This window comes from Lathyrus oleraceus, chromosome 5, assembly GCF_024323335.1.
Source record: "Lathyrus oleraceus cultivar Zhongwan6 chromosome 5, CAAS_Psat_ZW6_1.0, whole genome shotgun sequence".
NCBI lineage: Eukaryota > Viridiplantae > Streptophyta > Magnoliopsida > Fabales > Fabaceae > Lathyrus > Lathyrus oleraceus.
The window spans coordinates 500,533,592-500,605,680 of record NC_066583.1 but is presented as its reverse complement, the minus strand read 5'-3'; the positions used below and the strand labels follow the sequence as shown (position 1 = coordinate 500,605,680).

The 72,089-nt window shown below is 38.2% G+C and overlaps 3 protein-coding genes across 4 annotated transcripts; all 3 read left to right on the top strand.

Annotated features, from left to right (window-relative positions):
• The first annotated feature begins 19,070 nt into the window (after positions 1 to 19,070).
• On the top strand, positions 19,071 to 24,083 carry LOC127085756 (G-type lectin S-receptor-like serine/threonine-protein kinase At4g27290). 2 transcript variants are annotated; one of them, XM_051026278.1, is made up of 8 exons: positions 19,071 to 19,193; positions 20,150 to 21,292; positions 21,548 to 21,664; positions 21,799 to 21,953; positions 22,036 to 22,246; positions 22,342 to 22,579; positions 22,952 to 23,102; positions 23,514 to 24,083. In XM_051026278.1, the coding sequence occupies exons 1-8, from the start codon at positions 19,118 to 19,120 to the stop codon at positions 23,811 to 23,813; spliced, it is 2,391 nt and encodes a 796-aa protein (XP_050882235.1). In that variant the 5' UTR covers positions 19,071 to 19,117; the 3' UTR covers positions 23,814 to 24,083. The 2 variants fall into 2 exon arrangements, with proteins under 2 accessions (XP_050882235.1, XP_050882234.1); XM_051026277.1 differs by having other exon boundaries at positions 19,075 to 21,292.
• A 95-nt stretch (positions 24,084 to 24,178) lies between these two features.
• Positions 24,179 to 28,020, top strand: LOC127085755 (G-type lectin S-receptor-like serine/threonine-protein kinase At4g27290). Its single transcript, XM_051026275.1, has 7 exons — positions 24,179 to 25,700; positions 25,823 to 25,954; positions 26,061 to 26,212; positions 26,422 to 26,632; positions 26,727 to 26,964; positions 27,159 to 27,309; positions 27,552 to 28,020. The coding sequence occupies exons 1-7, from the start codon at positions 24,416 to 24,418 to the stop codon at positions 27,861 to 27,863; spliced, it is 2,481 nt and encodes an 826-aa protein (XP_050882232.1). The 5' UTR covers positions 24,179 to 24,415; the 3' UTR covers positions 27,864 to 28,020.
• A 6,130-nt stretch (positions 28,021 to 34,150) lies between these two features.
• Positions 34,151 to 36,163, top strand: LOC127081608 (putative protein FAR1-RELATED SEQUENCE 10). The gene is made up of 2 exons (XM_051021852.1): positions 34,151 to 34,524; positions 35,974 to 36,163. The coding sequence occupies exons 1-2, from the start codon at positions 34,151 to 34,153 to the stop codon at positions 36,161 to 36,163; spliced, it is 564 nt and encodes a 187-aa protein (XP_050877809.1).
• Positions 36,164 to 72,089: the final 35,926 nt, after the last annotated feature.

Here is a 72,089-nt window from a genome sequence, read left to right as displayed (position 1 = left end):
TTGGCCATACTACTTATGAAAATTCCCTTCCGTTTTTATAAAACACATATCACTCAACCAGACACGATTAAACGAGCTTTCATTCTTTCTCTCTTTCACACTCTGAAGCTTTAAGTCCTGTTTCCGGATATACCAATCGTAAAAGCACTTCACGGATATACCAATCGTAAAAGCACTTCACTTAAATCTTCTTGTGGATGAGGCTTAAGATATATTAAATTTATAAGCCATCATCAGAGGATATCATTGGTGATACAAAATCCTAATTCTTTAGCTTGATTTAGAGGAATAGCTTGATCAACCATCTTGTGCATTTTTGACCGCTTAAGTTAACTTCAGTAATTGCTTGACTTCAAGCTTGTTATAAACAAGTGTTGCCATCATCAAAACCATGACATCATTAGGTCTTAACATATTTTTCTTATCTATGAGCTTTGATCACTTCCTAATTATATATGCAAGCATATAGTTCCACATGCTCCCTTTTTTTTATGATGACAACACATCTCTCACAATATTGGCAAAAGAAGAGTCAAGTGGATAAACATTGAATTGGTTAAGCTCACACTCACATGAGTAGAGAGTATACTCTACTCCACTTGAGAGTATGTTTATCCCTCTTTGTCATAATCATAAAGACGGGTGAAGATGCAAGACATGATTTTAAATATGCAAGCACATTGATCACATAGTCAAATGTATTGTAGAGAAAACAATTTCATTAATTCAACACATATTGGAATTTAAGGTACATGAAATTGACGACAGAAAGAAAAATACATTTAAAGCAACAAAACAAGAACACTTAAACAAAAGACTAGTTCGCCTCTTCATCATCCTCACTGTACATAATTGGAGATATGAGATTGAATTTTTTTAGTTTCTCGATGAGGTGGTTAATCCTTGAGTTTGTTCTCATATGCATCCTTATCATCAATTGTTGATTCTCAAGGAGGTTGCTAAGGATGTTTGAGGAAAAACGAGGGAGGTCAATGTTCTCTGCTCCTTCTCATGCTCTTTGTAGTGCTTTTGGAGGTAGTGAGAGAATTTCATTTTTTGAATTAGAAACCTCATTTGATTCAAGGTTCATTTTCTATTTTTTATCATCTTATCTTTCATTCCTCCTCCTTTAAATCGTAGTCAGAGTACTCCAAGATCTTCCTGACTAGTTCACTATGCGGTAAAAGGGTGATCTTCTTTTTTCTATTCATCATGTGATGGATTACGGCATCAGTCCAATTTCTCTCAACTCTATTTACCAAAAACCAAATCGGGTGTATGTTCAATTTGTTTATATGGATGGTGTAACACCCCGATAAAATAAGATAATTATTTAAATTGAGTTAATAATATATTTATTAATTTAATTAAATAATTGGAATTTTTATATTATTGGAATTACTATTATTGGGTTATTATTTTATTGGAATAAAAGTAGAAATCAGTAAAAAGGTTCCATTTGGTAAAAAGAGTTATTTTCACGTGAAAAAGGAAAAGGAGACAGAAAAGTGGAAAAGGGAAAAAAGCAAAGAGCCAGAGAACGAAGGTTGAAGGAAGGAAAAGCTTGGAGCTCAGAGATTGTCGGATTAACTCAGGTAAGGGGGGTTTATCATCGATTAATGGGTATTATGGGATAATATGTAATGGGTAGTGATAAACCATTGAGTTACCTCTGATTTGAATGATGTATGATGAAATTGTGAACTTTTGGGATGAACGAATCTGGATTAAAATTGAATGGGATTCGTAGGAATTAGATGCAATAGTGTTAGGATTTGTGAGATCGAATAAGATATGATTTGTGTTAGATGATATGAACGAATAATGTGTAAAATTGGACTGTGGAAGGTTGAATTGGATAGATCTCGTAGCAGAGAAAGCCATAGCAGATCTGGAAGTCTGGTTTCTGGTCATACGCGTATGGCACTAGGCAATACGCGTATGAGATGGCATGGTACGCGTATGGCACTAGGCAATACGCGTATGGATGAGGAAGATGAGGTTTTGAACGTGGTTTGGTCTCTGTTGGTACGCGTATGGGGAAGTGATACGCGTAGCATACGCGTATGAGATGGTGTTACGCGTATGGGATTTGGTCAGGAGATGGGCCATACGCGTATGGGACTAGGCAGTACGCGTATGGGCAGGATTGTGATTTTTCTGAGTTGTTGTTGTGCAGTTTTTAGCTGTTCAGCTGAGTAACGTAATTCAGCTGATGTATGATATATTAGGGATCATTTCCCGTTGTTTTGAGTAGTATAGGCATTAGTAGAGTGTGCTAATGCTGTGATTGAGTATGTGGTATGACATGATATGATTATGTGGTGAATATGTTGATGATGTATGATGATATGCATAATGTTGTGAATGTATTTATCATGTCTGAAATTATGTATGGACTGTTTTATGGCTTAGAGTGTGAGCATAGGTCCATTGTAGATTGTTGTTGATGATGTTGCGTTGCTAGGTGAATTAGCATGCATATTGTGGTCTTTATGGTGGTAGCTAATTCCCATGGTGAGGAATTAGTGATGTTAGTCATTTTGGACTGTTGTTGATGTTTGCATGCTAGGTGATTAGCGTGCATAGCATGGCCCATTTGGGGTGGTAGCTAATTCCCATGGTGAGGAATTAGTGAGTGAGTCACTAGGTCTCAAATGAGTGGGACTAGTGGGCTTGGTAGCCGTGCCTGGATTTGGACGGTGAGGTTGAACTATATGTTCACGAAGAGTCGGTACCGCATGCATGGAGTCTCATTGCATAATATGTGTATGGCGTGTAATATGAATGGATGTATTCCAATATTATACGTGTGTTTGTGTTGATATTGAGTATGAGCATGAATTGTATTGGTATTGAGTATGATATTTGAATTGATGTGCCGTTGCTGAATGTATGATCTGATTAGGGTGATTAATGTGTTAAATTACTTAGCATTACATGATGTTTTATAATGCTTATTATATCGATTGAGAAACTCACCCTTACAACTATTTTTCAGGTAGCGAGCAGTGATTGAGTAGAAGCTAGTCCTTGGAGTCTAGTGTAGTTCCTTAGTGGGTCATGCTCTGGTAGATGTAACATCGGGATGGGATGTTTTACTATGTTTTCATTTGATTGTTGAACAACTTTACATGTAAAGTATTACATGGTTTGAATGTTGTTAGTTTGTATCCGCTGCGTATTATGCAAATGTTTTGATTTGATTAAATAAATGAGCATGACAGGATATTTTGCAAAATAGTGTGAGATGATTGTGTGGCACCCTTAAGTGCATAATTACTCTGATATATATATTTGTTGTTTTAATTAAATATTTGGGGTATTTTAGAAGGGTGTTACATTAGTGGTATCAGAGCATAGTCGGTCGAGTCGAGTCGTAATTATTCTGTTCCCCTGTACGGGATAGGTGTTGTGTAACCCTATCAGTACTTATTGTTTAGCTTGTTGGGTTTTCAGAATAGAGATGGCTGGAAGAGGTAGAGATGATGCTGCAATTGCTGAGGCTCTGGGTATGCTAGCTGGAGTACTTGGAGGGAATCCGAATGTTGTGGGAATGGGAGCTGCTCGTCAACTGAGTGAGTTCCAGAAGAACAATCCTCCAATGTTCAAGGGAGCATACGATCCAGATGGTGCTCAGAAGTGGTTGAAGGAGATCGAGAGAATCTTCCGAGTGACTGAGTGTGCCGATAACCAAAAGGTCAGGTTCGGTACGCATATGCTGTCAGAGGAAGCAGATGATTGGTGGGTTGCTACCCGCACTGAGTTGGAATCTGCTGGGAATGCTGAGATTACTTGGGCAGTGTTCAGAGAGAGATTCCTGAGGAAGTACTTTCCAGAGGATGTCAGAGGAAAGAAAGAGATAGAGCTCTTAGAATTGAAGCAGGGTAACAGGTCTGTTACTGAGTATGCTGCTAAGTTCACAGAGCTGTCAAAGTATTACACTCCCTATAACGAGGCTACTGGGGAATTTTCAAAGTGTGTGAAGTTTGAGAACGGGTTGCGTCCCGAGATCAAGCAGGCTATTGGGTATCAGCGGATCAGAGTGTTTTCTGATTTGGTTGACTGTTGCAGGATTTTTGAACAGGATTCCAAAGCCAGAGCAGAGAGCTATCAGCAAAGGGTTGATAGGAAAGGCAAGAATCAGAATGATCGTGGAAAACCGTATGCAGCTGGCAAAGGTTTTCAGAAGCAGAGTGGGATGAAGAGGCCTAGTGGGGGAGACTCTAGCGCCCCTGCCAAGTGTTACAGATGTGGTCAGGCTGGACATCGTTTCCATGAGTGTACCAGTGCTGAGAAGAAGTGTTTCAAGTGTGGCAAGGGTGGTCACTTGGCTGCAGAGTGCCGGTTGAAGACTATGACTTGTTTCAACTATGGAGAGGTGGGTCATATCAGTCCGCAGTGTCCTAAGCCGAAGAGAGAGAATCAGTCGGGAGGCAAGGTCTTTGCTTTATCGGGTTCTGAGACTTCTGCAGATGATCGTTTGATCCGAGGTACGTGTTATATTAATGGCTTTCCTCTTGTAGCTATTATTGACACAGGTGCTACTCATTCCTTTATATCTTTGGATTGTGCTGCGAAACTTAAGTTAGAGATATCTGAGATGCGAGGAAGTATGGTGATTGATACTCCTGCAAAGGGTTCAGTGACTACTACTTCAGTTTGTTTGAATTGTCCTTTGAGTGTTTTTGGTAGAGACCTTGGGATAGACCTTGTGTGTCTTCCACTGGTACAGATAGATGTTATCTTGGGAATGAACTGGTTGGTGTCTAACCGAGTTTATATCAACTGTTTTGATAAGACTGTGATTTTTCCTGAGATTGAGGGAGGAAAGAGTTTGTTTCTATCAGCAAGGCAGGTGAATGAGGAAGTAGCCGATGGGGCAGAGCTGTTTATGCTGTTAGCGACTTTGGAGGCTAAAGATAAACTGGTGATTGGCGATCTAGCCGTGGTGTGTGATTTTCCTGATGTGTTTCCTGAAGAAGTGAATGAATTACCGCCAGAGCGTGAAGTTGAGTTCTCGATTGATTTGGTACCTGGTACTAGGCCGATATCGATGGCTCCGTACCGTATGTCTGCTGTTGAGTTAACTGAATTGAAGAATCAGTTGGAAGATCTGTTGGATAAGAAATTTATTCGTCCGAGTGTGTCACCGTGGGGTGCACCAGTATTATTGGTTAAGAAGAAAGAAGGTACTATGAGGTTGTGTGTGGACTACAGGCAACTGAATAAAGTGACGATCAAGAATCGGTATCCTTTGCCGAGGATTGATGATTTGATGGATCAGTTGGTTGGTGCGAGTGTGTTCAGCAAAATAGATTTGAGATCGGGTTATCATCAGATACGTGTGAAAACTGAGGATATTCAGAAGACTGCTTTCAGAACAAGGTATGGACATTATGAGTATTCTGTAATGCCTTTTGGTGTGACTAATGCGCCTGGAGTATTTATGGAGTATATGAATAGGATTTTCCATCCGTATCTAGACAAGTTTGTGGTGGTGTTTATTGACGATATTTTGGTGTATTCGAGATCTGAAGAAGAACATGCTGAGCATTTGAGAGTGGTTTTAGGAGTTCTACGAGAAAAGAAGTTGTTTGCTAAACTGTCTAAGTGTGAATTTTGGTTAGAAGAAGTTAGCTTTCTTGGTCATGTGATTTCAAGAGGTGGTGTTGCTGTTGATCCTTCTAAGATAGAAGCGGTATCTAAGTGGGAAGCTCCGAAGTCAGTTTCCGAGATAAGGAGTTTTCTTGGACTTGCAGGCTATTATAGGAAGTTCATTGAAGGATTTTCTAAGTTGGCGTTACCGTTGACGATGTTGACTAGAAAGGGGCAAGCGTTTGTTTGGGATTCAAAATGTGAAGAAGGTTTCCAAGAGTTAAAGAGAAGGTTGACTACTGCTCCTATTCTGATATTACCAAGTCCGTCGGATTTATTTGAGGTTTACTGTGATGCTTCATTGTTGGGTTTGGGTGGTGTGTTGATGCAGAACAAGCAGGTTATAGCTTATGCTTCGAGGCAATTGAGGATTCATGAGAGGAACTATCCGACACACGATTTAGAGTTGGCCGTTGTGGTTTTTGTTCTGAAATTATGGAGGCATTATTTGTACGGGTCAAGATTTGAGGTTTTCAGTGACCATAAAAGTTTAAAGTATTTGTTTGATCAGAAAGAGCTGAATATGAGACAGAGGAGATGGTTAGAGTTTTTGAAGGATTATGACTTTGGTTTGAATTACCATCCGGGTAAAGCAAACGTGGTGGCTGATGCATTGAGTCGGAAATCATTGCATATGTCTATGTTAATGGTTAAAGAATTGGATTTAATTGAGCAGTTTAGAGACTTGGGTTTGGTGTGTGAGAGTACTCACAATAGTGTTAAATTGGGAATGTTGAAGTTAACGAGTGGTATTCTGGATGAGATTAGAGAAGGTCAGAAATCCGATGTGCTTTTGGTTGATAAGTTGACTCTAGTGAATCAAGGTCAAGGTGGTGAATTCAGAGTTGATGAGAATGGTGTTTTGAAATTTGGTAATCGGGTATGTATTCCGGATGTTACCGAACTTAAGAAGAGTATCCTGGAGGAAGGACATCGTAGTGGCTTGAGTATTCATCCTGGAGCTACGAAGATGTATCATGATTTGAAAAAGTTATTTTGGTGGCCGGGAATGAAAAGAGAAATTGCGAGTTTTGTTTATTCTTGTTTGACTTGTCAGAAGTCAAAGATTGAGCATCAGAAGCCGTCTGGGCTAATGCAACCGTTGGCTATTCCAGAGTGGAAGTGGGACAGTATCAGTATGGATTTTGTTTCTGGGTTACCGAGGACAAATAAGAATTTTGAAGCTATTTGGGTGATTGTTGACAGATTGACAAAATCGGCTCATTTCATTCCGATCAGAATGGACTATCCATTGGAGAGATTAACCGAGTTGTATATTGAGAAGATTGTAAGTTTGCATGGTATTCCGTCGAGTATTGTTTCAGACAGAGATCCGAGATTTACATCGAAGTTCTGGGAAGGTTTGCAGAAGGCTTTAGGAACTAAGCTGAGATTGAGTTCTGCATATCATCCGCAGACTGATGGTCAGACTGAGAGGACGATTCAGTCACTAGAGGATCTTTTGAGGGCTTGTGTTTTGGAAAAGGGAGGTGCTTGGGATTGTTATTTGCCTTTGATTGAGTTTACCTACAACAATAGTTTTCATTCGAGCATTGGTATGGCACCGTTTGAAGCTTTGTATGGTAGGAGATGTCGGACACCTTTATGTTGGTATGAGTCCGGTGAGAGTGTTGTGGTTGGACCGGAGATTGTTCAACAAACTACGGAAAAGATTAAGATGATTCAGGAGAAGATGAGAATTGCTCAGAGTCGTCAGAAGAGTTATCACGACAAGAGGAGGAAGTCACTTGAGTTCCAAGAGGGAGATCATGTGTTTCTTCGTGTTACTCCGATAACTGGGGTTGGTCGAGCTTTGAAGTCGAAGAAGTTGACACCTCGATTTATTGGTCCTTATCAGATTTTGGAGAGGATAGGAGAGGTAGCCTATCGTATCGCTTTACCGCCGTCACTTGCGAATTTGCATGAGGTTTTTCATGTGTCTCAGTTGAGGAGGTACATTCATAATCCGTCGCATGTGGTCCAAGTAGATGATGTACAGGTGAGAGATAACCTGACTGTTGAAACATCACCTATGAGGATCGAGGATCGAGAGTTGAAGCAGTTGCGGGGTAAAGAGATTGCTTTGGTAAAGGTAGCTTGGGGAGGACCAGCAGGTGGCAATGTAACTTGGGAACTTGAGAGTCAGATGAAGGAGTCTTATCCTGAGTTATTCACTTGAGGTATGTTTTCGAGGACGAAAACTCTTTTAGTGGGGGAGAGTTGTAACACCCCGATAAAATAAGATAATTATTTAAATTGAGTTAATAATATATTTATTAATTTAATTAAATAATTTGAATTTTTATATTATTGGAATTACTATTATTGGGTTATTATTTTATTGGAATAAAAGTAGAAATCAGTAAAAAGGTTCCATTTGGTAAAAAGAGTTATTTTCACGTGAAAAAGGAAAAGGAGACAGAAAAGTGGAAAAGGGAAAAAAAGCAAAGAGCCAGAGAACGAAGGTTGAAGGAAGGAAAAGCTTGGAGCTCAGAGATTGCCGGATTAACTCAGGTAAGGGGGGTTTATCATCGATTAATGGGTATTATGGGATAATATGTAATGGGTAGTGATAAACCATTGAGTTACCTCTGATTTGAATGATGTATGATGAAATTGTGAACTTTTGGGATGAGCGAATCTGGATTAAAATTGAATGGGATTCGTAGGAATTAGATGCAATAGTGTTAGGATTTGTGAGATCGAATAAGATATGATTTGTGTTAGATGATATGAACGAATAATGTGTAAAATTGGACTGTGGAAGGTTGAATTGGATAGATCTCGTAGCAGAGAAAGCCATAGCAGATCTGGAAGTCTGGTTTCTGGTCATACGCGTATGGCACTAGGCAATACGCGTATGAGATGGCATGGTACGCGTATGGCACTAGGCAATACGCGTATGGATGAGGAAGATGAGGTTTTGAACGTGGTTTGGTCTCTGTTGGTACGCGTATGGGGAAGTGATACGCGTAGCATACGCGTATGAGATGGTGTTACGCGTATGGGATTTGGTCAGGAGATGGGCCATACGCGTATGGGACTAGGCAGTACGCGTATGGGCAGGATTGTGATTTTTCTGAGTTGTTGTTGTGCAGTTTTTAGCTGTTCAGCTGAGTAACGTAATTCAGCTGATGTATGATATATTAGGGATCATTTCCCGTTGTTTTGAGTAGTATAGCCATTAGTAGAGTGTGCTAATGCTGTGATTGAGTATGTGGTATGACATGATATGATTATGTGGTGAATATGTTGATGATGTATGATGATATGCATAATGTTGTGAATGTATTTATCATGTCTGAAATTATGTATGGACTGTTTTATGGCTTAGAGTGTGAGCATAGGTCCATTGTAGATTGTTGTTGATGATGTTGCGTTGCTAGGTGAATTAGCATGCATATTGTGGTCTTTATGGTGGTAGCTAATTCCCATGGTGAGGAATTAGTGATGTTAGTCATTTTGGACTGTTGTTGATGTTTGCATGCTAGGTGATTAGCGTGCATAGCATGGCCCATTTGGGGTGGTAGCTAATTCCCATGGTGAGGAATTAGTGAGTGAGTCATTAGGTCTCAAATGAGTGGGACTAGTGGGCTTGGTAGCCGTGCCTGGATTTGGACGGTGAGGTTGAACTATATGTTCACGAAGAGTCGGTACCGCATGCATGGAGTCTCATTGCATAATATGTGTATGGCGTGTAATATGAATGGATGTATTCCAATATTATACGTGTGTTTGTGTTGATATTGAGTATGAGCATGAATTGTATTGGTATTGAGTATGATATTTGAATTGATGTGCCGTTGCTGAATGTATGATCTGATTAGGGTGATTAATGTGTTAAATTACTTAGCATTACATGATGTTTTATAATGCTTATTATATCGATTGAGAAACTCACCCTTACAACTATTTTTCAGGTAGCGAGCAGTGATTGAGTAGAAGCTAGTCCTTGGAGTCTAGTGTAGTTCCTTAGTGGGTCATGCTCTAGTAGATGTAACATCGGGATGGGATGTTTTACTATGTTTTCATTTGATTGTTGAACAACTTTACATGTAAAGTATTACATGGTTTGAATGTTGTTAGTTTGTATCCGCTGCGTATTATGCAAATGTTTTGATTTGATTAAATAAATGAGCATGACAGGATATTTTGCAAAATAGTGTGAGATGATTGTGTGGCACCCTTAAGTGCATAATTACTCTGATATATATATTTGTTGTTTTAATTAAATATTTGGGGTATTTTAGAAGGGTGTTACAGATGGTGTTACTCTTTATTTGGAAGAGAGCATGATTCACCGTATAGGAATTACTCGAACATTCAAGCGTATCTAGCAAATGGTGATGAGAGTGGGAATAATGGAAGTTTGATCAGTGAAAAAGGAATCAACAGCAAGATTAAATTAAAATTCATTATCTTCTTCACTTTTTTCATACGCTTGATTGTTTCAAGGAAAGTTGCAAACTTGTACAAACACTTCAAGAATTAGTTGAATGGGATGCTTCTTCACTTCGGAGTTGAGGATATCAAAAGAGTACTTGAGGTTGGAGTAGAACAACCTCACAAAGTAGGGAAATATATGTTGAGGTACTTTGAAGACAAAGTTCCTCAAACCAACCACGGTGAAGGCTTAAAAAAATTGCACTTTTTGAAGAGTTTCGTCCAAGTAGCGAGATTTAAATATTTCTCTATCGGCGTAGTATCAAATGTAGTTGGTTTCTTGTTCTTGTGTTGAAAAGATTCTGGAGTGGTATGAGGAGGATGGTTGGATGGTGCAAGCTCCTTTGGGTGCCATTATGATGATGCTGGAGAGATGAAGAGAAAAAATAACTCTAAAAACACTAAGATAACCTACATAAAAGGATGGTGAATAAGATGAATATGAAGAGGAAAATAGACTTATTTATACTCATTGTCTAATTGATTAGAATGAGCTTCTAATCGATTAGGTTATTCAATGCATGCATGTGGATGTTGGAACTAACAGACTTATCTTCCCAACCTACTAAGAGGTCAATTGGTCATCATATAATAAAGAATGTTGAGCCCTTCCTCAACAAAAAATTTCTTTGATCATAATCGTTGATATACACCATCATCATACATCCTTAGATCACCAACATCAGTTCGGATAAGTACCGTTGTATACTTTAACGTATACACTTTGCTTTTCACAACTTCATTAAATATGCACTAAGGATTTATTAAAGTTGCAAATGATATCTTCCATCTAGTCTTAATTAACAATTTTGACCATTTCGATGTATCCCATATATTGATCGATAGAGGAAGCTTTTGTGACATATTGTATTTAGAGTTGTTCGAGAAAATGGGCTTCAAGAAATAAAATTCATGGCATTATGACGATTCAAACTTCCAAGTGTTTAGCGACACGTTAAGCTGTCCTTGGGGATACATTGAACTAATGATATTTGTGGGAGAAAGGAGAGATGTTAGAATCATTGGCTCACGGTTCCTAGTGGTTCCATGCAAGAACATCTACATCTTCATACTTAGTTGACCATTCACAACGCCTTTAGACGTTGTGGCCTCCTCGGTCCACCTTAAGATGAAATTCCATGATATTCACAATGATCCAGTCACAGTCAATGCTAACCTTGCAGAAGCCAAAAAGATATACCAGGAATTGCAACAAGATCAAAATGAAAGAGAGTCTAGGGCCATGGAAATCAACGCAGGTTCCATTACCATCCAACTAAGGATCATAAACATTTATCCTTCTGTTAGAACATATCACACCAGCCAAGTGAGCAACAATTCTTTACTTAACAAGATACACATGCATGGCGTGTAAGCGATGGCAGACCCACCTTGTTATGTTTACAACCATTTAATGTTGTTGTTTCTCTGTGTAATTGATTACCTCGCCAAAATATTTCAATTTTAATGAACAAAACACTCTTCTAAAATATCTCTTTTCTTTGTGACCATGAAAGGTAATGACGAGTCCTGGATACGACCGAAGAGATTGAAGCCCCAACTTAAAGACTTAGGGATGCTCTCACAAATGCCACAAACATATGGCTAAACCAATTAAAACTCCACGATGCAAAGCACACACACAAAGAAAATGGAAAAACCACTAAATTGGCTATAATCGGTTCACCCTCTTGATAGATAACTAATGTAGAGGATACGGTGGGTATGCCACACGTCAACTCGGACCAGGTCTTCACCTGTGGGATGGGTATGGGGTATCGACCCTTGGTCGCACATGGATCCAGAGATGTTATGTAAACTTTGAGCAAGAACCTTGTAAGTTAACACAAAGCCATAAACAATTAACTTGGGATTCAACATGTACACCTAAATTAGGTAGGAACAATATCTTAATGTCAAATTCATACTCACGTTTCATAATGCGAGGTATTACATTACAAAACAAAACCATGACACAACTAATCTCTAAGTGAAACAAATTTTCCATCTTTAATTATTTGATCCAACCGTATTTTATCCCTCAAAAAATGCTTAGGAGAGTAAAAATGCTCTACTTGCAATAAATCATTCTCAAAAGACTCGAAAACAGGAGCAAGACCGACATTGGATAATTCTTCTAGATTTTGGCCTAAAGAGGCATTCTCAAGGCACAAGTTTTCATGGTCCTTCTGAATAGTGGAGAAATATGCATTCCTAGTGGATAAAGTGACCCGAAAAAGGCTAGAGTTACCCTTCTTTTCTACTTCCCTCTCCAAGAGTTTTACTTGGTTAACTAACAAGCCATGGAGATTAAAGGTACTCGTAACATCATCTATCTTGGTAATAGTAACATAAGCCTTGTGTAATTCTTGCTGGTATGTGTCCCTCTAAAGCATCAAGTTACAGACACTCTCCTCCAGTAGTCGTTTTTCCATACAATGCTAATTAAATAAAAATAGCATCCTAGCAATCGGCCCCATCAATGGTAATAACTGTAGAAGCTCGACGAGTGTAATACGCTAGATTTGACAACTCCTCCTCGAGAGCCTTGTCAGTCAGATTGGCAAGGAAAGAAAAGTCCTCTTCCAAATTAGATGCACTGTGCTCTTGTGAAATGTGAGGCCCCGACCTAGCCAAGAAGACGGGAGGCAAAGGACCCGACGTACATGACGCCCTTCGAGAATCACCAAGAATACCAACATCAAAAGCAAGTTCGGTCGAGAAGGCTGATGCAAAATCCTCTCCATTCTAGTTGAATGAGGAGCGTTGACCGATATTGGAGTGTTCTAAGGATCAGCGATCACTATGACAACTCAAATTCCCCTATTCATTTGGAGAACTTTGTTGGTGTAAGCCCTAGAGGTCAATACTTTTGGTACTTGTATCGAATTATTTATTAATAACAAAAGGCTTTTTCTTTATTATGTTTGTTTAGTAAAGTCCCTAGAATAGCTAGTCCGTTTAATGTATCAAGTGTGACTTAATCATGAGATCCCATTAAACATAAGGACAATGTTCTTAAAGTATTTGTAGTCGAGCTTTGTTGTGAAGTGGGATAACATTAAAGCATTAAGACTGTTATGTATATAGATTGATGATCACATCTCATAGATCATGGATAAGGAGTTATCAAGTCTTAAACATAGGTATGAATATTAGGAGTAATATTTATACTGGATTGACCCGCTATGAGAATATTATATAGAATGTTATGCAAAATGTCATAAGTTATTCTCATGGTGATAATGGTGTATACCACCCTTCAACCTGAAACCACTATGGACCCTAGATGTAGAGTCGAGTGCCGTAACTGGATGACCATAAAGATAGTTGATGGGTACTCCACGAAGCATGCTGAGGGACATGAGTGACCTAGATGGATATTTCCCATCCTGTGTAACATGATAAATGTCTACGGGCCCAATATTGAATTGGACAAGGATGACACAGTCTACGCCTTGTGTTCAATATAGACATAAGGGCAAAAGGGTGATTGTACACACAAGTATTATCACAAAAGGATTTGTCAGATCACATGACATTTTTGTGTCTTGGGTAACAGTGATGTGTTGTTAGATACCGCTCACTGTTTATTATGTTAAATACATGATTTAATATAATTGCCAATGCCGCGAAAACCTACAGGATCACACACAAAAGGACGGATTAATGAGAGATAGAGTAAATAAGGAACACCGTAAGGTACGATGCACTTAAGTGAATTGTAGAACATCGTAAGGTACGGTGCACTTAAATAGAATACGAAATATGGTAAGGTACCACGCGCTTAAGTGATTTTGGTATATCATAAGATATGGGCCACATACACTTAAGTGGGCTTTTTAGCTTACAGCCCACGCAAGTGGTTCTATAAATAGAACCCTTGTGCAGAAGCATTGGTTCAGATGAAATTTCATTTCTCTCTCTCTCTCTCTCTCTCTCTCTCTCTCTCTCTCACTCACTCACTCAAAGCCTTCATTCGTAGCAGCTAGCACTGAGATTGAAGGAATCCGTTCGTGTGGACTAAGTAGAGGCGTTGTCACCATTTAACGTTTGTGATCACTCCTTAGATCTGCATCAAAGGTTTCAATCACCACGAGAGGTAACGATTCTATTATTGATCATGCCCATTCGTAAGGATCACTAAAGGAGAAAAAAAATTATATTCCGTTGTGTTTTGGATCGCCAATCTCCTTCAAATTTTTCCTTATTCTTCATTGAATCTACATACAATAATTATCAAAAGATAATGATTTTTCTAATAACAAAGTTGACGACAAAGGATAAAAACACCGGGAGCTCACAACAAAATGACATTTCTCACTTCCTTTGTACAAACATCCATTTCTAGGCGGGTTTCAACAAGCCGTTTCAAGCATTTCTTTGAGGTATCATCTTGAGGAATAACACTCTCAACGTAACTCAACTCTTTGATGAAGGTGGTCATTCGTTTCTTTAGATAAAGCTCCTACTGGGATAGGTAACTTTCTTTACAAGCGTATAATCCATTCACTGTTAGAAAATTACCTTGGTTCCAATACTTATGTAATAAAATAGTACACTTATTTTTTGTCTCGGTTCCTATGGTGCATAATGTCGCATGATCCTCTTTGTGAAGAAGAGCAACCAAAAAGAATTGATTTTCAAAATGTTTCACGCTATCCAAAATCACCTTGAAACAATGGGTAATCTGTAATAATGTGATTAAGTTTAGCCATGCACGTGGTTCACTGAACTAAGTTGTACTCTGAAAAGATGGAGGAAAAGGGATAAAAAGGGATAAAAAGGGCTTTCCTCCCAGATAATCGCACCAATGCTAAAATATTTTGATGTAAGCCCAACTCACATTGTTCAACTACAAGGAAGCAATCATCGGGTGGTTAGGACCTCTATTTTGATATTGTTGAAAGGAAAATAGAGACCTAAGATAAAAAAACAACATTCAAATAAAGGAATGGCACATCCTCCATACTCACTACAAATCCTTTTATCTTCCTCAAAGATCAGTACACCTTGTCATATCACAATTTTTTCTGAGCATTTTAAACTTTCATGCATCCAACTTCATTTTTGCTTAGAATAAAAATTTGGTCTCTCATCTCTTTATCAACCATTTCTCCATTCATTCAAACCATTTTCATAACAAATCGGGTGAAAAAGAAACGATATAGTGTCTACTATTATTTTCCTCGATTGTTTGGATAGAAGTTGCCTAATTTAACCATCCGAACAATCATCCTCCGTTTAAAACTATCAACCTGATTCATCTCAAACCACTTTCGCAATCAAAGTTTAAGCAAACTTATCAACGTCCCAGACCACCTTAGAAAAATACTTGAGTACTTCAATTTCCAAAGATAATTATGATAATACCTACGAAAAGACATCTAAAGTGTGGGGCGCATTTAAGGCGCTTGTTCCAAATGACATCAATGATACCTCTTGGTTTCTCACTCAAGCAAAGTGATGGACAGCGGGGAAGGACAAATGCTACAAAGCCCTCTCAATACAAAACAGAGATAGTGGTTTTGGGGCAATTATTTTGAGCATTTAACTTGACACACCCCCACTTAGACCTAGCACCCCCCATTGCGTATGAAAGGCGACACTACCCTTGTAAAATCATTTTAATTTTTTTTGAAATTTACAATCCAGAGGCGCGAATTTGAAATTCTGGGGCGATACCGAAAATTTGGAGCAAATACCAGAAATTTCAAAAACAATGAGTAATCATACCGATTTTTTCAAAAATTTTGGTCTTTTGTACCAGAAATTTCAAAAACTCCGTTGTTTTCATGAAATGTTTACCAGAAATTTCAATATTTTTGGTAAAAAAATTCCATTGAATATATCGGAAATTTTGTAATTTCAGTTAGTTATAAAAACTTGGCTTTGTACCGGAAATTTTGAAATTTCCAATATGTACCAAAATTTTGTTTTATACATTAAATTTCCGATAGTTGTTAATATATATATATATATATATATATATATATATATATATATATATATATATATATATATATATATATATATATATATATATATATATATATATATATATATATATATATATATATATATATATATATATATATATATATTAATTTGTCCTTCTTTTGCAGTGAAATACAGAGGCAGAGACGATACTATTATAGGGAGAGTTATTGATTAAGCGGTAGACCAGGCTAGGGATGTCAGGGATGTTGAGGTCGAGTCTTCCCAAATATGGGTTGGACAAGTGGCCCCAACCGGTTCACATCGGAAGCGGTTGGCCGAGAAAGGTCAGTTATGGGCACCTCGTAGCATTTGACATTGACTGGTAAGATCAGTAGATAAGCCTAGAGATGAGGTGGTGCCAGATGTTGTTGTTGCTGATGGAGTGGCTAATTCGGTGGTTGAGGAGGTTGCAGATTTGGTTGTTGTTGAAGAGGTTGTTGAGGAGACTGATTTGGAGGACGTTGCTTGGGTGGTCAATTCAGATGTTGATGTTGTTGATTCGGTCTCATCTACTACTGCTGACACAGAGGTTAAAGCTCCTTCGACCGAGCACTCTGTGAATATTAGTGGAGGATTCCCTGGAGGACCCATTGACCGATCAATGCTTACCGAGTATGTTGACCACGTGGCATTACGACTATGGTAGGGAGATGTATATGTCTTTTATGTTTAACTTTAATTTGTTTATTATTGTGCCACGAAAGCTAAATGCTAATTTATTTATATTTTTTGTCACAAGAGTGTTCTACATTGATGGTGACATCGCACGGGTCAAAGATGAAAGACTTTCTAAAGATTTTGATGCTTGAGCAGGTCAATCAAATTATACAGGACTTCCAGGTGCTCGATTTTTGCCCACTGCTCCATCACCATGCTTGACATTCCACTACTTAGTACTTTTGTTGAGAGATGGCATAAGGAGACATCTTCATTTCATCTTCTGTTTAGGGAGACGACTATCACTCTAGATGATGTCTCCTCGTTGTTCCATCTCCCCATCGATGGCAGAATCTGGACGGCTCCCGTACTTAGCATGTCCCTTGCATGTCAGACTATTGCATGAGACTTTAGAGTGTTTGAGGCGGTTGTGCATGAGGATTTTGGCGTTAACAATGGCGCACATATTCGTGTCTTGGCATTGGAAGACGTATGACGAGCTTGTAGTGACTGGGAGTTATGAGGCTTCCACTAGGGCGTACATGCTACATATAATAGCATGTACTCTCTTTGCGGATAAGTATGGTGTTTATATTGATGCCTGATATGTGTTCCTCTTCAGTAGCCTCGATTGCCACCAGTTGGGAGACCATGGTTGCTAGACACTTTCCCGAGAGGTGTCTGCGACGATATGGTTATGTTCAGAGTATCCCATGACCAGTTCCAGATATACCATCTGTAGGAATTTATTGGTGGTTTCATAGTAACTTCATCAGCTCCGGTTGTGTCATTAGAGATCAAATAGTCAAGATTCATCATTCATCATAGTGTGAGGATGGTTACTTAGAGTGGTACCTCATTGTATCATACTCATGCATCATCCTACCTACCGTTGATGCGAGGCCTTCTGGTGCTGAGGTACCTATTGATGATGTGTCGTCGCCGCCTCCTGCAGCTGACGTCGGTGCCCGACAATGCCTTCAGATGATTGCAGTTATTATGGATAACCTCATGAGTTTGGTAAACCCAGATGACGAGGTTTATATTAGATTATCTCGGACTGAAGACATAGCTTATGGGGGGGCCTATTTAGACATCTTTTGTATATCATGAATTTATATATTATGTATTATTTGTATATTATTCAGACTTTTTCATCATAAATTTTTATTGTATAATATTTTTGATGACATAAATTAAACATCAACATTAACTGAAATACAGATGCAACATCAACATTAACTTAAACATAACTTAAGAAAACAATAATAAATAAGATAAACATAAACACTGCCAGATGATTCTGGACGTTTCAGCATCTCCATTATGTCGTCAACGGATCTTGAAAGCCTAACATCTAATTCGATCAGCCCTTTGTTATCCTACAACGAAATAATCTCCACATTTCCTTCACATCTTCGCCGGTCTTCAACTCAATAAGGTTATATTTCACCCTCCCATCAATATCAATCCAATCTTTACGAAACTCGATATTTCTCACCTTCCTAGTTTCACTATCAAGCAATAGTTCATTCAACTTGGAAGTCAAACTGGTGAGATATGTGGTGTCATCCGGAAGTCGAAACTCAACGGGAGGTGAAACTCCATTAAAGTACACTTCTGCCTAAATAAAAAATTGAGGAATATGAATTTTGAGATGTTTTTATCAAACATGTGACCCTCTATTTATACAACTTTTCATTTACTCTTGGCCACACAAAATTGTCGGTGCAATCACAGTCATCCAAAACTCCGATAGTCACATGTAAATTTCAAATTTCCAGAAATTAATGAAATAAATCAGAAACTTTGAAATATCCGGTATACCGGAAATTTAAAATGTACTATCGAAAATTTTGAACTATACCAAATTTTTTGTTAAGACTATCAGAAATTTCGTTCGAAATTTTCATTCAATTTTCAGTCGGGGGCAGTTTGAGCAATATGAAGGTATGCGGGGTGACATGAAGAATTCTCAATTGTTTTGGGTCGGACATAAGGCCCAACAATCGCAGCTCAAAGAAGGCAAAAATCCACCAAATCACTCACAGAGTAGGAGTCTTATCCGGGGCTAGTTAATTGGAAATCAGAAACTAAAATTTACAGTTGCATCTCATAACTGATCTATATAATTTCAATTTTTTGGAGTCAATTTGTTAAAACATTTTATAAAAAACATTCTTTTAAGAAAAGATAATCACTTTTTGAAAGTTTAGATTATTAAATAAACTAATAATTTGGAAATCATCTAAAAATTAAAAGTTGTATTTTCTCTTTTTATAACTAATTATTTAAAATGTTTTGCTTTGTAATCATATTATTGGCGCGAATTTTTCATCATCTCAGCTAGGAACAAACAATGCCTCGACGGCGATTGTGCGCCGGCCGCTTGTTTATGCTAGGGTTGGGTGAGAATGAAGATGAAAGATTGCATGGTAAGTTTCAAAGTTAATCTTAAAAAATTACAATTATATTTGTATCGTATGAAAAATTCGTTTATTTTATACACCATAGATCAATTCAATCATCACTATCACTCTATGTTATGTTTGAGGTCTCTGCACTGCACACGTTTATGGGGAGTTGTTTCAATCGGAATACCCCATTTCATAGGCATCTCTATAAACAAAATTGAAATGGCTTTAATTTGTAGTACATCACAGGTTTCATGTTGTTGTTTGGACCTTACATCATTTTCATGATGAGGAAGACTTGGTCTTAATTGATTTGAAACAGTGTTGTTGATGAAAAGTAATTTCTTTAGTTCTTTATTGCTTTAATAAATGTTTAAATGTGTGAGATTTTGTCTAAAAAAGTATAAAGCTGTGTTAAAGGAAGAAATAAACAGTTTTTTTAAACATTTATGTGAATTGTCCGACACGTGTGATGTGAGTATCATCAGGGTGTCAAACGCTGATTCGAAGAGTGTCGAAGCAAAGAAAAAACCATTTTTGGGGGGATAGTTGTCTGACTTTCCGACACTTGTTTGGCTTTTCCAACACGTGTTGGAGGGGTGTCATACACAAGTGTTGGAAATCGATGTGTACCAGACACCACGACACGTCTACTCCTAGAGGTGTCCGTTCTTCATAGTTGTTTACGCAGAAGGGAACAAAAATGGAAATTATCTTTATTTCCTTGCCTACTTGGGCCTTTCTCTGTTTGGAGTTACATGGAAAGACTTGGACTAAGTTGTCTCAATGGAATTCGATAAAATGAAAATGATGAGGACGAATCCACACAAACACAATGGAGAACCATGATAAGGTGCTAATGCTAATCGTGTGTACTTTGTTCTTTTTCTCCATGCCCACTTTCTCTAAACAGAACACATTTACTATTATTGCTCCAAATCAGTTTATCCAATATCATGAAACAATTGTTTCTGCAGCTGGAACCTTTGAAGCAGGATTTTTCAACTTTGGAGATCCACAGCGCCAATACTTTGGGATATGGTACAAGCGCATATCACCTAGGACTATTGTGTGGGTTGCCAATAGAGACACCCCTGTACAAAACTCAACAGGATTGCTGAAACTCAATGATCAGGGAAATCTTGTTATTCTTGATGACTCTAAAGGCGCTGTCTGGTCCTCCAATTCATCAAGAATTGTGGTGAAACCAGCTGTGGTGCAGTTGTTGGATTCTGGAAACCTTGTTGTGAAAGATGCAAACAGCACTGGTAACTTTTTTTGGGAAAGTTTTGATTATCCTGGTGACACTTTCCTTGCTGGAATGAAGCTGAAAAGTAATTTAGTTACTGGTCCATATAGATATCTCACATCTTGGAGAAACCCTGAAGATCCTGCTGAAGGTGCGTATTCATATAGGATAAATACACATGGTTTACCTCAATTGGTTAATGCTAAGGGAGCAAGATTTCTGTATAGAGGAGGCTCATGGAATGGATTTCTTTTTACTGGTGTTTCTTGGCAAAGAATGCATAGAATCTTGAATTTCTCAGTAGTGTTCACTGACAAAGAAATCTCTTATCAATATGAAACTTTGATCAGTTCAGTTATTACTAGAGTGGTTCTAGACTCATATGGAATCTCACAACGTTTTCAATGGTCAGATATGACACAAAATTGGGAGGCTATAGCTACTCGTCCTGCAGACCAGTGTGATGATTATGCCTTTTGTGGTATCAACTCTAATTGCAATATTGATGACTTTCCAATATGTGAATGCTTGGAAGGTTTCATGCCAAAATTTCAACCAAAATGGAAGTCATCAAATTGGTCTGGTGGGTGTGTTAGGAACATACATTTAAATTGTCTCCATGGAGATGGATTTTTGAAGTACCCAAACATGAAGTTGCCAGATACGTCATCGTCGTGGTTTGACAAGAGCTTGAGCCTTGAGGAATGCAAGATAATGTGTTTGAAAAACTGCTCTTGTACTGCATATGCAAATTTAGATATCAGAGATGGTGGGAGTGGCTGCTTACATTGGTTTGACAACATTGTCGACATGAGAAAACATCCAGACCAAGGGCAAGACATTTACATTCGGCTTGCATCTTCAGAACTTGGTATTTTCATTTCTTATTACATCTTTTGCCGTTTCAGTTAAATATACAGCACAAGTTTATATATTTCAGCATTTGTCATGATATGATTAAGTACTGTTGAAAACTTCAAATTATCTGACACAATAAGTTCTCTTTTCACTTTTAAGTATATAGCTGACTTATTTCTAAGAATAGTTGATTATCTCTATAGATGCCTTTTTCCTCCGTTTTAGTAAGCGTCTACTGCTTGTTGACTCGCACTTGCTTCAACCTCAGATCATAAAAAGAATAAGAGGAACTTGAAGCTTGCTGGGACTCTTGCAGGGGTTATTGCATCAATTATAGGACTATCCGTTCTTGTATTGGTCACATCAGCATATAGAAAGAAGCTTGGTAAGCCAAGTGAAAAAGTTATTATAAGTACATCTCAAAGATTTATAATTTACTAAAATAGTGTTGTGAACTCTGAAGTTAGGTTGCTTTGTTCCTTTACCGTGAACATTAAACAACTTAAATTGTTACTTCAGGGTATATAAAAAAGTTATTTCACCGGAAGCACAAAACGGAGAAGGAAGATGGTGACTTGGCTACAATATTTGATTTTTCAACCATCACTAATGCAACAAATAACTTCTCTGACAGAAACAAGCTAGGAGAAGGTGGTTTCGGAACAGTGTACAAGGTAAAGTCTTGGTTACCAAGTTAATTTATCCCCTTATTTGGGCAAGTATTAGAAGTACTAAAATTTCTAAAAATAATACTAGGGCATATTGGTAGATGGCCAAGAGATTGCTGTAAAGAGGCTTTCTAAAACATCAGGACAAGGAACTGAGGAGTTCAAAAATGAAGTAAAGTTGATGGCAACACTTCAACATCGTAATCTTGTAAAACTTCTTGGTTGTTCTATTCAACAAGATGAAAAGCTGTTGATCTATGAGTTCATGCCCAACAAAAGCTTGGATTGCTTTATTTTTGGTTTGAACTTACACACCATCCAAATCTACTGATCACAATTTATCTCTTGTCAAAATATAGTTCTCATGCTAACTTAAGAAAGTTAAATCTGTCAGATACTATGCGAAGCAAATTACTAAATTGGACCAAGCGCTTGGAAATTATTGATGGGATTGCTCGAGGGCTGCTGTATCTCCACCAAGATTCTACACTAAGAATCATACATAGAGATCTCAAGACAAGCAATATTCTTCTTGATATTGATATGATCCCAAAGATATCAGATTTTGGTTTAGCCAGATCATTTACGGGAGATCAAGCTGAGACTAATACAAATAGAGTGATGGGAACATAGTAATTTTCACTTATTTATCAAAATTGAAGGCTTAAATAACTCTTTAGTCTTTATAATTAAAGTTGAATTCTGTTTTAGTTTACATGAAACATTTTTGTCAGTTTGAATTCCTAAAATATAGGAAAGGTTGTTTTTCTCCTCATTATTTTGGTTTTAGTCTTTGGTAGTCTTTGTTCAATATAGACAAATATTACAAGGATTGTTTACTATGTTTCAGGTATTAATGCTGCTAAAGAAATTTAGGGAATAAATACTAGCAAAATATACTGCTAGTATTGTATGTTATATGTTGTAATTTAAACTTCAGTTCTGCCTTGACATAACCCCTTTTAATATCTTTTTTTCCTAACTTTGATGTTTTTTTCTTACAGTGGATATATGCCTCCAGAATATGCAGTGCATGGATATTTCTCAATAAAATCTGATGTTTTCAGCTTTGGAGTCGTTGTACTTGAGATAATTAGTGGCAGGAAGAATCGCGGATTTTGTGACCCTATACACCATCTAAACCTTCTTGGTCATGTAAGTTTTGAAGTGTTTATGCTTTTTTTGACACTATTTATAGCTGCTTACTCTCCTTATATCTCTTTTTTGTTTCATTAAATCTTCTGGAAGGTAAAAAAATTCAAAATGATCACTAATTTGGTTCATGATAACAAGTGCCCTAATGGCGCTAGTCAAAGAAGCAAAAAATAGAAATTTTATACTTGAAAGAACAATTTTTTTAATTTTTAAAAAGTTTACTTAACCATTGCAATATTTCTATACCAGTTTATTTAACCATTGCATTTTCCTACCAATTTATGTCACATCGAATAGTTGAAACTATACTCCACTTTTACTACACAAAAAGGATTTATCAATTATCATTAAATCAAATGAAATTGAGTAAAGATTGAGCTTACTCTTGCTCTAACTTTGATGTGGTTTTAGGCATGGAGACTATGGATTGACGAAAGGCTAGAAGAGTTAATAGCTGATATATCATATGATGAAGCCATATGTTCAGAAATAATAAGATTTATTCATGTGGGTCTATTGTGTGTACAACAGAAACCAGAAAACAGACCTGACATGTCATCTGTGGTTTTTATGTTAAAGGGTGAAAAGCTACTCCCAAAACCTAGCGAACCTGGGTTCTACGCAGGAAAAGATAATACAAATAGCACCGGATCTTCTTCAAAAGGTTGTTCACTAAACGAAGCTTCAATCTCATTGTTAGAGGCTCGATAGGATCCCACTGTGTCGCTGATATGAATGAAATACTGCTAAAAATGTGTTAAAATTTAGTCTTTGAAAATATAAAGACAGATAGAGAATAGAATACTAGTGTGGTGTGCATGTGTAATCTTATATTAGTAGGATTCTAGATAAATTCCTGTTGTAAAAGGATGTTTAAAAACTTGTTTGATAGGTTAATGAGTATATCAAAATTAGATAACTCATTAACCATCAACTGAATTTTATTAAATTATGTGTGTCAGCACATAAATTTAATATTTAATGGGACCTTAATAAATTGTAGTCAATGCAATGTATTGGAAAGTGTGTTGATAGCATTATTATACTTTCACTAAAGAGTCTTCAACATTTGTCTAAGATTGAACAATCCGAATCTGTTGTTTTCTGACTGCAACATATTCAATTTCCTGTACTTGTCACCAATTTATTGTAACAAACATACAGTGAACCTTTATCCTTGAGGTGCCATGCCAATCCTTAATTGCAGTCTCAACTTTCATCTCTATTATTCAATTATGCTATTGACTTTTACTCGACCTCTTCTTCAAATCAATGTTTGATGAAATTCACATAGAAGCTAATAACTACATACAATGCAAATATGCAAGGTTCTCATGCTAATGCTTCACACTACTTTCTTCTTTTTTATTATTCCCACTTTATCTATACAATATGAAACTTTGACTACTATTACACCAAATGATTCTATCCAAGGTAATGAGACTTTGGTATCTTCTGCTGGAACTTTTGAAGCTGGATTCTTCAACTTTGCAGATTCACAACTCCAATACTTTGGTATATGGTACAAAACCATATCACCTAGAACCTATGTTTGGATTGGCAATAGAGATTCTCCGATACAAAACTCAACACCAATTCTGAAACTAACATATCAAGGAACTCTTGTTATTGTTGATGATTCTGGAAGGATCGTATGGTCCTCCAATTTATCAACAATCACGGAGAAACCAGTATTGAAACCAGTCTTGTCGCTTTTAGACTCAGGAAACCTTGTTGTGAAAGATGGAGAGAAGATTTTGTGGGAGAGTTTTGATTACCCTGGTGACACTTTTCTTGCAGGAATGAAACTTAAGACAGATTTACTAAATGGTCATTACAGGTCTCTAACATCTTGGAAAAGTATTGAAGATCCTTCTCTTGGTGAGTTTTCTTATCACATAGATGTTCATGGATTTCCTCAACTAGTTACTACAAAAGGAAAAGTTTTATTCAGTAGAGGTGGATCATGGAATGGTTGTGCTTTTGGTGGAGTTTCATGGCTAAGGAATCTTAAATTATTCAAATTTTCTTTAGTATTCAACGATAAAGAAGTTTCTTATGAGTATGAAACTTTGAAAAATGAAACTATTACTAGATTATGGCTTAATCCATCAGGTTTTGCTCAAAGACTGGTATGGTCGGATAGAGAAGGATATTGGGAGATTATATCGACTCGTCCAATGGATCAGTGTGAATATTATTCAAGCTGTGATGCTAATTCTATTTGCAATATTACAAACTCTCCAAGAACATGTCAATGCTTGGAAGGTTTTGTACCAAAGTATTACGAAAAGTGGAATTCTTTAGAGTGGTCTGGTGGATGTGTTAGAAGAAAAAGGTTAAATTGCACCGGAGATTGGTTTTTGAAGCATTCAGGAGTTGAGTTACCAGATACATCTTCTTCTTGGTTTGATAAGAGTTTGAGCCTTGAGGAATGTGAGAAAATGTGTTTGAAAAATTGTTCCTGTTCAGCATATGCAAATTTAGATGTTAAAAGTAATAGTGGATGTTTGATTTGGTTTGGCAAGATAAGGGACTTGACAAAACATATTGACCAAGGACAAGATATTTTCATAAGACTTGCAGCTTCTGAGTTAGGTACTATCACTTTTCTTAGAAACTTTTTCGGGTTAATTAACTTTTTAGTTTAAGTAACATGCAACTTCAATAAGCTTCTTGCTGCTTAATTGTTCATGGAGAATACTTTATTTTTTCCTCAGATCATAGAAGAAATAAGTGGAGCTTTAGCAACAAGAAACTTGCAGGTGCACTTGGAGGAATCACTTTATTCATCATGATTCTTGGATTGGCTGCATTTACATATATAAAGAGGAAGAAGCTTGCAAAGCCAGGTGAAAATTTAAAGAAATTTTGATATACTCCTCCATGTTTCCAATATTAGAATGAAGAGAAGTTTTTTCAATTCTAACGTCACATTTATGTTCTTCCGAGTTTTAGGGATGCTAAAAATATTTCACATGAAATGCAAAAGGGAGAAGGAAGATGTGCAATTATCAACTCTATTTAGTTTTTCAACCATATCTAAAGCTACAAATCACTTTTCAGACTGTAACAAAATAGGACAAGGTGGTTTTGGACCGGTATACAAGGTAGTTAGATTCATTCCAAAAAACCTCGGTTAAAAATGAGAAAATCGTTCATATTTTAATCACTCGTGATTTGTTATGCATGTGCGTATAATATCAGTCAATGAATATAAACGGATGATATTACTCATTCTAGAAGAGTCTGATCTCATTTTTGGTGATTCGTTAATCATCTTTATTTTGAAGTCTCAGTTTTCTGAAATTATTGTCAGGGCATATTAGAAGACGGTTTGGAGATTGCAGTGAAGAGGCTATCAGAAAATTCGGAACAAGGAGAAGAACAGTTCAAAAACGAAGTTATGTTGATGGCGAAGCTTCAGCACCGTAATCTTGTAAAACTTCTTGGATGCTCAATTCACCAAGAGGAAAAGCTTTTGATCTATGAATTGATGCCCAACAGAAGCTTGGATTATTTCATTTTTGGTTTGAAACTTCACACTGTGCAAACTATGTTTACTTCATTGTGCTCTTTGCTATTATTTAGCTACCATTCTAACTTTAAAAGCATCTTTTTTAGATTCAACATTAAAGGAAAAATTAGATCTGGCAAAACGATTCCAAATTATTGATGGAATTGCTCGAGGGCTGTTGTATCTTCATCAAGACTCTCGATTAAGAATCATCCATAGAGATCTGAAAACAAGTAATATTCTTCTTGATAATTATATGAATCCAAGAATATCAGATTTTGGTCTAGCTAGAACATTTAGAGGAGATCAAGACGAGTCCAAAACAAATAGATTGATGGGAACATAGTAAGTACCTCTTTGAGTTATATAGCCCCATCATATTGCAATTCCATTTTAAGTTGAATTTCTTTTTTAAGATGCGCAAATGTTAGGATACTAGTTGTTATTTTAGTATTTTCGCTTTCACGAAATTTGAAGTTCAACTGTTTAACTCTCCGGTCCTTTTACATTGACATTCAAATTTCACGGTTATGTTGCAGTGGTTATATGCCACCTGAATATGCGGTTCATGGATCGTTTTCAATCAAATCAGATGTATTTAGCTTTGGTGTAATTGTTCTGGAGATAATTAGTGGGAGAAAGAACCGAAACTTTTATGACCATCATCATAATCTTAATCTTCTTGGTCATGTAAGTTTATAGCTCGTTTGTTTTTGGATCAATATTTTTTTGCTACAATCATCTAAGAGTTTGATTTTGACATGTTGTCTGAGTACAAATTCTTGCACCGTTAAAAAATCACAACCGTTCATATGTATGACTTTAAAAGCAATTACGATTGAAAATTAGACGTTTTCATGACAGGACAGTTATGATTTGATTAACGGTATAAAAAATATATAACGATAAAACATTTGTGACATTGATTTCAGGCATGGAGACTATGGAATGAAGCAAAAGCACAAGAGCTAATGGATGACTTATTCCATGGTACAACCATTCCTTGTGAAATGTTAAGATGCATTCATGTTGGTCTACTATGTGTGCAACAAATACCAGAACATAGACCAAACATGTCATTTGTAGTCTTAATGTTGAATGGTGAAAAATTGTTGCCTGAACCCAGCGAACCCGGGTTTTATTCCAGACCAGTTCATCATCCGATTCAGGTAGAATCATCTTCAAGAAGTTGCGAAGATTGTTCGCAAAATGAAGCATCTATGTCATTGTTAGAGGCGCGATAAAATCATATTTCGACGCATCTTGTGACAAAAGCGCTTTGTAAGTTATTTTTGAGAACTTATAAAAATAGCTTATTTCAATAAGCTCTCCACACATCAAAAGACATTCACAAAATAGAGAGACAAATATGGAAATTGGATCCTGATGTCCAATATAGAAGAATCCTTCAAATAAGTTGTCATAAATATTTAGTCAACATTTTACAATTTTATGACATAAGCATGCATTCATTTTAGATCAACTTGACTTTTTTAAATAATCAAAATTTTCGACACACCCCTATCTTTTCATTAATGAGCAAGTAATGAACATAAACAAAATAGGTATGATCTAACAACTAATAACCAACTTCAATAACTCTGAAGAAATGAAACCTCAGTTATGCAATTTCAACTCAATGATTGATCAATTTCTTTTAGATTATATTTATCTTTGATTTTCAAATAGTGTGATACTAGATTATATCTAACTTTGATTTTCAAATAGTGTGATACTAGATTATAACTAGCATGGTGCATGGGTGTAGATTAATTTCTATTTTTGAACTAAAATTTTTAACTTGTTAGTCAACTTATACTATAATATTGTATTGTGAATTATATATTGTATGGTAAATAATTCAAACATAAATATATATATTTTATATGAAAGGGAAATATATTTTAAAAATAATATTAAATAGCTTTGTGTTCCTCCTAATATCTCATATTTTAGTTTTAGTTCCTTTAAGAAAATTATTTAAAGAATTGTCATTCTAAAAATTTATCCAAGTCCATCCTACTAAAATTATCGTTAACACTCTCAATAATTCAATCGATAATTAATATATAGGAAAATTTTTTTCAAATACCACTAATTTTTTAAAAAAAATTCTAAAATAACCCTGATTTCAAAAAAAATCTCAATCTACCCTACTTTTTAGAGGAGGCGTCAGACCAATTGGCGTCTGCTCTTAAACTTAGAGAGGAGGCGCCAATTGGATTGGATAGTTCTCCTTGTGTTGTCAATCCAATTGGCGCCTATGTGTTAAGCTTTAAGGGAGGCGCCAATTGGTCTGGCACCTCTATGTGTGTTGTAATTTTTTTTTTGAAAAACATTCTACATGATAGACAAAGTCGAAATTGGACCAACTCATATTAATATTAATACCTGTTTACACAAAAAAAAAGACTGATGTTGATGACCGAGATCACCTAACCGATCTCGGATCCCACATCCCCTAGCTACCCGAACTTGTGGCCCTAACCCACGTTGATGATTCACCCCAGGTGTTTGAGTATCTGAGGTCCAGGAACATCACCACCAACTGCAGGAGATTGCCTTGGATAGTCAGACAAATAAGCGTAGTCTTGTGTATGCATCGAAGGGGTACCGTCATAGTTGAGTTCATGACCCATACAAGAGTAGTTGGGTTGGATTTGAGTTGTTGGAGGGCGACTGGGACGATTGAAGTGAGACATTGGTGTAAATGATGTGTCGAGGAAAGGTTGAAATGATTGTTGTGGTGTTTGATAGACATATGGTTGTTGAAGGTTTTGGTTTTGAGATGTTTGGGCTTCTTGGCTATGATAGGAGGAGGGACGATTGGTGTTAAATGATCGTTGAGTGTTTTGGCTAAGGCGACTATGGTAGGATGATGTGTTGGGTGCATAGCGATGTTGGGTCTCTTGGTGATGATCTAGTTGGTTGTGATGGTACGGGTATGCTCTTGGTATTGTGGTTGGATGTATGGCATGTTAGGGTTGTTTGTTTGTGCGTTTGTGGATCAGAAAGTTTCATGGATAGGAGGTGTGAGTAGCCGATCTGACAATGTTGTTAGGGGTTAGATGTTGAGCTTTCTGGTGTGTAAGTTATCTGGCGTGGGTCATATAGGTACATATCCTCGGCGATGGACTTAAATTCAACCGATCTGTACCAATCCATATAATTACGACTTGGTTTTTCTTCAGTTGGCATCACAGCGTCAATTAAGACATGGTCATGGTGGTGCTTCCATTTGCGACACTCAGATCTGGCGAAGTTTTGCCATGGGTTAAAGTTCCATTGATCGTTAACTTTGCGTAGATGTCATTCTCCATATGAAAGTGACATAGTTTGGCACAACAATGAGATGCGAAGAAAGAAAAAAGGACGGTCAAACAACACACGTATTAGAACAGAAATGGATACAACTGATAAAATGATAAGACTATGTAGTATATGTCGTCAACCAGGACACAATAAGAACAATTGTCCCAATCTAGGAGCAACATCTGCATCATAAGATGATATCTCCTTTTAATTTTTGTAACCTTGGATTTTTATATATCATTAGCTTTTTGTTACAACAAGGTTAACAACAAACATCACTACAGCATAAGCAAACTTAAAACAGAACATTTTTAACTGATTACAACAATTAAATTGATGTCATCTCGTTCAAACATCATTTCCCTAGCATCCTTATCAGTTTTGACTTCTAATTTTCCCCCTTCTAGTATTTGTCCATCTAAGCAACGAACCAGCTCCATTTTCAGTTGATTGAAACTACAGATGTTCCAGAAGAGCATCAACACCGGAGGTTTGTCTCTCGAATAAATCACTTTTCAATAGCAGCGACGAACACCAAACATATTTGCAATATGATGAAATGAGATATGGAAAAATGATTCACACAACACCTCTATTTATAACACAAAAAATTACACATTACACTGAGGCGTCAGACCAATTGGCGCCCCCTCTACCAAATAACACATGGCCGTCAATTGGATTGGTAGCACCATGTGTTGTAGTCAATCCAATTGGCGCCTCCTCTCTAAGTTTAAGAGCAGACGCCAATTGATCTGGCGCCTCCTCTAAAAAGTGGGATAAAAGTGTGGTAGATTGGGAAAAAATTTGAAATCAAGGTTATTTTGAGATTTTTTTTTAAAATCAGAGGTATTTGGATAAAAAATTTAATATATTGTCGTTAAGTTTTTCGCTAATTTAACTTGTAAGAGGAACCAAAAATATGTGTGAAAAATTATTAAAAAATATATATATTTTTTTAAAAAAACTAAGAATAAATATGTGTAAGGGGGATAAAAAACATATTTAACCATATAGGCAATGCTTAGTGTTTTATATTTGTTTTTTATACATTACTTCTATTGGAAATGATTGAAGAAGAATGGTTAGTGAAGAAGTCTAACAAAATTTTAAACTCAATCCATTTTTCATGCACATGTATATTGTCACATGGGTTTTAAAAAAAAAAACCTGTAAATTCATATCATGCTACTAAAGACCTTCATAAAAATTGTTGAGAAAACATAAAAAATGTATAGAGAAAATACGCATATTCTTACAATTTGAAGGACATTATAATTATTGAGATGGTTTGAGATAAATATATGGAACTACATGTAAGATGATATTATATTATTATTTTAGATAAATTTTATGTCTTAATTATGTCTAAATGGAACTACATGTGATATGATATTATATTATTATTTGAGATAAACATTACTCCCTCTGTCCCATATTATAAATAAATTTCACCTTTTTAGATTCATTAAATAATTAATGTATTTAGTCTATATATAGATTAGATACATTAGTTATTTAATGAATCTAGAAAGGTAAAATTTACTTATAATATGGGACGGAGGGAGTATGTCTTAATTCACTCCTGAATGAAGATTTTTTGCGTCTTAATTAATTATTTCGGTTGAATTAATCAAAGTTTAAGTTAAGTGAATATCAAATATGAGAGAGATATATTTTAGGAAATGTTAGTGTTTTGTTTTGATTTAATGTCTACATATCTTTATAAAACTCATGAGCTTAATAGTGTTTATGTCTACTCCAAAATCCTAGAACCTTTATTGGACATTCGACATTCGATATTAAGACATATATTTTGGCTTATAAATATATTCAATTTTTTGGCTCTGACTATATTAGGTTTTTTTATTAAGTTAAGTTTGGGGTTGAGATTGAATAGAAAAAATTATTTAATTTTTATTAATTAATTAATGATAATTAAATTTTATTTTTTATTTGATTTTATGTTTTTTTAATTTTATATATCTCAAACATTCTCAATAAATTATTTATTGAATTAAATAAATTTAATTTATTATTTTTAATAGGAATGTAATCGATTTGATTTGAATTAGATTTTGATTTAAAAATATATATCTGAATTGATCCACCAATTTTGCTTGATTTGGTTTTTAGTATTTTTCGAAAATGAAACTGAACCAAATTAATTGATTTGGTTCGGTTTTGTTTGATTCGGTTAGTCAATTTACATTATATTTTTTCGAACATTATATTTATTTGTATATTTTTCACTATCGTGTATTTCGGTGTATTTTATGCTACTATTTTTTTAAATAATACATTTTATATAATTTATTTCATGTTATATTTTTTCAAAAAACTTACAAGTTATTCTTAATTGACATCACATGGTTGGAAAGAAACTTAAAAGCTTAACAAATAAAATATAATAATAATAATAAATGTTTCAATACACACAAATTGACGTGTTTCACACCTCAAAAACATATAAAAAAATATTTTATAACAAGATTAAAAGAATTTTGTTAAAGAAGAAGAACAAAAAAAATAAAAAAAAATAAAAACTAACGAAGAGAACTTGAATACGAAGACAATCATAACATATCAAAACGATAGTAGAGAGCAACAATGGTGGCAGACCGAGAGAGAAGTTGTTTTGTGAGTTATGGTTTATATTTTCTATGTTTGAACTTTGGTTCTAATTGTGTGTTTTGCTGAAAGAAATAAAGTATAAATAAAGAATCAGAATGATTGAATTGGTACAAAATTTAGGTTTAATGATGAGTGGAATAACATTTTAAAGATAATTATAGCAATTGGTTGGTTCATCGGTTTGACGATTCCTAAAAAAATTAAAAACCGATCAAACCACTTCGATTCTTATTTGGTTGTTTCGGTTTTGAAATTTGAACCGATTCTTTTTTTTATTTAGTTTAAATTATTGATTTAGTTCGTTTTTTCTAAACCGCATTTTTCAATATTATATCGTTACTATTTTTAAATTGAAGATAATGATACATTTAAAAGGTAATTGAAAAATAATTGAAGAGGCAACGAACTCTTTTGATACGTGTGGTAATACCACTAATAATATTATATAAATATACATTAAAAGAGATAATAATTTTGCATATGTAAATGTAAAAGTAAAAATAAAATGGAATATTATTTGCATGAAAATAGTCTTACAACTTTTTCGTTCAATTAAATTACCAAAGTTGGAAAAAAATACTTCATGTGTCTTCTTCTTATATGTCCAAGATAGTTTACATTACACTTACATTTCTGTAAAGATAAAAAAAAACATATTGAAATTTAGTTTGTATAAATTTATAAAAACTTATGTCATTCAGACTTTTGAATGTTATATAAATATTTATTTTTTTAAATGGGTCAGTCTCCTATGTGCATCCTATGTGCAGGGGATGGGATTCTCTTCCCTGACATATATGTGGAGTGAATTCTCAACCACATGATCAAAAGTCAAAGATACATAATATATAAAAGTATGAATTTTCAATGGGATGGATGGACACTGCTCCCCCTCTAGTCAAATTCACACTGGAGGGAATCATTTCCTTATGCGCAGGTAGGATATGTCTCTTATGTGAGAGACCTCATTTTTTTCTTCTGAAATGAACAACATTCGTTGGATTGATCTACGAACATACTGGACCATCACACACCTAATCAAACACTCTCGAACACGTCATTTTCTCCATCTGCAGCTTACTACTCTCAAACACGTCACTTTCTCCATTTGCAGTTCTTCCACTTTCTCCAATCAGAGGTTTGGGAAGATCATTTTCTCCAATCGTATTCTCCATATCGTATATTTAACCCTATTGTTAATTATGGATGTTTGGATATTGTTAAATATGATAATGTGGTTGTTGATGAAGATTTTGAGTTTGTAGGAGGTGAATACGATTATGAAGATGGTGAATTTGATGGATGTGAATACGATGATGAGACTGATTCTGGTGATGTTGGTGGAGACAAATCTGGGAATACAAATGCCAACAACGATAGAACTAGTGGGAAAGGTTTAGAATGAAGTTCAGATAGTTTGAATGAATCAATATTTTCATATTAAATTCCATACGATTCACTTGGTATTGACGATGTCGACGATATTGTAAAAACGTACATGTTTAACTTGTAAAATGATGATGTTTCGAAGCTGCAATTTGGAAGTCTAGAAGTTGCTTTCATATTTTACTGTTGGTTTGCAAAGATGAACAGTTTCGCGGTCCGAAAAGGTCAAGTTATTAAAAATCAGAATGCAGATGTTATTCAACAAATATTTGTTTGTAACCTTGAAGGATTTAGGCAAGACAAGGTAGAGCAAAGCATGCGTGGTCCGAAGAACGAAACCCGATGTGGATATGGAGCAAAATTTAGGGTACATATTGATATAATTTTACAAAGGTGGTACATCACGGTTTTTACCTTTGAGCACAATCATGAAATGTTAAAAGAGAAGCACTGCAGGTTGTTGGCAGCTAATAGGAAACTTAGTAAGTCACACAAGATACAAATTAAGAATTTTGGCAATGCTGGAATCAAAGTAACTCAAATGATTGATGCATTTGCGAATGATGCATGGGGGTATGATATGGTCGGATTTTTTTAAGAAGGACATACATAATCAAATTTCAAGACAAAGAAAAGAGATGTCTTATGATGCTAAATGTGATGTTAGGTATCTTATAGATCTTCGTGTTAAAGATCCATTGATGTTTGTTGCACACACGGTGGGTGCGGATGGAACGATGCAAAACCTATTTTAGAGCGATGGTGAAAGTTAAAAGAATTATGAATTTTTTGTTGATGTGCTTGCTTTCGATGCTAGATACAAGAAAAATAAGTACAAATGCCAGTTTGGGGTTTTTCTGGTGTTAATTGTAAGAATAAGATTTGGTTTTGTATCTGACCTTTAGTTTTGATGATAACAATGTATTATTTCTTAAACAACAATTTTGTACCCTAATGGTTTTGTCTAGTGTGTAGATTTTGATAATAATTTCTGACTCTGAAGAATTGACGTGTGACGTCATCAGATTCTGGACTCAACACACTCTGACTCTGAAGAGATACAAAATACTTTACAATATGATGTCAAGTTCTAGAATGCTCTTAGACACCGGTTCTGGTGAATGTTTGTGTTAAAGCTTCTAACTGTGACTCTGATATAAGAGCCTCTGAAGGTGTGTCAAGCATTCAATATTCCACGCTCTCAAGTTCTGAACACTTTGAAGAACAAGATCTAAAGACTCTGAAGACCAGGTTCTGAGGAACTGTGTCAAGACTCTAAAGACCATAGTTCTGCATATTATCTCAACTAGTCTCTTGATCCTTCTAAGCATGCTTCAACATCATTTATTCATAATCCTCTGGATATTAAAAGATAAGATCAAAAGGTTTTATGTCAACAAAATAGTACACAATATAAGATCGATCTTCCTTCCACTATGCTGATTTTGTGGGCTAAGGAATTTACTATTGTACCATTTTCCCCCTATTATGCAAACCGTTATACAAGGAGACAACTGAATTTTGCTATTCCAATTTTGTCCACCAACAGATCTTTTCATTGCCTATATAAAGGAGACTTGGAGGATTGGACATGTTGCTTATTCACGCTGCTATTTCACATATACACATAACGCTTTTTGCTGAACTATATATTATTGGTTATAGATGATAGAAACAAACATAGAGATTTTGTGCATTATTGTGTGGGAAGTTCATTGTATTAACCTTGTGTTATTCTTCTTTCTTAGAAGCAATATTGTAAATGCATTCTTGTAAATCTCATTTGTTTGAGTGAATTCCTTGAGTGACTATGATTTTAGTCAGATAGACTCAAAAAGACAAAGGTGGGTAGTCTTTGTGTGTTTGCAATCAATTTCGGTTATAGTGGATTAAGTCCTTGTTGAGAAGGAAAAATCACCTTGGCGGGTGGACTGGAGGTATCTTAGTTAACAACGAACCAGTATAAAAATAATTGTGTTATTTTTCTTGTTCATGTTTATTGTTTAATTGTGTTGCTTTTAGAAAGCTTTCATTTTTTTTAAAACCCAGTTCAAACCCCCAACTTCTTGTGTTTCTTGCCACCTTCATTAATCACCATAACCAGACGGTTATATTTGCTACTGCCATAGTTTCAAATGAGGTTGAAGGGACATATGTATGGTTGTTGGAGCAGTTATTGGTTGCAATGAAAGGCAATACACCAATGTTGTAATAATGGACGGTGATGTTTCTATGAGAAATGCAATCAAGAAAGTATTTCCCAACAATTACCATAGATTATATGCATGGAATCTCCTACGAAATACAATCTCCAACATTGGCAATCCCAATTTCATTCCTATTTTCAAAAAATGCATGATTGGTGATCATGATGTTTGGAAATTTGAGAATATCTAGAATGATATGGTATATAGGTTTGATATATAATAGAATAATTTGATCAAACAATTGTACTAGAAAAACAAAATGTGGGCAACAACTCATATTCGGGAAAATTTCTTTGCAGGAATAACAACTACATCGTTATGTGAAGTATATTATAGCCATATGGGTCAGTTTGTACACTCGAAGATGAATATGACTTATTTTGTTAAGAAGATCCATAGGTGTGTGGCATATTTTTGCTTTAGAGAGGTTAAAGCTTATTTTCAATCTTAATATGGACAAGCAATGTTGCAGACCAGTCTTAGGGTGCTTGAGAGGTCGGCTTCAAAATAATGGACAAAAGAAATATTCGAGATGGTACGATTTGTTATGAAAAGGTATTCTGAATATCTGTATTAGATACTCAAAATATGGCATCCTTTACAATTTACTCAGTGATAATATATTGAGACGAAAGGCATGGATGTTGTGTTTCCCACTGTCCATCGTATGATGATTTCAGATGCTCATGTCTTAGAATGGAATCTATTGGGATTCCATGTGAGCATATTGTTGTTGTGATGATATATATTGATATTGTTGAACTCCCTAAGACTCTTGTGTAGAATCATTGTTCATAATTTGCGAAGAAGTTAACTAGTGGAAGTTACCAAGATGGATCTTGCTATTGAGATTCATATTTGGTTGCTAGACACGCTAATTCGGTGAATTTTAGTAAGGAGGTTACTCACTTGTCATATATGGAGGTTGATGATTAAAAAAATATTTAGAATAACTGACTACTGAACTTATTAGGCTTAAATCAAAATACGACAAAGAAGATGTTCTAGATAACATACATGTTGCAGAGGAGTTGGAAAATATACTTAACCTTTCATGTTCAAAAAGAAAGGGATCATAATCTTAAGTTAGAATACTCATCTGAGTTTCTCATCTCATACTCTCATCTTCCCATACTAATGTAAATTCCCCATCTTATGTTAGAATACTCATCTGAGACCCTCCTCTCATGTTAGAAAACTTATATGAGATCCTCATCTCATACTCTCATCTTACCATACTCATCAGAGTTCCTCATCTCATACTTTCATCTTACCATACTCATCTAATTTCTCATCTCATGCTCTCATCTTACCATACTCATCTGAGTTCCTAATTTCATATTAGAATACTCATATGAAAGTCTCATCTCATACTCTCATATTACCATACGCGTCTGAATTCATCATCTCATGTTAGAATAATCATATGAGTTCCTCATCTCATACTCCCATCTTACCATACTCATCTGAGTTCCTCAACTCATATTACAATACTCATTTGAGTTCCTCCTCTCATACTCGCATCTTACCAAACCCATTTGAGTTTCTCATCTCATGTTAGAATACTCATCTGAATTCCTCATCTCATAGACTCATCTTACCATACTCATCTAAGTTCCTCATCTTATGTTAGAATACTCATCTGAGATCCCCATCTCATACTCTCATTTTACCATACTCATATGAGTTCCTCATCTCATGTTAGAATACTCATCTGATATCCTCATCTCATACTCTTATCTTACCATACTCATATGAGTTCCTTATCTCAAGTTAGAATAGTCATTTGAGTTCCTCATCTCATATTGTCTTCTTACATTACTCATATGAGTTCCTCATCTCATGTTAGAATACTCATATGAGTTCCTCATCTCATAGTCTAATCTTACCATACTCATTTGAGTTCCTTGTCTCATGTTAGAACACTCGAATGAATTCCCCATCTTATACTCTTATTTTACCATACTCATCTGATTTCATCATCTCATGTTAGAATATTCATCTGAGTTCCTCATCACATACTCTCATCTTACCATACTCATATTGTAACACCCCAAAATTTGCCCTCCTCATTCATGCATTCATTTTTAGGTCATTTAACATTTCACATTGCATTTCATCATTATCAATCAGAATTAGATACATTGCATTTCATCATGCCAATCGGGATTAGCTCCAAGAAGCTTGAACATCATCTATGACACTTTGTGGGTTCTATTGAGATGATCAGTCAACACAAGGGAAGGACTTGAGTTACTTCTAACAGGGGTCTATTCGACAGTCAAAACGTTAATCTTGAAGGAGAAAAAGTTTGTTCATGAACTGTCATGCTCGCTAGGCGAAGCCCACGTGTTTTAAAAAAAAATTAAAAAAATAAAAAATAAAAAAAATAAAAAATAAAAAATAAATAAATAAAATATAACAGAAAATTTTTGGACTTGGGCCTCTCTCATTTGAGCCCACAGGTCCACAAAAATCAGGTTATAAATTCAGAGTTTCAGTGAAACAAAAGGCCATTCTATTCCTATTACCCTGGCTGGGAAAAAGATAGTGAGAGAAGAGCTAACAGAGTTCAGAGCAACCTCCAGAGACGGAAGGGAACTCATCTGCAAAGAACCAATTCCATCTCATATAAACCCTCAAATTGCTTTGCAAACCCAACCGGACAATTCAATTTCATTCGATCTCTCCAGTCAGGTTTGCCTTATTCCCATTACTTTATGCTTTTAATTTGAATGCTCTGAATGTATGAGGTATTATGGGTGAATTTGATACCCTTTTGGTGCATGTGTTTGACAAGAGGTTTAGGCCTCCTACCCTTGGTTGCTTTTTGTGAGCTTTTTGTGAATTTTAATGGCATGATCACCCTATCTTGTTTCTCTAACCTGTTTGTTGAGTTTTGTTTTGTGAGGGCTCATATGACTCTTGTAGAGATGGCTTGCCTGGTGTTCCACGTTATTTTTGGGATACCACCTAGAGGTTTATCCTGATTACGTGTACTGACTCGCTTTCTTTGATGGTGCTAGCTTGAGAGATCTTTGAGTTTCTTATCTCTTTATTTGCTGTTGCTTCGGATCTTTATCCGTGTGGTAGATCTCTTAACCCCCTTTATCTTTTTCGCATTTTACTACTTTTTGCCTAAAGACCTCCATGAAGAGGCAATTGACGGATAAAAGGGATCAATAGTCAATCCCCCGTTATCCAGTGCGTCGTTCTTTAAGATCCCACTACGTGTCGATGCTTCAGAACAAAAACCCCAGATCTTTTGTCTGGTCAGTCAGTGGAGAGGGTTCCACCTTTCTGAACCCCCACTTTTTGTCATGAGCTCACCTTGTCCAGGGTTAAGAGCTATGAGGTCTTATCCTCATTACCCTTTTTTCCTGAGCATCCCTAAAACACAAACAAACTCATTGATTTTTCTTCTCCTAAGAACACGTTTACTCCTTCTACTACAGGCGAGTAAGTCTCCAAAGGTCGAGCATCCGGTAGATTGCGTAGTAACGCCGTTCATCCCAAAACTTAACCCGTAGTTAGCCGAACTACGGCTTGCTCTGATTCTCATTCCAGATGAGATACGTAGGCATAAGACGCGACGTCTTAGCGAGCACACACTCCCCCCTAACCCATAGGTAGCCGAGCTACGAAGACTCTGATTCTCATATTCAGATGGGATATGTATGCAGTGGATGCGACATCCGTGCGAGTCATTTCCTTTTGACCCTTTTTTATAGTAAATAGTACATTAGATAAACCCACACCCTTTAAACAAGAATAACAAGAGTGGATCCCGTAGAGTACTACGGATGCGTAGGGGTGCTAATACCTTCCTTTCGCATAATCGACTCCCGAACCCAAGATTTGGTTGCGAGACCTTGTCTTTTCCTTTCCTTTTTCCAGGTTTACTTCGAGCGTTTCCTTTCCCTCCTTTGGGATAAATAACGCACGGTGGCGACTCTTCTGTCTTTTCTTTTTCGCCGGTTGTTTTTTTTCGCAGGTAGGTTGCGACAGCTGGCGACTCTGCTGGGGACCCGGTTTCCCTAAGCGAGTCCCTCCTAGATTTTGTAGGTTGTTTATTTATTGGGTGTTCATGCTTTTGTACAGTTATTTATTTACCTGCCTTATCTTATTGCACTGTGTACATATGATTGTTATATCTGCTGGTTCTGTTTTTTGGATGGGATGTTCTATGAGAGATAAGCCCATTACCCAGGCTTGAGTGTACACACAAGTTTTAGAGTGGATAGTCATGAGGCTTGCGTGGGATGTTGCTACGTTAAGTCGTTCATGAAAACCTACACCCAGACGAGGTTTCTTTTGGATATGTTCTGTCCTACGGGTGTTCCGTAACGGCATGATGTTCCTTTAGAAATCGTCGACTCTGGTGACCATTTCCCGAGAACTCAGTCGAGGCCTCTCCTCCGAGACGTGATTATGTTAGCTCTGGTGGGCGCATTCTCGCTGATCAATCCGAGGACCCCGAGACTGGGAACTTGCTATTAGGATGTCCTGTTGAGGGGAGTTAGTGGAGGTCTTTTATCCCGTAATAATGCCAAACCTTCAGTGGTAAACGTATTATTCTCGACTGAAGGGCCAAAGTTGACAAACTTCTGTTCTTAGAACCTACCAGTGAGGGGCGGGCTAAATTCAGGAAACTTTAACCTCCAACCAACCCGGTTTTCTAGAGCAGAGTTGTGATCTTGTATTATATTCCTCAGTGGGTTTCTCTTCAGACAGTGCAACCCGACAGATGTTCAAGCAGATACAGCAATCCTGATTTACATGCCTTTGCATTGCATAACATCATTTGCATATTTGCATCCAACATCTCATGCTTATTCATTTGCAGGGTATTCCCTTTCAAACGGGGGGCGCCTTAAAATTGAATAAGCAGCGCATCGCATACCATGCATATTAACCCTTGTCTATTTTACAGGTGTCACCGCAGTGTCTAAAGTTTGTTCCCTGTTTCAGGCATTATTGGTCCCAAGCGAGTCCACAGGTACCCGACAAAGGAAAATCGTCCGCAACTAGCGATGGATCAGGTACAGAAAGAGCTGGCTGATATGCGTGAAAGGATGGATCAGTTCATGACATTGATGACTGGTATGGCAGAAGGCCAGGAAAAGTTGAGGGAGTTGGTTGAGAAACCGAGGCCCAATCCAGAGGTAGAGATACCAAATGCTGAGGGAAACCCTGGTAACCCTGGGAACGCTGATAACCCTGTGAACACTGGTAATGCGGGTAACGCAAATGCTAATGGAAACCCGGGTAATGTTGGCAACACAGGGAATGTTGGAAATGGTATTGGCGGAAGGTACGAGGTGAATCAAGGAATTCGGATTAACGGACGCCCCGTTACTGAAGATTATCAGTATGATCAATTCTCTGTGCACGACGAAGCTCACGAGACCACTCGCCGTATGGATGAGCTTGTTGAGAAGCTCAAATCTTTGGAGTCTCAAAATTCCTTAGGTTTTGATGTCACAAATCTTGGTCTGGTTCAAGGAGTAAGGATTCCTCACAAGTTCAAACCCCTTACTTTTGAGAAATACAACGGGGCTTCTTGCCCACACACTCATCTCCAATCTTATTTGGGAAGGTTGGGAGCTCACACTGAAGATGAAAAGCTGTGGATGTACTATTTTGAAGACAGTCTAACTGGAGCTTCTCGTGAATGGTATTCTCATTTGTCTCGTACTACCATCAAGAGCTGGAAAGACTTGGCAGAGGCTTTTGTCAAGCAATATCAATACAACTTGGACTTGGCTCTGAATCGGACCTTGTTGCAAGGAATGTCTCAGACTGCCAAGGAGACCTTTTGAGGATATGCTCAGCGTTGGAGACAAATTGCTGCGTCCGTCCAACCCCCTATGTCTGAAAGGGAGATGGCGGACATGTTCATGAACACGCTTCAAGGCAATTATATTGAGAGATTGGCTGCTTGCCCGTCAATCAGCTTTGCAGAGATAGTAATTGCTGGAGAAAGAATCGAGAGTCTGTTGAAGATGGGCCGAATTCAAGACAATAGTGCTCCCAAGAAACCGTTTGCTGGTAACGGTCAGCGAAGAAGAGAAGGCGAGACAAGCGTTGTGTATGCCGGCAGAGGCAGGGGCAGAGAACACCCTAATTATTATCAAGATCAAGTGGCCGCAGTCACTATTCCTACACCTGCTCCTCAACCGCAACAGCAATCGCAGTATCATCCTCAACAGCAACCCAGGTACAACAATCAACAACAAGGAGGTAATCCGGGTCAGCAGAGACACTATCAACAACGTCCAAGGCAGACGGACCGGGTCATTGAGCCAATCCCAATGCCTTATTCTGTATTACTCCCCAGGCTGATTGACCTGAATCTGGTTACGTTAAGAACTCTGGCTCCACCAATCGATCCCAATAATTTTCCCAGAGGTTATGATGTCAACGCCAGATGTGCTTTTCACTCCAACGCACCTGGCCATACTACAGATAATTGCAAGGCTCTCCAGCTAAAAGTACAAGATTTGAGAGACGCCAAGGCTATCAATTTTTCTCCGGTGCCTAATGTTATCCAAAACCCGATGCCAGCCCACGGCGGGCAAAGGATTAATGTTGTTGATAGCGAGGAAATTTTGAATTTGGTTTCTGATGTGACTTAAGTGAAGACTTCGCTATCGGTGGTCAAAGATCGACTTTTGAAAGGACAGATATTCTCGGGCTGTGGGGGAGAGTGCAGAAATTGTCAAGCTGCCGCGAACGGATGTGATAGTTTGAGAAGGGGTATTCAGCAACTGATAGATGAAGGTTGTCTTCAGTTCGATCAGACCCGTCCAGTGAAGAATGATGTGTCGACAGTGACATTTTATTTCACTCTTGAAGAAATATATGTTCCCGAGAGACCCGCTCCGACAACAGTTTATTTCCCAGAAAGTACAGAACCAACAACGGTAAACATCGAAAGTCCAGCACCAGTTACAATTTACTCTGACAGCCCTCAACCGGATTTGGTTAGTCCGATTACCATCACGGTACCAGGACCTGTTCTGTATGAGAAAGACAGTGCTATCCCGTGGCACTATGGGGTTGATATCTACTGCTAGGGGCAGAAAGTTAACAGGGAAGACATTGACATTGGTAGCTCCGCTGTAGACAATGTTGGAGGAGTTGGTGGCTTCACTCGCAGTGGACGCGTGTTTGCACCATCAACATTGCGCACGAATACTGAAGCTGAGGCAGCTGCCAAGGCTAAAGGAAAACAGGTAGCCACCGAAGAGGTTACTACTGAGGAAGCTCCTCCTAAGACCGCATTCAAGAAGGAAGTGGATGAGTTTATGAGGATTATCAAGAAAAGTGACTACAAGGTAGTCGACCAGCTAAATCAGACACCCTCAAAGATCTCCATTCTCTCATTATTGACGTGCTCTGAGGCTCACAGAGCAGCCTTGTTGAAAGTACTGAATATGGCCTATGTTCCGCCAGAGATAACTGTTAACCAGCTGGAGTCGGTAGTTTCAAATGTAAATGCTGGCCATGGGCTAGGTTTCACTGACTATGACCTGACATCTGAGGGCAGGAATCACAACAAAGCCTTGCATATCACAATGGAATGCAAAGGGGTGGTGCTTTCCCATGTTTTGGTTGATACAGGCTCTTCTCTGAATGTTCTTCCAAAGAAAGCCTTAATGAAGTTGGATTGCGATGGCATCATCCTGAGGCCAAGTAACTTAGTTGTGCGGGCTTTTGATGGCTCTAAGAGAGCTGTTTTTGGCGAAGTTGAGTTGCCAGTTAAGATTGGACCGCAGGTGTTCAAGAGCACCTTTTATGTGATAGATATCCAGCCTGCCTATAGTTGTCTGCTAGGTCGGCCCTGGATTCATGCTGCCGGTGCTGTTACTTCTACCCTCCACCAGAAGCTCAAATATGAACTAGAGGGTCAGGTCGTCACTGTCTGTGGTGAAGAGGATATTTTTGTTAGCCACCTGTCTACATTTAAGTATGTGGAGATGGATGGCGAGATGCATGAGATGCTGTGTCAGGGCTTCGAAGCCACAAACATCAGTGAGGTCGCGCCCAAAGCTGTTTTTTCACCTAAGACTGAGAAGGTCGGGACTTCTATCTCTTCATACAAGCAAGTTGTTGAAGTGGTTAAAGCTGGTAATGCCCAAGGCTGGGGCAAATTTGTGGAGCCAGTCATCAAAGAAGACAAGTTTGGATTGGGGTTTACTCCGGGGTCTCAGAAGAACGAAGTCGGTACTTTCTCCAGCGGGGGATTGGTTTCTCCCCACATCGTCAATGCTGCAGATGAAGACAAGGCTGACAGCGACTGTGACTTAGATAGTTGGATTCGCCCGTGTGTCCCGGGAGAAAAGCTCAACAATTGGTCGTCCGAAAAAGTCGTTCGGGTTACTCTACTGAAGGAGTAATTTTTATTGTTTTCCTTTTATTACATGCATAATAAAGTCTTACACTTTGCCCAAGGTGTAATGACTCATCTGTAGGGCCATCCATTTAGTTACATTTCGCAATTATTTTCATCATCAATAAAGGACAACTTTTGCAAACAATTTTGTGTTCTCTTTCTTTCAGTTATTTTCTACTTTTACAGAAAAACAATAAAAAATGGCAATGTTTCTTTTTTTCGTTTTCTTTCCTTTCCAAAAAAAATCTCGCATGATCCTCCATCGTGCAGAGATGATCACCCGGATCTCACTGCTAACGACACTGCTATGGCCAAGTATGACTTCGACAATCCTATCTATCAAGCCGAAGAAGGGGTTGAGGAAGATTGCGAATTGCCTGAAGAGTTAGCCAGGTTGTTGAAACAGGAGGACCGAACTATCACACCTTATCAGGAGGTGATTGAGACCGTCAACATTGGTACCGAAGACGACAAGAAAGAGATCAAGATCGGGGCCAGTCTACAGGCCGAGGTGAAAGAACAGTTGATCAGTATGCTTCGTGAGCACGTCGACATCCTTGCTTGGTCCTATCAAGATATGCCAGGTTTGGATACAGACATCGTTGTGCACAGGTTACCGTTGAATGAAGATATGCCGCCGGTGAAGCAGAAGTTACGCCGAACTCATCCCGACATGGCAATGAAAATCGAAGACCGTTGATCATGTACTTGACGGTGTTAGAAGGGTCAATGGGTTGTGTGCTCGGTCAGCATGACGAGTCAGGTCGAAAAGAGCATGCAATATACTACCTTAGCAAAAAGTTCACCGACTGTGAACAAAGATACTCACTGCTCGAGAAAACTTGTTGCGCTTTGGCATGGGCTGCTCGCCGACTAAGACAATATATGTTGACTCACACGACTCTATTGATATCAAAAATGGATCCAGTCAAGTATATTTTTGAAAAGCCAGCACTTACCGGAAGGGTTGCTAGGTGGCAAATGATACTGACAGAGTATGACATCAAATACACTTCGCAGAAGGCCATCAAAGGAAGTGTCTTGTCAGACTATCTTGCAGAGCAACCGATTGATGATTACCAACCTATGAGGTTCGACTTTCTTGATGAGGACATCATGTTTCTCAAATCGAAAGATTGCGAGGAACCAATCCCGGAGGAGGGGCCTGACCCTGAATCCAAATGGATTATGATGTTTGATGGGGCGGTTAACGTCAATGGTCGCGGAGTTGGTGCAGTGTTGATCACGCCGGAGGGGGTTCATATGCCATTTTGTGCCAGAATAACCTTTCCCTGCACCAACAATGAAGCCGAATACGAAGCTTGTATCCTAGGACTTGAGGAAGCCATCAACCTACGGGTTAAAACCCTGGATGTATACGGGGATTCAGCTTTGGTCATCAATCAAACCAACGGGAAATGGTATACACATCAGCCTCATTTGGTTCCTTACAGGGACTACACGAGAAGATTGTTGACTTTCTTTACGACGGTGAAGCTGCATTACATTCCTCGTGAAGAAAACCAATTTGATGATGCTTTGGCTACCTTGTCTTCGATGATTAAGGTGCTATGTGGGAATTACGTACCCAGAATTGATGTATCCCGACTTGATATACCCGCCTATGTCGGGAGTATCAAGTTGGTGAGTTGGTACTCAAAAAAATTCTTTCTCCCAACACAGATCACATGGGCAAATGGACACCGAACTATGAGGGTCCTGAAGGAGAATTGCGACCCAAAGCGCAGCGGAAATTAAAAAATTTCTCCTTTAGAGATCCTTACGAATGGTCATGATCAGTGATAGAATATTTACCTCTTGTGACGGTTGAAACCTTTGGTGCAGATCTCTTGTGACGATCAAAACCTTTGATGCAAATCCACGAAGCGATCACGAACGTTGAACGATGACAACGTCTCTACTCAGTCCACACGAACGGGTTCCTTCAATCTCAGTGCTAGCTGGTACGAGTGAAGGCTTTGAGTGAGAGAGAGAGAGAGTGATAGAAAACGAAAATAATGCAACCGCTCTTTGTGCTTCTGCACAAGGGTTCTATTTATAGAACCACTTGTGTGGGCTTCAAGCTAAAAGCCCACTTAAGTGTATTTTGGCCCATATCTTATAATATGCCCAAAATCACTTAAGCCCATGGTACCTTACCATATTTCGTATTCTACTCAAGTACACCGTACCTTACGATGTTCTATAATCCACTTAAGGGCACCGTACCTTACGATATTCCTTAGTTACTCTATCTCTCATCAATCCGTCCTTTGTGTGTGACCCTGTAGGTTTTCGTGACGTTGGCAATTATATTAAATCACGTATTTAACATAATAAACAGTGAGCGGTATCTAGCAACACATCACTGCTACCCAAGACACGAAAATGTCAAGTGATCTGACACAACCTTCTGTGATAATAATTATGTGTATAATTACCCTTTTGCCCTTATGTCTATATTGAACACAAGGCATAGACCGTGTTATCCTTGTTCAGTTCAATATTGGGCCCATAGACATTCATCCTGTTACGCAGGATGGGCAAATTCCATCTAGGACACTCATGTCCCTCAGCATGCTTTGTGGAGTACCCATTAACTGTCTTTATGGTTATCCAGTTACGGACAACGTTGGATCAGCAATAAAGCACTCGACTCTACATCTAGGATCCATAGTGGTTTCAGGTCGAAGAGTGGAATACACTATTATCACCATGAGAATAACTTATGACACTTTGCATAACTTTCTATATAGTATTCTCATAGCGGGTCAATCCGGTATAAATATTACTCCTAATATTCATACCTATGTTTAAGACTTGATAACTCCTTATCCATGATCCATGAGATGTGATCATCAGTCTATATACATAATAGTCTTAATGCTTTAATGTCATCCCACTTCACAATAAAGCTCGACTACGGATACTTTAAGAATAGTGTCCTTATGTTTAATGTGATCTCATGATTAAGTCATACTTGATACATTAAACAGACTAGCTATTCTAGGGACTTTATTAAACAAACGTAATAAAGAAAAAGCCTTTTATTATTAATAAATAATTCGATACAAGTACCAAAAGTATTGGCCTCTAGGGCTTACACCAACAGGTCCATACGTGGTTAAAAGGGTTTTCTCTGGCGGAGCTTTGATGCTAACAACCATGGATGGCGAAGACTTCCCATCCCCTGTCAACTCAGACGCAGTTAAAAAAATACTTCGCATAATTGACCCGCTGGACAAAAGAAAGAGAGTCCAGGCAAAAAAGGGCATCCCGACAAACAAAAAAAAAGAGTAAAGAGGTTCGGGCAAAAATTAGGGATATAAAAAAATGTACACCCGGTGAGTCGAAAACCCGAAAGGGCGGCTCAGGCAAAAAAAGGGTATCCCGGTGGATTGAAAACCCAAAAGGGCGATCCAGGCAAAAGTTAGGGAATAAGCAAACGACTGCGATCTAAGTTCATCCGTGTTATATAACCGTTTCGTTCAATCCGACAATCTCCGAAGGTTAAAGATATTCTAATCATCCACTTCAGAAAGCAAGATGAGCAGAGCGTCTTGAGGTCATACGAGCCATAGCAGAGTCGAAACTCAGTGGGACCCCGTTTCCACATTGCCATTAGGATAGTTTTCTTTTGTTCAATCTCTAGCGATCGCCTCTTTTCAGGGATCAGCTTCCTGATGTACTCGCCTATTCCTGGCACAAATTTTTCAACCAATAAAAGTCGAATAGTTCAGTTAAAAAGCCCCTTTATTTTTCATTTATCAGTTTGTTTGTAAAAGATGTCTGAATCTTTGATGAAACATATTGCATATGAACATAATGGTGGCTTTTGCAGATGATTTGCACAGGAAAACATTTAAAATTGCTTTGAAGGTGCTTAATCCCGGACGGTGAATTCAAACCGGGTAATTCCCCGGGACCTACGTGTGTGATTGCAGGTCACAGGAACTGGATGCTGTAAGAACAAAAATTGTTCTACAACAGATTCCATGATTTTGATGATAACAAAGGATGAAACCAGAAATGGCACCCTAACGAAAAGTTTCTAAGTGTGCAGGGTTCTATAGAAAGAAGAAATAAATCTGATGATGTCATCAGATGCAAAACAAGATCAGATGCAAAATCTCAAGTATCAGAAGCATCTGAACATGAAGTAAAGTCTAGAAGCTCTGACTCTGAACTAATGCCCTCTGTAAACTCTGGAAGTTATCAGCGCCATCTGAACTTTCAAGAAATAACATCAGAAGCAAGATTCTCCAGATACACGAAGACTCTAATCAGAATTGTTAATCATGATGAAGTAACGTTTAAGCCAAGTTAAAGTTCTGCAAATGGATTTCCTCAATTAGAAAGAGACGTTAATCTCCACTTCCAAGAGAGAAGATACTACTTGTGGTAAGTAGTCACTTCTAAGAGAAAAAGTCTACTGCAGAAGCTATTAATGGAATGGCGTAACTACATCTCAATATCCAACAGATTCAACGCTACTTCAACTCTACTTCAACTCCTATAAATAGAGAGGAAATTTCATTCAGCAATATAAGAAATCACTAGCCAAAACTATACTGAAATTATATCACGCTCAAGAAAAACATCTTTGTTCTTCAAAGATTTTCACTAAGCTTTTGCTTATCAAGTGAAAAATTTGTTCTTAAGTTTGTAATATTTGCTTTCTTAGAAGCACTCTAGATTACACATCTTGTATCTAATTTTTATTTGATTTCCTCAAGTGACTCTTTGTAGTCTGTAGACTTGAGAGGACTAAGAGATTTTCTTCTCTCTTAGGGGTTGTTTGTAATCTTTCAAGATTAGTGGATTAAGTCCTTGTTGAAGGCGAAATCACCTTGGCCGGGTGGACTGGAGTAGCTTTGTGTTATAAGCGAACCAGTATAAAATCATTGTGTGATTTTCATTATTGCAAAAGCGCTTATTTTTCAAACAATTCAAACCCCCCCTTTCTTGTTTTTCTCACCTTCAATTGGTATCAGAGCGCCGGCTCTGTTATTGATTTTCAAATCAAACACTTAACCGTGTAGAGAGATCCAGTGCGAGAAAAACAAATGGCCCACTCAAATGAGAAAGATTCTTACAATGCCAAGCCTCCTGTTTTTGATGGAGAAAAGTTTGATTACTGGAAAGATAGAATCGAAAGTTTCTTTCTGGGTTATGATGCTGACCTCTGGGACATTGTCACAGATGGATACAAACCTCCAACCTTAAATGGAGCTGAAGTTCCCAGAAGCAAAATGTCAGAAGATCAGAAACGTGTTTTCAAGAATCACCACAAGGCCAGAACAATACTTCTAAATGCTATATCATACAACGAATACGAAAAGATCACCAACAGAGAGACGGCTAAAGATATACTTGACTCTCTGAGGATGACCCATGAAGGAAACTCCCAAGTCAAGGAGACGAAGGCTCTGGCGTTGATCCAGAAATATGAAGCCTTCAAGATGGAAGATGACGAAGCTATAGAAGCTATGTTTTCCAGATTCCAAACTCTTATTGCAGGTCTTAAAGTGCTAGACAAGGGATACACGACTGCAGATCATGTTAAGAAGATTGTCAGAAGTCTGCCAAAGAAATGGAGACCTATGGTTACTGCTCTGAAGTTATCAAAGGATCTGAACAGTATCAGCCTTGAAGAACTTGTTAGTTCTCTCAGAAGCCATGAGATAGAACTAGAGGAGGATGAGCCTCAGAAAAGGAACAAGTCAGTGGCGCTGAAGTCCAGACCTGAAAGACGGAAGTCAGACAGAACCAAAGCTCTCCAGGCAGAAACTGCAGATACTGATGACTCTGAACCTGAAGACTCTGATGATGAAGAAGAACTGTCCTTACTAACCAGAAGAGTTAAGCAACTCTGGAAAAGAAGGAACAACAACAACTTCAGAAGATCAAGACCCAGAGGGGATAGATCAGAGTCAACTTCAAAAGGTAAACCTAATAAAGATATTACCTGTTTTGAATGTAAAGAAACAGGTCATTATAGAAATGAATGCCCCAAGCTGAAGAAAGATAACTCTAAGAAAGAAAGCTTCAAGAAAAATGCCTTCAGAACAAAGAAGGGATTAATGGCCACCTGGGACGATAGTGAATCCGAATCATCAGAATCTGACTCTGATGAACAGGCCAACGTAGCTTTTATGGCTACCACATCCAGCAGCTCAGATGAAGAATCTGAAGAGGTATTTTCTGAACTTTCTAGATCTGACTTAGAATCATGTTTATCAGAAACTCTTACCTCTCTTCAGAAATTAAAACAAAAAGTTAAAAACATCAAAGGCCTTCTTAAAGCAAAATCTGAAGAGTGTAGTAAACTTGAGACAACAATTATAGCAAGAGATGATACAATCATATCTTTAACGTTAGAAAGAGATGAAGCTAAAACGAAAAGCTTAGAATTAGAAGAAGTGTTGTCTCAAGCACCACAAACTTCAAATGAAATTATTTATAAATATGAAGAAGCCTTTCAGAAGTTTCTGAAGAGTGGAATAGATAGGAGTATTATGGCATCCATGATTTATGGAGTAAGTCAGAATAATAAAAGGGGAATTGGGTATGATTCTGATTCTGATAAAACTTCTACCAGTAACCAGCTTAAATCTCCTTTTTCATATCATTACACACACACACAAGAACAAAATTTAAGAATGCTAGAAGACCCAAAGTTATAAAAAACTCTGGGAAGACTAATCTAAAAGGACCCAAGAGATTCTGGGTACCGAAAGATAAGATTATCTATGTTGCAGATATCCTATGCAGCAAAGTTCAGACACCAGTCATGGTACCTGGACTCTGGATGCTCGCGACATATGACGGGAAGAAAGTCTATGTTCCAAAGCCTGGAACTTAAAGACGCTGGATTTGTAGGCTTCGGAGGAGATCAGAAAGGAAGGATCAGAGGCTCCGGAACTATTGGTAATGGTACTCTTCCCTCTATATCTGATGTTCTTTATGTAGAAGGATTAATGCATAACTTGTTATCCATAAGTCAATTAAGTGATAACGGTTATGATGTAATCTTTAATCAAAAAACGTGTAAAGCCATTAGTCAGAACGATGGCTCTGTCCTTTTCACAGGCAAGAGGAAAAACAACATTTACAAAATAAATCTTTCTGATTTAAAAGATCAAAATGTTAAATGTTTAATGTCAGTTCACGAAGAGCAATGGGTATGGCATAGACGCTTAGGCCACATTAGCATGAGAAAACTTTCTCAGCTAACTAAACTTGAGTTAGTCAGAGGCTTACCTAAACTGAAGTTTTCTTCAGATGCTCTGTGTGAAGCTTGTCAGAAAGGAAAGTTTTCAAAAACATCTTTTAAAAAGAAAAATGTTGTTTCTACCTCCAAGCCTCTGGAGCTTCTTCACATTGACTTATTTGGTCCTGTGAAAACAGCATCAGTCAATGGAAAGAAGTATGGACTAGTAATCGTTGATGATTACAGCCGCTGGACATGGGTAAAATTCCTAAAGCACAAGAGTGAGTCTCACTCTGTATTCACCAGTTTCTGTTCTAAAGTGCAAAAAGAATTTGACTCTAAAATTGTTAGAGTCAGAAGTGATCATGGTGGAGAATTTGAAAATAAAGATTTTGAAGAACTATTTGATTCTAATGGAATATCCCATGATTTCTCCTGCCCTAGAACTCCACAACAAAATGGAGTTGTAGAGAGGAAGAATAGGACACTCCAAGAAATGGCCAGAACCATGATCAATGAAACAAATGTAGCAAAGCACTTTTGGGCAGAAGCTGTAAATACAGCGTGTTACATTCAGAATAGAATCTCTATTAGATCTATTCTGGAAAAGACTCCCTATGAACTGTGTAAGGGAAGAAAACCCAACATTTCATATTTTCATCCTTTTGGATGCATTTGTTTTATATTAAATACTAAAGAACATCTAAACAAGTTTGATTCCAAAGCACAGAAAGGTATTATGTTAGGATACTCAGAACGCTCTAAAGGCTATAGAGTATACAACACAGAAACCAAAATTGTGGAGGAATCAATTCATGTTAGATTTGATGATAAGCTTGACCCTGAAAAGTCAAAGCTAGTTGAAAAGTTTGCAGATTTGGAAATCACTCTCGTAGAATCTGAGAAAACTCCAGAAGCAACTGTCACTCCAGACTCTGAAGAAATTAAATCTCCAGAAATTCCAAGGAAAGTCAAGAGTCGTAGCAACGTATCTGAAGATTTGATTTTGGGAAACAAAGATGAACCTGTTAGAACCAGATCTACCTTCAGAACTTCTGAAGATATTCCTCTGGGACTAGTGTCTCTGATTGAGCCTACGTCCTGTGATGAAGCTCTTCAAGATAACGATTGGGTGGCAGCTATGCAAGAAGAGTTAGATCAATTCTCCAAGAATGATATCTGGGATCTCGTTCCTAAACCCAGAGGCACTCATGTCATTGGAACCAGATGGGTTTTCAGAAACAAACTGAACGAGAAAGGAGAAGTTGTCAGAAACAAAGCTCGACTGGTAGCTCAAGGTTATAGTCAACAAGAAGGTATTGATTATAATGAAACTTTTGCTCCAGTCGCGAGGTTAGAATCTATTCGTCTCCTTGTATCTTTTGCTATTAATCATTCTATCAAATTATACCAAATGGATGTCAAGAGTGCATTTCTTAATGGTTATATTTCAGAAGAAGTGTATGTTAATCAACCTCCAGGTTTTGAAAATTCAAACTTTCCAGAACATGTTTTCAAACTTAAGAAATCCTTATATGGACTTAAACAAGCTCCCAGAGCTTGGTATGAACGTCTGAGCAATTTTCTTCTGGAACAAAATTTTATCAGAGGGAAAGTTGATTCTACACTCTTCTGTAAAAATCATGAAAATGATCTCATGATATGCCAAATTTATGTTGATGACATTATTTTTGGTTCTGCTAATATCTCTGTTTGCCAAGAATTTTCTAAGCTAATGCAGGCAGAATTTGAAATGAGTCTAATGCAAGAACTAAAGTTCTTTCTGGGAATTCAAATCAATCAAACTCCAGAAGTCACGTACATTCATCAAAGCAAGTACATTAAAGATGTTCTGAAGAAGTTTGACATGACTGAATGCAACTCTGCAAAGACTCCCATGCATCCAACTTGCATTCTGGAGAAGGAAGAGGTAAGCAACAAGGTTTGTCAGAAGCTCTATCGAGGTATGATAGGCTCTCTTCTCTATCTGACTGCTACTCGTCCTGATATTCTCTTTAGTGTCTGTCTTTGTGCCAGATTCCAATCAGATCCTAGAGAATCTCATTTAACAGCTGTTAAGAGAATTCTTAAGTATCTGAAAGGAACTCCTAACCTGGGCCTGATGTATGAGAAAACATCAGAGTATAGGCTTTCTGGTTATTGTGATGCAGATTACGCAGGAGATAGAATAGAACGAAAAAGCACATCTGGAAATTGCCAGCTTCTGGGAAACAATTTAATCTCCTGGGCTAGCAAAAGACAGTCAACTATCGCTCTATCAACTGCAGAAGCAGAATACATCTCAGCATCACTGTGCACAACTCAGATGCTCTGGATGAAGCATCAGCTAGAAGATCTTCAGATATTTGAGAGTAACATTCCTATCCTTTGTGATAATACTGCTGCTATTTGTTTGAGTAAGAATCCTATTCTACATTCCAGAGCCAAACACATAGAAATTAAACATCATTTTATTAGAGACTATGTTCAGAAAGGAATAGTAACGCTGAAGTTCATTGATACAGAGCATCAATGGGCAGATATCTTTACTAAGCCTCTAGCTGAAGATAGATTTCTTTTTATCTTAGAAAATCTGAACATTAAAAATTGCCCTGAGTAAAATTTGGCTCTGAACATGTAAAATGAGACTCTGATAAAAACAAATACACTTCTGCCTCTGACTCTGATACTTCTACCAAGTTAAGAAGATATCTGAGTTAGAAATCTTCAGAAATCCTTTGGTATTCCTGAAGATCAGATACATCAACACGTGGGGAACATGCGTCTAACCCTAGAACTTCTAGACAGCTGTCAAAAGAAATCAAAGGTCAGAACGCTTGAAATCTCCTCGAGCAGTGTGCTTACTGTTGGGATTAGACATTCATTAATGAGCTGTAATCATTTTTCCCCCAAACGTGCTATTTTGGTTTTTGTGCTAACGCTGGTATGTGTGTCGTTTTGCATGCGTTTTTACTTAGGTATATAAACACTTTTCTCACATTTCACACACTTATCACTCTTCACTCACTCTTAAACCCTAAACCCTCTCTCGAAGTTTTCTCTGCAACTCCTTCAGTTCTTCATCTTCTTCATCAATTTTCTTCATGAATCCTCAAGAGCAAGAAGTTTTTAACTTCTCCCAACAAATGGAAGCCAGTTCTAATCCCCAAACCTCAAACACTCAAACACCCATGGTTATAGACGTCACCACGACCCCAGTCTACAAAGAACCTCACATTCTTGACCGTGAACAACACATAAACCTTTCAACTCCCTTTGAAGGTTTAGATGTACTGTGTGAATCGCTGGTAGATTTTGAGAATTTAAGAAGAAATGGCGTTGATCTCACTGAAGATCTTCGCAAGCAAGGATGGGAAACCTACTTCGACAGGCTTTATGGTCCAATCTATCCTCTTCTGGTGAAGGAGTTCTGGAGATGTGCAGATGTTGATGACCAGTTCATTGTTTCTTTTGTTCTGGGAGTGAAGATCATTATCACAGAAGCGTCTATTGCTTCCTTGCTAAACATGGAGAAAGCTGGAGGTAAAAGGATTTACAATATTCCTCCAAGGTCAAAACGCATCACTGAAGTCATCAACCCTACAATCTTCAAACCTAATGTTGAAGGAAACCCCTCTAAGAACAAGGAGCTTCATCAGAACCTCCGAGTTTGGCTGAAGATTATTCTGGGAACAATCCATCATCGTCCAGCCTCCAACTCTTCAGATTATATCAATGCTGATCAGAAATGCATCTTATATTGCATTCAGAAGGGTATCCAGATCAACCTCCCTGTTCTCCTCTTCAGATATCTGAGGGATTCAGTCAGAGAAACCAGGAATAACATGAAGCCCAGATCCTACATTCCTCTGGGTAGATTGCTCTCTGACATCTTCATTGAGCATGGGCTGGTAGATGCTCTGGAGAAGACCAGATGTATGGATGATCTGGCAATTGACGTTGGAAAGCCTCTGAATGCCAAAAACCTGAGGAGTATGGGAATCATCAAAGACATCAGAGTCAAGCCCACTATGGATGTGACCTGGGAAGCTCTGAAGGATCAGAGGAAGATGCCTCATGGCCTTGAAAGGTTCTTCAAGAATGAACCCAGAGATGCCATTGCTATCTACCTTCAGGATCGTCTGGATGAAGGCATTGATATTTCTGATTTCTGCCTTGAAGACTGTCTGGACTCTGTAGAAGATTTGGTCAGATACAAAAGAGGTCTTTCTGAGAAGAAGATAGCTGAGGAAGCAAGGAAGGCAAAGAAACCCAGACTTGGAGAATCTTCTGGAACCAAAGCTCCTCTGAAAATCTCTTCTTCTGGTAAGTCTATTCCTCCTGTTACTTCTGTAATACCTATGATGGCCTCTTCTACTCCTCTCCCAACACCTCCCACATTTACAACCTCTGAAATCCCTCCTTCAACCATCAGAACCTCTCAACCTCCACCTGTTCTAAAAATTGCTCGTAATTTCACAACAACCTCTGACCCTAATCAACTATATCACCACAGCTCTTCCTCATCCTCTGAATATGAATCACCCCCTTACCTTTCCCCTTCTTCTGACCAAGAGTTCTCTGAACAAGAGTCCTCTGACCAAGAACACTCTGACCCAAACTCCCCAACAATAGCTGAAATTTATGCTAAAAATTTCGCTCCACAACCCTCAAGACAATCTGAAGTAACCTCTCCCCTCCAAACTTCACTTCCACCACAACAAACAACAACCTTACCCTCTGAAACTCAACCATCTGATCCTTTCACCTCTAATATCACTCCACCATTTATTCCCGCTGTACCTGGACCAGACTCTGACCCTTTAGACCTAAATCCACTATATGCTTCATCCCCTAGTCTTCAACCAGACGCAGATTCTGAACTTCAAGCAGAATCTGAACCTCAACAAACTGAACCTCAACCTCTAAATCTCAGCCCTCAAAACTCTCCACCTCATTCACCTGAACCTGAACCTGAACTTACCATACCTACCCTTGAGGAGGCCATTTTACAGGTTGCAGAAGCTTCAGTCCAGAAGATCAAGTCTCTGGCTAAAAACTCTGAAGTTAGTGATGATCCTAAATCTGTTAGGACACACTGGAACAGAGTCATTAGTTGGATGACCTCTGAGTCTTATAGGCTGAAGGGTATCTCTGAACAAGTCAGAAATGGCTACATCAGAGATGCTGAGGAACGGCTCCAAGAGAGATTGGCCAGAGAAGCTGAGGCCAGAAGATTAGAGGAGGAAAGATTGGCTAGGGAAGCTGAAGAAGAAGCAAAGAGGTTGGAAGAAGAACGCCTGGCAAAGGAAGCAGAACTTCTAAGGATTCAGGAAGCTGAAGCCAAGGCTAAGGCAGATGCAGAAGCCCAAGTTGCTGCTGAAGCTGAAGCTCAGCAGGCTCTGATTCAGGGGGAGTCTTCCTCTGCGATCCCTCTGATTCTTAACACTCTGAAAGAGATAAAGCAAGATCAGCAAGAGATCAAGAAAGATCAGAATGAGCTTCGTGCCAGGATGGACAAGCAAGATGCTCTGAATGAAAACATCCAGAACATGTTTGCCATGTTGCTTCAGAGACTTCCTCAACCTCCAAACCATTAGGCACTTAGGATTTATTTTTTTGTTTGCCTAGTGTTTTTGCTTCTGTCTTCTTTTTAGCTCTGATATTCGTCTTTGAATCTGATGTTTTGACTGTTGTTTGCCTTTGTGCTTTTTAATGAAATGTTTTTCTCTTTATTATTCTTTTTATTTTTTATGCCTTTTTGATTATGCCAAAAAGGGGGAGAAATTATTAAATAGCTCTGATGAAAATTATGTCTAAAACCTTAAGCATTCTGCAACAATTATAGAAATAGTTCTGATATAAATAGCTCTGATTAAATAATAGCTCTGATTAAATAACTCTAACATTAAAATTAAGAAATTGCAGAAAGTTTTCAGAAATCTCATTGCTTGGAAAGCTCTGGTAAGAACTTCTGAACTCCCTAGCGCTAACTCAGGGGGAGCTTTTGTCTATCTGATCTAATATTTTTCATGTTTCATCTGATAATTTTATTTGTTTTGTCATCATCAAAAAGGGGGAGATTGTAAGAACAAAAATTGTTCTACAACAGATTCCATGATTTTGATGATAACAAAGGATGAAACCAAAAATGGCACCCTAACGAAAAGTTTCTAAGTGTGCAGGGTTCTATAGAAAGAAGAAATAAATCTGATGATGTCATCAGATGCAAAACAAGATCAGATGCAAAATCTCAAGTATCAGAAGCATCTGAACATGAAGTAAAGTCTAGAAGCTCTGACTCTGAACTAATGCCCTCTGTAAACTCTGGAAGTTATCAGCGCCATCTGAACTTTCAAGAAATAACATCAGAAGCAAGATTCTCCAGATACACGAAGACTCTAATCAGAATTGTTAATCATGATGAAGTAACGTTTAAGCCAAGTTAAAGTTCTGCAAATGGATTTCCTCAATTAGAAAGAGACGTTAATCTCCACTTCCAAGAGAGAAGATACTACTTGTGGTAAGTAGTCACTTCTAAGAGAAAAAGTCTACTGCAGAAGCTATTAATGGAATGGCGTAACTACATCTCAATATCCAACAGATTCAACGCTACTTCAACTCTACTTCAACTCCTATAAATAGAGAGGAAATTTCATTCAGCAATATAAGAAATCACTAGCCAAAACTATACTGAAATTATATCACGCTCAAGAAAAACATCTTTGTTCTTCAAAGATTTTCACTAAGCTTTTGCTTATCAAGTGAAAAATTTGTTCTTAAGTTTGTAATATTTGCTTTCTTAGAAGCACTCTAGATTACACATCTTGTATCTAATTTTTATTTGATTTCCTCAAGTGACTCTTTGTAGTCTGTAGACTTGAGAGGACTAAGAGATTTTCTTCTCTCTTAGGGGTTGTTTGTAATCTTTCAAGATTAGTGGATTAAGTCCTTGTTGAAGGCGAAATCACCTTGGCCGGGTGGACTGGAGTAGCTTTGTGTTATAAGCGAACCAGTATAAAATCATTGTGTGATTTTCATTATTGCAAAAGCGCTTATTTTTCAAACAATTCAAACCCCCCCTTTCTTGTTTTTCTCACCTTCAGATGCCAAGTGATCATCCCCAAGCGATTGACAAAGTCTCTCCTCAGCAGAGCATGTCCCCCAGTAGAGTTGCACCTTACATCCCCATCAACAGCGGCGTAGTTGCGTCCCCAACAGACAAGAGGGTGGTGTTCCCAGTGTTCATCTCATTCCCCAGCAGATTATTTTTAACAGTTTTGTTTTTAATCCCCAGCCTGAGGACGATTAGCAAGTTCGCATCCCCAGCAAAGGTCGATTCCTACGACATTTCCCCAGGAAGTGCTTTCCCCACAGACTCTCCTTACAGAGCCTCGCCAAACAAAGTTTCCATAGTTGATACTTCCCCAGCAAGGTCAACTTTCCAGAAAAAAGCCGATTTATTTTCGGTGGCTCCCCGGTCCCGGCAGATGGATCGTTCCCCACAGCGCATTCAAGGATTGATACAGCGATCCGTTCCCTACCGGAGCTTGCTTCCCCAAGCAGATTTCTTTTTACACCATGTATAACATTTGCATTTGCATGCATATCAAGCATACACATAAGCTGATAAACAGGTTCTTCAAAGCAGACCGAAGAATTGCTTTACAACCAAAGTCATGAGATTCAGCCAGAGGATCAAGTGTGTGTGATCCAGCATGAGGGTCATTTCGAAGATTCAGCCTGAGAATCGTTTTCTAATGAGCCAGCCTGAGGTTCAATTTGAAGATTCAGCCAGAGAATCGCCTACAAGCGTTATTTCCCCAGCAAACCAGCTAGAGGAGTAGATTGACAGTTCAACAGAAAATCAATCTACAAGAGGGTCCAGCCCGCGGATCGCAATTTAAAAACAAAAGTCTAATTGAAGAGTCGTTACAGCATGTTCTAGCCTGAAGAATATGTACGAAGCCCAAAAGTGGAGTATTCTCAGAGATGCATATCTAACATGAAGGTTGGGTGTAGATTTCGAAAGAGGGTCAACCAGCACATGCCTCAGATGTGAGATCCTGATGATGGGAATTTATCATCAAAACGAAGTAGATCTAGCCAGAAGATCGAAGTCAGGACTAGCCCGAAGACCGAAAATAGATTCAGCCAGAGAATCAAAGAGAATAGATTCAACCAGAGAATCGAAACAAAGTAGATCTAGCCAGAAGATCGAAGTAGATCTAGCCAGAAGATCGAAGTCAGGTCTAGCCCGAAGACCGGAAATAGATTCAGCCAGAGAATCAAAGTGAATAGATTCAGCCAGAGAATCGAAACAAAGTAGATCTAGCCAAAAGATCGAAGAAGATCTAGCCAGAAGATTGAAGTCGATTCAGCCAGAGAATCGAAGAGAATAGATTCGGCCAGAGAATCGAAACAAAGAAGATCTAGCCAGAAGATCGAAGAAGATCTGGCCAGAAGATCGAAGAAGATCTAGCCAGAAGATCGAAGAAGATCTAGTCAAAAGATTAAAACCGTATCCAGCCCGAGGATCAAAATTAATATCCAACCAGAGAACTAAATTGAGTATAGATTCAGCCAGAGGATCGAAACTACAGGTTAAGTCAGAAGACTGATTCAGATTCAGCCAGAGGATCGGAAGAGAAATAAACAGCGCGGTGTATTTCAGCATTTTTGTGGTGTTCTCAGAGCGCAAATTTTTAGGTTGTCTTTGGTATTCAATCACAGCTCACCCTGTTTGTCTGATAAGCTGTTCGCTTTCATCCTGCTCGGTTAGCTGATAACTGAATAGGGGCAGTTGTAACACCCCAAAATTTTCCCTTCTCATTCATGCATTCATTTTTAGGTCATTTAACATTTCACATTGCATTTCATCATTATCAATCAGAATTAGATACATTGCATTTCATCATGTCAATCGGGATTAGCTCCAAGAAGCTTGAACATCATCTAGGACACTTTGTGGGTTCTATTGAGATGATTAATCAACACAAGGGAAGAACTTGAGTTACTTCCAACAGGGGTCTATTCGTCAGTCAAAACGTTAATCTTGAAGGAGCAAAAGTTTGTTCATGAACGGTCATGCTCGCTAGGCGAAGCCCACGTATTTTAAAAAAAAATATAATAATAACGAAAAAAAATAAAATAATAATAATAATAAATAAATAAAAAAAATATAACAGAAAAAGATAGTGAGAGAAGAGCTAACAGAGTTCAGAGCAACCTCCAGAGACTGAAGGGAACTCATCTGCAAAGAACCAATTCCATCTCATATAAACCCTCAAATTGCTTTGCAAACCCAACCGGACAATTCAATTTCATTCGATCTCTCCAGTCAGGTTTGCCTTATTCCCATTACTTTATGCTTTTAATTTGAATGCTCTGAATGTATGAGGTATTATGGGTGAATTTGATACCCTTTTTGTGCATGTGTTTGACAAGAGGTTTAGGCCTCCTACCCTTGGTTGCTTTTTGTGAGCTTTTTGTGAATTTTAATGGCATGATCACCCTATCTTGTTTCTCTAACCTGTTTGTTGAGTTTTGTTTTGTGAGGGCTCATATGACTCTTGCAGAGATGGCTTGCCTGGTGTTCCACTTTATTTGTGGGATACCACCTGGAGGTTTATCCCGATTACCTGTACTGACTCGCTTTCTTTGATGGTGCTAGCTTGAGAGATCTCTGGGTTTCTTATCTCTTTATTTGCTGTTGCTTCGGATCTTTATCTGTGTGGTAGATCTCTTAACCCCCTTTATCTTTCCCGCATTTTACTACTTTTTGCCTAAAGACCTCCATGAAGAGGCAACTGACGGATAAAAGGGATCAATAGTCAATCCCCCGTTATTCAGTGCGTCATTCTTTAAGATCACACTACGTGTCGATGCTTCAGAACAAAAACCCCATATCTTTTGTCCGGTCAGTCAGTGGAGAGGGTTCCACCTTTCTGAACCCCCACTTTTTGTCATGAGCTCACCTTGTCCAGGGTTAAGAGCTATGAGGTCTTATCCTCATTACCCTTTTTGCCTGAGCATCCCTAAAACACAAACAAACTCATTGATTTTTCTTCTCCTAAGAACACGTTTACTCCTTCTACTACAGGCGAGTAAGTCTCCAAAGGTCTAGCATCCGGTAGATTGCGTAGTAACGGTGTTCATCCCAAAACTTAACCTGTAGTTAGCCGAACTACGACTTGCTCTAATTCTCATTCCAGATGAGATACGTAGGCATAAGACGCAACGTCTTAGCGAGCACACACTCCCCCCTAACATTAGGTAGCCGAGCTACGAAGACTCTGATTCTCATATTCAGATGGGATACGTATGCAGTGGATGCGACATCCGTGCGAGTCATTTCCTTTTGACCCTTTTTTTAGTAAATAGTACATTAGATAAACCCACACCCTTTAAACAAGAATAACAAGAGTCGATCCCGTAGAGTACTACGGATGCGTAGGGGTGCTAATACCTTCCCTTCGCATAATCGACTCCCGAACCCAAGATTTGGTTGCGAGACCTTGTCTTTTCCTTTCCTTTTTCCAGGTTTACTTCGAGCGTTTCCTTTCCCTCCTTTGGGATAAATAACGCACGGTGGCGACTCTTCTGTCTTTTCTTTTTCGCCGGTTGTTTTTTTTCGTAGGTAGGTTGCGACAGATATGAGTTCCTCATCTCATACTCTCATCTTACCATACTCATCTGAGTTCCTAATCTCATGCTTTCATCTTAACATACTCATATGAGTTCCTAATCACATGTTACAATAGTCATGTGGGATCCTCATATCATACTCCCATCTTACCATACTCATTTGAGTTCCGCATTGGATGTTAGAATACTCATCTGAGATCCTCATCTCATTTTAGAATACACATAAGAGTTCCTCTTCTCATACTCTCATCTTACCATAATCATTTGAGTTCCTCGTCTCATACTCTTATCTTACCACACTCGTTTAAGTTCCTCATCTCACACTCCAATTTTACTATACTCATCTGAGTTCCTCATCTCATACTCCCATCTTACCTTACTCATGTGAGTTCCTAATATCATGTTAGAATACCCATCTAAGATCCTTATCCCATATTGTCATCTTACCATACTCATTTGAGTTCCTCATCTCATGTTAGAATACTCATCTGAGATCCCCGTCTCATGTTACAATACTCATCTGACTTGCTCATATAATACTTTTATCTAACCATACTCATATGAGTTTCTCATCTCATACTCTCATCTTACCATAGTCATCTGAGTTCCTCATATAATACTCCCATCTTACCATACTCATCTGAGTTCCTAATATCATGTTAGAATACTCATATGAAATCTTCATCTCATACTCGCATCTTAACATACTCATAGGAGTTCCTCATCTCATGTTAGAATACGCATTTGAGATCCTCGTCTCATACTCTCATCTTACCGTACTCATCAGAGTTCCTCGTGTCATGTTAGAATACTCATTTGAGTTCCCCGTCTCATACTCTCATCTTACCATACTCATATGAGATCCTCATCTCATGTTACAATACTCATCTGAGTTTCTCATCTCGTACTCTGATCTTACCATACTCATCTGAGTTCTTCATCTCATGTTAGATTACTCATATCAGTTACTCATCTCATTCTCCCTTCTTACCATACTAATCTAAGTGCATATCATCTCCTCATCTCATCCTCCCTTCCTCATCTCATGTTAGAATACTCATATCAGCTTCTCATCTCATTCTCCCTTCTTACTATTATCCCTTCTTTTGTAACAGTTTCAACCCTTGATTGTTCCTTCAGAGCCCGGTCGATTAAATTAGGGATGAGTATAAAACTCGTTGTTTGGACTCATAGTAATTCTCTGAGATACATCCCGTCCATATCCGGGTCCTAATAAAATCTGGGATGTACACTAACATTCCATAACATTTATATGATCCTTAGTATGCCCCTTAACTGTTATAAGAAACCCGATTGTCCGACATCATGGGGTCTCCTACATGTGTCGGTATGAGGTTCCTACATGACCATCTCGACAAGAAATGGATATCTCGGCCAGGTTTAGAAATTCCGGTTTCATACCTCGGTCGGCCAAATAATTTCTATGATGTACAAGGATACTCATCTGAGTTCCTCATCTCGTACTCTCATCTTACCATACTCATTTGAGTTCCTCATCTCATGTTAGAAGAATCATCTGAGTTCCTCATCTCATACTCTCATCTTACCATACTCATCTGAGTTTCTAATCTCATGTTAGAATGCCCATCTAAGATCCTTATCTCATTCTCTCATTGTACCATACTCATTTGAGGTATTCATCTCATGTTACAATACTCATTTGAGATCCTCATCTCATATTAGTGTCATACCCCGATTTTGCTCCTGATTTTTTTATGTTTGTTTGGCATGCTTGGGCTAACCTAATTCTGGTTTTACATGAGGTTTGGTTTTGATCCAAAGTCAGGGTGTTGTGATTGTGGATACCTCTATGGTCTGGGTCATCTGAACAACCAAGTTTCTTGTGTTTCTAACCACTTGCCAGTCATGTTATTGGTTCATGGATACTATAACCTTATGGTCTTATTTCATGGTTTTGTTCATACACATTATCAGTCAAGTTATTTTCTTTTCAAAAGTCAAACATTCAAGTCATGATTAAACCAATTTTGAAAACCAACGTCAAACCATTTTGTTAATCCATTTCAATTCATTTCATGTCATGGTAAACCATTACATGTGAGTCCATACGAGAAAGTACAAATTTGGCATTTTTGACCAACTGTTGACTTTGGTCAACAGTTGACTTTTTGGTCAACTTTGACCAAAGTCAACCCAAATTCACTAAACCCTAAATTCACCCATAATTGTCCATTGAATTCCATTTACAAGAAGAATACAAAAAATGAACTTTGACCAATTGTTGACTTTGGTCAACTTTGACCAAAGTCAACACGACCTCTTTGCACATTTGGACTCTTTGCATTGTTGGGACGTCAACTTGATGCTGCAACGGTTTTCACTTGTCTTGCTTTGTTTAACACACTGATTTCACCACTTAATTCATTCCCTTGGGTTATTAATGGACTGATTGATGCCATCATATCCTCCAGACGGCTGAGTAGGTTTCTCTCTTGCTCTGAACATAGACGCAAAGTGGGAGAAAATATTTCATGTTCATCATCATCCCTGAGTGTACAGCCTGATTCTTTACACGATTTGGCTGTCTCTATCCAAGATGCATGTTGTTCCTGGTCCAGCAGTGATGAAAAAGCATTGAATATGGTGTTGAATCATGTGACTCTTAGTCTGTCAAAAGGTTTCCTTTGTTGCAGTTATTGGAGAGCTTATGTACCACAGGTCCCTTGGATTTTATCTGGAACTGTACGTGACAATATATTATTTGGGAAAAGCTATCATCCTGAAAGGTATACAGATACAGTAAAAGCATGTGCGTTAGATGTTGATATCTCATTGATGGCTGGTGGTGGCATGGCATATATTGGAGAGAAAGAAGTCAACTTATCAGGTGGACAGAGAGCTCGTCTTGCTTTGGCAAGAGTACTGTATCATGACTCGGATGTTATCATGCTCGATGATGTCCTGAGTGCAGTTGATGTACAAGTTGCTCGGTGGATCTTGCACAATGCCATTCTTGGTCCTCTTATGAAAGGAAAAAACTAGATTGCTCTGTACCCACAACATTCAGGCAATATCTTCTGCAGACATGATTGTAGTATTGGACAAAGAACACGTAAAGTGGATGGGGAAGTTCAGCTGACTTTCCAACTTCTTCATATACAGCATTCTCCCCATTGAATGAAATGGATTCAACTTCACATAATCATCAACAAACTCAGGACACACCTAACATTGCTACAGTCTGGTCTAGAATTAACAAACCGCATGTCAAACCTGCACAACAACATGATTACCAGACCTGCATCAAAACAACAGTCAACAGTCAGGTTGCAGTGAAAACGAACCACCCTCCGAGGGTGCATACTAGCTGAACCAGGCTAGTTATCCTGCTGCAAAACCAAGACAGAAACAGTCAGCCATGCAATGCACTCAAGGCAATCACAACATAAATCACAGCTTATGGGATACATAAATCAGTATGAATGGGCATACCATAACCACAAACTGAAGAAAGAAATGAATCTCCGTTGCAGCAAGAGAACTGCAGATTGAATGCATTAGAGCTTCCGTCTGACCGCACCCGTATTTGGTCAGACCTTTCGGCAACTGCAGTTAAGAATACTAGTGCCATGGAAGAAAGGCAGGCCCAAGAAAGAACAACTTTGAATGATAACGAACAAAGAGAAATTCAAAAGATTAGTGCAGTGCAAATTTCAAGAGGAAAATTAGCCGCAGGAAATAATCCCAGGGATTCCAATTTCTGCCTACCAACTGAAAATGATCATGTACTACACTTACAGTGGTTAATTGGACAAGACAACTCATTTGGATTTGGCATTGAATTCACTTTGGCAAGTATTCTGCAATTCAGTTCTGAATTCTACTAGGAAATCCCATTGTTATTTTCTTTGTTCAGCTAATAGGAGTTTCTGTGGCTGGTCTTGAAGCTGAATTTCAACCAGTTGTTAATTACTTGCTACCACACATTCTATCTCATAAACAGGATCCACATGATATGCATCTCCAGTTGCTGCAAGACATGACAAGCCGGTTACTAGTATTTCTTCCTCAACTTGAGACAGACCTTGCAAAGCTTTCCAGATAATCCTGAATCTAACCTACGATTTCTTGCCATGCTAGTGGTTCTTTTTATCCCATTCTTCATGTGGCGAATGGAAGGACAACTTCAAAGCATCCAGGCAATATCACCGACTCTGAAGTCTACAAAAGTAGTCAACTGTCACCGGCCCTAACTGTTTCCTCTAACTTTGAGCCAAGGAGATCACGAAGTGCATCATCTTTCAATTTGTCTGCGTATCGTTCCATGGTTTTACGGCCAGATGCAATTTTTATGCTGTTGAGAAAGGCTTACAAAGATTGTGATTTGAGCTCTGTCTGTAGGATGGCATCTAGAATAATGCAGAAACTCATTGATCCTGAGCAAAATGTGTCATACCCTCAAAACGAACTTACTGGCCCTTCGGAGGAGAAATCAAAATTGGAACTTACTAGTCTTTGCACTTTAGTTGATTACTCGAACCTGTTTGGCGAGAAGTTCAGAATGCCAGATGAGCATTGGGATTTCAGCTATCTTAATGTATTGGATATTGGGGCCGTGGAAGAGGGGATCTTACATGTTCTTTATTCTTGTGCAGCTCAGCCCGTTTCTTTGCAGCAAGATGGCTGAGAGAATTTCAGAATTTTGGGCTGCTCTGCCGCCTGTACAAGCTCTGCTGCCAGCTTTACGCCCATTGTTGAGCAATTCTTTTGATGTTGTGGACAACTCATTTTCTCAGTGGAATCAACCTATAATACAACAGGACATGTTTAATTCAAATGCAAGCTACAATGGAGAGATTGAAGTCTACCTTACACTTGCACCCTGCAACAGTCACAACAAGTCAAGGCAGGCCACCATGCCATATTAATCATGTCACACCAAGGCAATATTTGTACATGAACAAATGCCAAAGACAAACCTGTTGTAGTGCACTTGCAACTCAACCTACATGTAACTACTGCAGCCAGTCTTTGCATTAAAACCATTAACAATCACTCTTCAAAATATCCATTATCCCAAGTCAAACCAAGCTCACCATTTTTTACTGCGGTAAAAAGGGACACATTAATCAGTCAATTTGCAAAACCTACAGTGCAAAACCATTAACCAACAGTCAGAGGGCAAAGTCCAAAAACATCCCAAATTGGTATGAGGTCAAAGCAGAGAGGAAAGTTTGTGAAGAATACCTTTTCTTGAATCTAACATGGATAGGGCAATTCAATTTCTGAGCATCCAAAGTGCTTTGCAGAGTTACTTTTGAACACAAGGGCACCAATTTGTAACCCTAATTCACAGAAGTATAAAGAGCAAGGTAGAATCAGTAAAAGAGGACAACAAAACCCTAGAGAGAACACAGAGAGCTGGAGGCGAAAATCTGAGAAGAAACCCTAAAATCCCAAAATCAATTACCTGGAGGCCAGCTTCTTCGTGTCCTTCACCACCACCGCCGTGACACTTTGTAAGTACTTCTCTCTCTTTCTTTTTTATCTTTCTCATGTGCTTGCTGTTGAAAATATTGTGAGAGTTGAGAGTGATTGAGAGGGGTTTGTTGAGAGCGAGAGAGGGATTCGTGTGAGAGATGGAAAGATGCGAGTGAGATGCTGAAGGTTGAGTTCGTGAGGTGGGGAGGAAGATGACGATGAAGACGAACCTCTGTATTTTCATTTTCTTTTTTCTTTCTTTTTAATTAATTCTTTTATTATTTAATTTATTTCATTTTTAACACAAAAATCAGAAAAATGTATATGCTTTTATTTTCTTTTATTATTATTATTTACTTTTTATTTATTTAGCCTATTTTGTTTTTTAACAGAGATAATAAAAAACCCATAAAAATGTTTATTTTGTTTTTTTATTTTAAATCTTTTTTTTAGCCCGGTTCATATATTTAACATAGTATATTAGTAGCAAATATTGTTGAGTGGTCTAGTGGAAAGAGTTTAGTTTCATAGTATTAAATGGGGAGGGTTCAATACTCATGTGTGACACTTTTTGTTTGATTGTATTTTCCTTTAGCATTTTTATTCTTTTAGTATTTTGTTAATATCTGTTTTTTATGTTTATTATAATTTCATTTGTTAATAATGCATAGTTATTGTATTTGAATTTAGTTCAAAAAACCATTTTTCTCAAACTATAAAAATCATACTTTTCTCGATTTAATATCGAGCCCATTTTTTACACCCTTGTAAGTCGATTGCTTTTAAGCATCGCCATCAACCTCACATAGCTTACTCTTGGGCTTTCTTACAATGAGCCGGTTCCCTTACACTTACACGTTGTTTAATGCTCATTCATTTCTTTTCTTTGATTATTTGATTTGATCACATGTTTGTTTAAATATTTTACTTGTGTGATTAACTGTGGCCTACTTGTATGGTGTATGAGGCATGTATTATTATTGTTTGTTTGCCATGAACAACCCCCATTCATAACAAATGTACCCCTCTCCCATGAAATGTATAATATTTACTCTTTCATTCTTTATTCACCTGTTAATACAAGAATTAAAATGAACATTCGATAACCATTTCAAAACAAGATCAAAACCTCGATCCAACGTCGAGTAATCATTTTTCAAAACCTAACAGAACCAGCACGTGTTCATCCACCCTTTTGTAAGTCGATTGCTTTATGCATCGCCATCAACCTTGTAAGTCGACTGCTTTATGCATCGCCATCAACCTTGTAAGTCGATTGCTTCATGCATCGCCATCTACCTTTATCCCTAACACTTCTCCTCGCTCCATTCGTCGATTCGTGTTCCGATTAGGTAGCACCCATGAGGTAGAACCCTTTGTATGATAACATAGGTAGGATTCCCATATCCTTTTGCATGCTAACATTAGGTAGATATTCCCATTTGTAAATCCTAACACTTAAGTACATATTGCATGACAACTCTAGGGCAGAGCTTCCCCATTTCTTTTAGACCTTTCCGAGCGTCTCCGATCTTGTGGCATGTAGTCCGTTCTATTGCAAAGAGGTAACTGCCTAAGACTCGATTCAGCGAGTTGCGACACCTACTGCTAGGACGTGAACACATCGCCCGCTCTCCTTTGACACAACTGGTGTCCTCCTTTGTAAGTCCATGTTCAGATGGCAACCCCCTATGTAGGGGAACTACATCGCCCTGATCCTTGTTCCAGACGAGGTATGTAGGCAGGTGGTCGTGCGAGACCACTCCGGGCACCTTTCTTTTTTCTTTTGTGTGTGTTTTGGTTCGGATGCTGATGTAAGTCCAGTGATTGGCAGTCGGGCTCCACGTTTGCCCTTTTGTGTGTGTTTTGGTTCGGATGCTGATGTAAGTCCAGTGATTGGCATTCAGGCTCCATGTTTGCCTGCTTTTGTGTTTTTTTTGTTTGTGTGCGTGTTAGCCGAACTACGGCAACTCTGATTCTCATGTTCAGATGAGATACGTAGGCACAAGATGCGATGTCTTGCCGAGTTTGACTAACGACTAACAACTAATCCTTGTTTGCTTTCGCCCTTGTTGCGATCCTTTCTCTCGCCCTCGTTGCGATCGAGACCTTCCCTTTCTCTTGCCCTAGTTGCAATCGAGACCTTTGTCCCTGTAGTTAGCCGAACTACGTTTTGCTCTGATTCTCATTCCCGATGAGATACGTAGGCATAAGACGCGATGTCTTAGCGAGCACACATCTCCTTAACCCTTAGGTACCCGAGCTACGAAGACTCTGATTCTCATTCCAGATGAGATACGTATGCAGTGGATGCGACATCCGTGCGAGTCATTTTTCTTTGACCCCTTCTTTTAGTAAATAGTACATTAGATAAACATACACCCTTTAGACAAGAACAACAAGAGTGGATCCCGTAGAGTACTACGGATGCGTAGGGGTGCTAATACCTTCCCTTCGCATAATCGACTCCCGAACCCAAGATTTGGTTGCGAGACCTTGTCTTTTCCTTTCCTTTCTCCAGGTTTACTTCGAGCGTTTCCTTTCCCTCCTTTGGGATAAATAACGCACGGTGGCGACTCTTCTGTCATTTCTTTCTCGCCGGTTGTTTTTTTCGCAGACCGTATTTTTCGGGTTGCGACAGCTGGCGACTCTGCTGGGGACTTTATTTTCCCTAAGCGAGTCCCTCCTAGCTTTTGTAGGTTTCTTGTTTGTTGAGTGTTTATTCTTTTGTACAGTTATTTATTTTCAGCATTTACCTGCTTTACCTTATTGCATTCATGTACATATGCTTGCTGTATCTGTGGGTTGTTTGTTTGTTGGTTTGGGACTGTTCTATGAGAGATAAGCCCACTACCCAGGCTTGAGTGTACACATAGGTGTTAGAGTGGATAATCATGAGGCTTGCGTGGTATGTTGCTACGTTAAGTCGTTCATGAGACCCACATTCCAGACGAGGTTTCTGTTGGATATATTTTGTCCTATGGGTGTTCCATAACGACAGGTATTCCTTTAGAAATCGTCGACTCTGGTGACCATTTCCCGAGAACTCAGTCGAGGCCTCTCCTCCGAGACGCGTTTATGTTAGCTCTGGTGGGCGCATTCTCGCTGCTCAATCCGAGGACCCCGAGACTGGGAACTTGCTTTAGGATATCCTGTTGAGGGGAGTCAGCAGAGGTCTTTTATCCCGTAATAATGCCAAACCTTCAGTGGTAAACGTATTATTCTCGACTGAAGGGCTGAAACTGACAAACTTCTGTTCTTAGAACCTACCAGTGAGGGGCGGGCTAAATTCAGGAAACCTTAACCTCCAACCAACCCGGTTTTCTGGAGCAGAGTTTTGGTCTTGTATTATATTCCTCAGTGGGTTTCTCTTCAGACAGTGCAACCCGACAGGTGTTCAAGCAGATACAGCAGTCCTGGTTTCCATGTCATTACATTGCATCACATCATTTTGCATTCATATCATTTAACACATGTTTATCCATTTCTAGGGGGTTTACATCTTCTTCTTGATTCCGGTCGGGGTTTTCTGGTTCTCCTGAGATGGATATTGGCAGGAAGAGACACGTCGCTTACAAGTTTCCAGTGGTTTGTTTGGAGCCTATTCAACAACTGATGAAGTCAATGGATCACGATTCTCTAGAAGGATTCCGGAAGGATTACGGTTTGATTCTAAGCTTCGTCACGGTTCTCTCCAAAGATCAACACGATGCTCTCTTTACACTGCTGCAGTTCTATGACCCTCCATTGAGGTGTTTCACATTCTCGGATTTTATTTTGGTCCCTACTTTGGAGGAGATTGCCAGTTTTCTCAGAGTTCCTATCAAGTCACAGTTGTTGTTCTACAGTTCTGAGTTTTTGCCCGATCTCAGCATGGTTGCTTCGGCCACGTATTTGGGGAAATCAGTCTTGAAGGCTAATATGTGTCAGAAGGGAGGAGTCAGTGGTTTTCATTTGAGTTTCTTACTGGGAGAAGCAAAGAGGAGATTTGAAGATGGTGACCAGAGGGGTTTCAATGCTGTGTTGGCTCTTTGTGTGTATGGGATTGTCCTGTTCCCTAATGTTGCCAAATTTGTGGACATGGACGCAATACGCCTCTTCGTGTTGGGAAATCCAGTGCCGACCTTGCTAGGAGATTTCTTTCATTCAGTGCACCGCAGGAATGAGAATAGAAAAGGAGGATTGTTGAATTGTTGTGCGCCTTTGTTTT

Bases quoted from the DNA above. Each gene is read 5' to 3' on its own strand.
- LOC127085756 (XM_051026277.1), top strand. From the start codon at position 20,008: ATGGAGAACCATGATAAGGTGCTAATGCTAATCGTGTGTACTTTGTTC. The intron at 21,665-21,798 runs GTAAGCCAAGTG...TTGTTACTTCAG, and splicing joins AGCATATAGAAAGAAGCTTG to GGTATATAAAAAAGTTATTT. The intron at 22,580-22,951 runs GTAATTTTCACT...TTTTTCTTACAG, and splicing joins AATAGAGTGATGGGAACATA to TGGATATATGCCTCCAGAAT.
- LOC127085755 (XM_051026275.1), top strand. From the start codon at position 24,416: ATGCAAATATGCAAGGTTCTCATGCTAATGCTTCACACTACTTTCTTC. The intron at 26,213-26,421 runs GTAGTTAGATTC...AATTATTGTCAG, and splicing joins GTTTTGGACCGGTATACAAG to GGCATATTAGAAGACGGTTT. The intron at 26,633-26,726 runs GTTTGAAACTTC...CATCTTTTTTAG, and splicing joins CTTGGATTATTTCATTTTTG to ATTCAACATTAAAGGAAAAA.
- LOC127081608 (XM_051021852.1), top strand. From the start codon at position 34,151: ATGAACAGTTTCGCGGTCCGAAAAGGTCAAGTTATTAAAAATCAGAAT. The intron at 34,525-35,973 runs GTATGATATGGT...TGTTGCTTTTAG, and splicing joins TTTGCGAATGATGCATGGGG to AAAGCTTTCATTTTTTTTAA.